Source organism: Mytilus galloprovincialis, chromosome 2 (assembly GCF_965363235.1).
Source record: "Mytilus galloprovincialis chromosome 2, xbMytGall1.hap1.1, whole genome shotgun sequence".
Lineage (NCBI taxonomy): Eukaryota > Metazoa > Mollusca > Bivalvia > Mytilida > Mytilidae > Mytilus > Mytilus galloprovincialis.
Window position 1 is genome coordinate 11617187 of NC_134839.1, and position 72089 is coordinate 11689275.

Consider the following 72089-nt stretch of genomic DNA (forward strand, 5'->3'; position numbering starts at 1 on the left):
ATACCACTGTCCTAGGTTAGGGGGAGGGTTAGGATCCCGCTAACATGTTTAACCACGCCACATTCTGTATGTATGTGCCTGTCCCCAGTCAGGAGCCTGTAATTCAGTAGTTGTTGGTTGTCTATGTGTTACATATAGTTTTTCGTTTTTTTTTTTGTACATCAATTAGGTCCTTAGTTTTCTCATTTAAATTGTTTACATTGTCATTTCGGGGCCTTTAATTTTTCATAGCGGACTATGCGGTATGGGCTTTGCTCATTGTTGCAGGGCAATGAAGGCTGTTCGATGACCTATAGTTGTTAACTTCTGTGTCATTTGGTCTCTTGTTGAGAGTATCATACCACTTCTTCTTTTTTATATGAACACATTTTTGTCTCGCACTGGTAATGGATTTTTGGATTTCTGTAAAGTATAAGCATGTGAACTTTTTTTTTTGTGTGGATTTGATTTTAGATGGTCTTGTCAGTTTCTCTTCGATTTCTTTTTAGTCCCATACTGACAAATTTGAAGGGGACTTTAGGTTTGCACTCTGTCCTTGTAGATATTGCTTTGATATTTTGGTATATTGTTCTATCATGAAAAGTTTCAGATCAAGTTCAAATTTTGTTCATGTCTGATAATTTAGTGCAGAGTTGTTTTGGACATAGAAAATTCACAACTTTTTTTCATCATGCTTGAAGATATTGACTTGATATTTGTTATATATTTAACACCATGACAAAATATAGATGAAATTAGCATTTTTGTTCCAGTTCTTTGAATTTTTAACTGGTAAACATGCAATACTCTCAGAATGCGAAGATGTGGTATGAGTGCAAATGAGACAACTCACCATCCAAGTAACAATTTATAAAAGTAAACCATTATAGATGTTTGGTTCACTGTACATCTACAGAATTTGTGGACAACAAACATTTGTGTCATGATACTTTATTTAATGCTACATAAGCTTTGTCTATACATTGTTTGAGTAAGTGTTCATCTTGCAAAAGTTCCTTCAGCTTATCTGGTTCCATCTCCATCAACATGCCTACAAAATAAAATATTGTTAGATTACAAAATACTCCAAATGATATCTCAAGTTTTTAGTGCTTATTAAACTATTAAACCCTCTAACCTTAAGCACTTTGATTTACTTGAAAAGATTTTTTTTTTCAACTACCTGATTTATTGTAAACACATGTGTGATACATCAAGATCTCTGAAAGAATATAAAAGAGCTTTCTTCCACCCATTCAAATATTCCATACAAGTTGCATGGTGTTTGATTTGATTTTCTGTGTTATAATGCCACTTTTAAGCACCTCTTTGGGCTATTTAGTGGTGGCCACTTTTTATTGGTGCAGGAAGCCAGAGTGCCTGGAGAAAACCTCTGACCTTCAATAGGAAAACTTACAATCTCAGTCAATTAAGATTGGAATCAAGTGCATCTGCATGAGCAGGGTTTTAACTCACTATCTCAGTGCTGACTGGCTAGTGATTACAAGGCCCCTTTATGGGGTTTATTAAAAGCATCCTATATTTTGTTTGACATGTAAATGAACAGACAAACAACATAAGTATGTCCTGCTGAAAATAGAGAGGGGCCTCATGGGGGGTGGGGGTCTCATCACATTTCACGAGTTGATTTTTTTGTCAATCATGATTCATAGAAAATAAATTCCCATGATCACAGATCATAAAAATATAAAAAAAAAATTTGTAGAAAAACGGATCACGATAGCAAAAATGAGCCGATCACAAAGAATTAAAATAACCCATCAGGCCTCTCATCAGATGGTAGACACTATAGCTCAAAGTTTTTAACTTGTTTCACACTTAAAACCTTCAGTGGACATATTTCCAATGTTCCTGAGACATTGATTGCTGTAGGATAAACTTGTGACATGATTTACCTGTGATTTTCTCTACATGTTTTGGATATACTGTCTCTATCTTCTGGTACAACATCTCTCCTATAAATTCTCTTTCACTACTGTCAATGGCTAATCTGGCTTTATCTACAGCCAGCTGTAACTTTTCTTGATGTTGCAACAAGACTTTCACATTTTCCTTTCCTAATTCCAAAATCATACCTAAAATATAAAATTATTTTTTTTCTTTCAAATAAATTGCCATTTTCAAAAATAAAAAACTTGTATAAGTCCAATTCATTATAATTTTCTCTAATAGTGAAATATTGTCTCATTGTTTCCTTCAATTTGAAGAAAAGAAAATCCTTCCCTTTGTAAAAACATTATTTTTTTTTAATTCATTGATTATCTCCCTTTACATATTATCTTTAATGATCAGTTTGAAATATTATTTGAATCTGCATAGATGCTAGAAATAAGCAGAATATAAGCATGTCACTTTCATTTTTTTCAAATGGGGACTTGTATTAAAGACAGTAACATCCAATTTCTTCTTGAATATGCATGAAATACATCATCATGTCACTGAAAATTAGCAAACCACACTTGCACTCAATCAATCAAATCAATAACTAACTGATTGACAGATGGTATATCCATTCATATGAATACTTATAATGCAGCAAAAATAGGTATAATATATAATGATTATTAACACAGACAATATTTTCAAAGACTAAAACTCTTAAGTTTGTGTTGGTCAGCCTTTGATGTCTTTTTTTATGCTGTTGTTGAGTGCTGTTTGTATGTCTTTTTTTTCTGTCACAGTCAGTAATAATTTCAGTTTGTGACTTTTTTATTAAGGACGCTTCCCTATATTAACAGCATGCATGTTGTCACAAATCTTTACTCTGACTGGAAAAAACAACAAATTTGAACAAAAATAGACAAAAAAAAAGAAAACGTTCAGTGCATAAAATAGAATGTAAAAAGAAAACGTTCAGTGCATAAAATCAATCTTAAAAATAAAATAATACAGATAAATCATGTAAATTAAAGCAAATTCATGTAAAGAAGGTGTCATTATCACCACTGTCAAATTGTTTGGATTTTGTAGGCGTAGACTTTATAACATGAGAGGTAAATATCACTGATGGGTTCGTTAGATCTACCAGGTCAATAAGGCTATTATTAAAGTGAGTGCTATACAGTATAAAATTGAGAATGGAAATGGGGAATGTGTTCAAGCGACAACAACTGGTAAATATGTCTTATCCACTAAAAATTCCAAGCCATAATAACTAGGGTACAACATATTACTTGAAATAAAGAATATCAAAATACAGTCAGATACATGTATCTTGTCAAAAGCTGTATTATATCTCAATTCCCTTTGGCGTCCGTCTGTCCCAGATACACACTAAAATAGGTTGTATCTCTAATTGTTAAAATTGTTCTTGAAATATAGTTACATGTATAATTAACATTTCCTCATTTATCTGAACTGTTTTAAGTTTGTTAATAACTGCAGATTGTAACCTATTAATATGTTATGTGTGCGTCAAGCATGAACTTTTTAACATTTTACAATAGATAAACCTATACATGATTGAGGTACCTGTTATTTTCGAACAGTGTTCACTGTCAATTGATTGGACAGAATCAAATAGTAGTTCTTCCTCTGTTGATGATGTGTGGTCTGAAACATCTTTTGATGAATACAGATCTACTGGAATAGGCTTACTGTAAATAAAAATGTTTAATTTAAAGCTGATTTCAAATACTGTGATAAAATATTATCTTTCATTTTGAAAAGCTAAGTTTTTTTCCAAAATTCCCTCTATACTCATGATACTAGGGTACATTTTCAGTTTTGAATTCACCTCGGAGTTCAGTACTTTCATGATTTAACTTTTTTTATAGTGTTCATCTCTGAGAATGTTGATCACATCAATTTTTTTTCTGTGAAATGAATATTTAAAATTATCATACATTATAATAATATTTTTTTTAACCATAATGAATAGTCATGAGGGACAATCAACAAATATCTATATCTTCCTTATTATCAAAAGTACAAAATGTAAATATGGTATTACTAACAACTATCCAAAGAACATAAATAATATGCACATAATGCTTATTTGTCATTTGCATAAAAAATACCTTTAATCTATAAATTTCTTTATGATCAGTTATATGCTGGTATAAAAGTAAGAGTCTAAACTTTAGAAATACTTTTCTTTTATTATGACATTGAAAAATAAGGTGATGATAATGGATTGGTATGTTATACCCACATGTAAATTATAACATGCACATCAGCACAAGAACAAGTTAATGTGACATCTGATTGTGAACAGGCTTTGTTTAAAACTGACCTCAAGAGCCTAATTCATAAGGTGCTAGTTCATAAGATAACAATCTGAGTGAAGAAAGATGTGTCACCCAGGTCCCTACCTGAGGATATATTATTTGGCCACTGAGCTCCCATGGGCGGTGTTGGGTGGGGATTGTTCTGGTGGTGGGATAATATTGTAAAGGACACATCTCCATTAACCCTTAGGGAGTGTACATGGATCCACTGTACCTTGCAGTCAATCAAGGGGTGCATCTCAACTGGCGGAACCTTGAAGTACATACATACTTGCTCTTATTCCTGAATGATGCATGTTAAGTGGAAAAGCAGCAAATTTAAGGTCTTTGGTTTGAGCAGACCTGGAATCTTTTAATTTTATATGTCTGCTTAAATTTTTATGCATTGTTTGTTAAAAAAAGTTTTATATTAGGGACGACATCAAAAAATCGATGTAGGATAAAAAACTTAAATCAAATAGTTTGGGAGGGGGGGGGGAGGGAGGTTAAAATTCTGTATATCTAAAATCGATTTTTACATATATCCCTATTGGTAAATCAATTATCAATTTTTCCCAAATTAAGTTAAGAGGGGGGTGGGGGGTCAGTGAAAAAACTATGTGAATTAAGTTATTTATCCTACATTGAACTTTTGATGTCGTCCCTTAAACAATACTACATTATTTAAAGAGGTGTAACATAAAATATTGTTCTCCATGAAAAATTGTCTGTCAGACAAAATTCCATATGAAATATTGTTCAATGACAGTATTTCATAATGAAATATTGTCCACTGACAGTATTCATTAATGAAATATTGTCCCTGACAATATTTTATTATGAAATAGTGTCCTTGTCCATGAAATTTTGTCTCCTCCTTCTGTACAATATTTCAATATGAAATTCTGTTAATGACAATACATTTTTTGTACTTCACTATGAAATACTGATCAATACTGGTTTTGAAAATCTTTTTTAATGGAATTTTTTACACAATTAGAAATAGTACACAAGCATGCATCATGCACATTTCTACATTTATAACTAAAATGGTTTTGTATAGTAAGGAATGTATATTATTACTAATAGTGAGTTTCAAATTTGCATAGATACTTTACAAATGGTTTATTATAGAATAAAGAATTGTCAAATAGATAAAGGAAGATGTGGTATGAGTGGCAATGAGACAACTCTCCATCGCATGTTTCATTGTATTATATTACATTATACTGTACAAATATAAGTCATATACTGACAATTACTTATTTTGTAAATATATACACAAATTCCTATAGAAAATCTCTAACATGAATATATGTTGATAACCTCCCCTTCATGTGACAAAATTCCATGACAATCTGTCTATGAAATAGTGTCTCAATACTCACAAAATATAACCTCCCTTTAACAGGACAAAGTTTCATAGTATACATCTGTGAAATGTTGTCTCAATTCACACAAAATATAACCTTCCTTTAACAAGACAAAGTTCCACAGTATTCATCTGTGAAATATTGTCTATATACAGACAAAATTTCACTATGAAAATTTGTCTTTCTTTGGACATTTTTCCATAGACGAGGACAATATTTCATGATACCAGAGACATATAATACAATGTATTATATGTCTCTGATGATACATAGTTATGAAATATTGTCTTGTGGTACAATATTTCATAGGACAATATATAGCTTTACAGAGGGTCCCAGATAGTTCCAACTATATTGTGCAGTTGTGACATCATGGAAAAGTTGTATTTCAGAACTTATCTTGATTGAAATAAATAACCATAATTAAGGTGTAAATACATATATATTGAACCTTACATGTCTGGGTGGGATACAACTTCATCAACTCTCTTTTTCAAGAAACTATCATCACTAAGCATACGCAATAATTCATCATTTTTCCGTTCAAGAAGGATTCCTGTAACTTTGCAAATGAGTTCTGAATTTTCAGAGACTTGTCCTGTGTTGACAATATGCGAAATTTTGACATACAAGTGTTCACCAAGTATTTCTTGTTTATCTTTTATTTTTGGAACAGGGAATTTTTTACTTGAGCTCATCTATGAAATCTGCCTAGAATAACGTATATTTGCCTAGGATTACATAAATTTGATTATACAAAAAAATCAACAGGGACATATGTCTCTGGTTTCAACTAGACTGGTTCTCTGTCCTTTATCTGTTTGGTTTTGACACGCGTACGTTGCAAGGTAAAGAACCAGCCTATGCATTTAGCCTATGGTTTCAACATGCGTTCTCCAATTGTAAACAAATATATTAATGCGCCCACTCACTTCCGGTAAAAAATTAATTAAAAATAGTTCAATAAATAATAAGTTCAAATTCATTTCTTAACTTATTATATAATTAATCACTGTGTAATTAACGATAAAGTATATATTTTCTCCCTTTTCTAAGTAAAACATATATACATATTTCTAATAATTTAAGTAACCGGAAAACAGCTGAAAGAAGTTCTGACATGGCCTCTTTTTCACTGCTCACCTAAGGTATAACATGTGGATCTAACACGCTGCTTTACTTTGCAGTTTTCCACTTTTATACCCAACAATTTACCACTGAATGAAATAAAACAGTCTTTTTCCATAGTTTGGCAAATGAAATGACTGTCAAAAATAACTTCAAATGAACCATTGTTTGAATTCCAATGTCTAAAAGTTTCAGCTCAGTTCCCCCTTTTTTCTACTTTGACCAAATTTATATTTCGTACACGTTCTGTTTAAATTCAGTTGAGTTATTTAAACTGTATAATGGCTATGCACTTGTCACTAAAGTTATCTCTGTAACGGACTTCATATGAAATTTTAGTTTCTGCATTATTTATAAGAATCCATGATATCTCGGCCTATAACAAAATCGGACTATGACAAACTCGGCCTATAACTTAATCGGCCTCCCAAAATCGGACTATGACAAACTCGGACTACTAGAAGAATATAAGTATAATGTTGGTTGTTGTTGTTATTGGAAATTAATTTTCAATTCTTAATTTGAAATTATTTTTTATCTACAATCAAGGATTTTGTCTTACTATACAAATCCTTGCTACAATTAATTAATAAATAATTTATTGAAGGGGATAAAAAAAAAAAACTTAACAAGATATATAGTACAAAAAAAACTTCTTTTTAATATTGATATATTGAAAATTAACCTCTGATGTGTCTTTTCAGTATTATTATTTGTAATAATGTCCCTCTCAGAATTAATTTTTATTATATGTATATCTTAATTGATTGTGACATCATGCCAGGTGTATCGTTGTATAATTAGTTAAACAAACAACTGGCACATGAACTGTTGACACCTATTTAATCACCCAAGTGAAAACAAAACTACCTGTTATTACACGAAATTAGGAACTAAATATCAAAGTAAATGTATTTTGTCTTGTCTATAAAGCCCCAGTCCCACTAGACCTTTTTTTTTTAATTATATATTGACACATCTGTGTCATCTCTGCTATCGTTCACTAAAATATCGACATTTGAGCTTTATGGACCAGCAATAGGTTGAAAATTATAAGGGATTTTTTTCCATGTTATTTTATAGAAGTATTTGGTAAGATCAAAGAAATCTCTGTTGTTTTTTTTCAATTTTACTCCAAATGTATTTTTAATATTCTATCTATTATAATAAATCACAATAATATTTCAAATAGAAGTTAATTATTCTCATTTAAACTAAACATATCAAATTCAACTCATATAACAAACATTTAATACACTTCTATATATTGTCTTTTTTTTTCAAAAATATTAATTATAATCTCATAAACTCGTATATAAATTTAATATACTAGTATAAGGTTTTTTTTATAACTAGTAAAAAAAATAAACAAACTACTAATCGTAGTCCGAGTTTGTTCAATATATTTCTGCATATAAATAATGGTAGGCCGAGTTTGTTATAGTCCGAGTTTGTTATAGTCCGATTCTGTTATAGGCCGATTTTGTTTTAGTCCGAGTTATCCAGCAGCGATTTATAAATTATATCTTGCTTGAAGTTGAAATATTATTCCCTGCTCTTGCACATCATTGATCACAGGCACTTGTCCTTGATTGTTAAACCCACATACTTCATGATCAGTATAACACAAGGTATGTAAGTCACATAATTGAAAAATGTCACCCAGTTTCAAAATCAGTAGAATTGTCAGTTTTATTTTGGGCTGCCTCTGCATTACAAAATTCTCTTTATTTATAAGATAAAGACCACTGGTGGATCCAGAAATTTTCATAAGTGAGGGCCCACTGACTGCCTAAGACGGGGCCGGCTTTGGTCATGCCATTCCAAAATTTTTCCCAAAAAAAGGGGGTGGGGCCTTGGGCCCCTCCTCTGAAGACCTATCCATTTTCAAAATAGTACATGTACAGTAGTCATGTATATGTAGCTGCCAATGTAAAGCATCTACTTTTGATATTTTCAGACCAGACAAAATGGCAATGTCTGCAGATCTACAGTGGTTAATCATCAGAAACAATTCCAGTTACTTGTTGAAAGGCAGCAGACAAACCTTCAGCACTGTATGTATACTGAATGTATAGCATGATTTTAATTCTGATTAATTTTAGTTATGGTTTAAACTGTAATTCATCACTATAGTCGCCGTCAGCTGAAATTAGTAGCAGTTATCGGTGAAAAATAATCTTAACTATCAACCACGTTCACTCGTGATATAGTTTTTCACATTCCTTTCATAAATCGCCAAAAGATAAAACACTTCTGACCTATCTTTTAATAGATTGCACTGTGATAATCCTGGCCTCACATTTTCTGAGACGATTTTGAAAGGTGGAATCCGCCATTGTTTTTACCGGAAGTGTTTCTGTGGAGTTCAATTTCATAAAATTTGCATAAAGCACGGGAAACTCAATGAAAAGAAACTCCGAAAGTGACGTGTGCCATATGTAAACAAGGGATCCTCATAGAAACGAATATGGCGAAATTACTCTGGAAAATGTGAAGGTCAGGATTATTACAGTGCGATCACTTGAAAGGTAGGTCAGTAGTGGTTTTTCTTTTGACGATTTATGAATTACATGTGAAAAACTTTTATCCCGAGTGAATTGATTGATAGTTCAGATTATTTTTACCGATAACCGCTACGAATTTCAGCTGACAGCTACTATACAGATGTTTCTTTTATATACACATTTAATATTTAGTGCAAGATAAAGGCAAGGGTATATGGCTTGTTCTTGGGTTAGCTTATATTTTGATTGAAAATATATATATACAATCTGCACCAGAATCTATTTAAACGACTAATCTGCAGTCCAATACAGTACGGGTAGGGACTTATTTTTATGGATGTCTTAATCCGTCTAGATGTCAGACTGGTCGGACAGTTGTCCCAGTGTAATATCAAAGTGGAAGGTCGTAAATCAATCTGTACCAGGTTGATTAAAATTAAATTTTACCTGTACAGATATATTGGTATTTATGGAGGATAGATAAATGTAAAATATTGTTTTGTATTCAAAGAGAAAGAATTAAAATTAAAATTAAATATAATTTTATTTTTTTTATAATTTGAAAATGAAAAAAAGACGATTTTTAACAATATATTGTGTTGCCAATTATTTCAATAGTTTTGTGCCAATAAACTATTTTGTATTTGTATTTGTAAACCATAAATATTTCATCTAATTCAAAATAATAAGCCTAATAACAACCAAGACTGTTTTCAATAGAAGTTTAAATCAAATTGTTGAGACTTCAATCCCGTAAATTATACGAGTTTTCGTTGATGGTTATATTATTTCCCCCTTTTAACGTCCTGTTCCTTTATATGTTATTAGAAACTCAATTTTAAGTATAAGGCCAACATATCCTATTTATAAAATATGTATAGGCATTGTGAATTAAGTTATTTTCCTTTTGATACAACTTTCCCCGTCGGAGCCTCTACATCTATTCACACCTGTCAATCATTTCTGCAAGTGAAACATTTTGGTCAGACAGATCACTTGTGCTTTCTATTTTGACATATTTCCCGTTAATCTCTTTGAACGTCAAACAATTGGTTTCTTTTAATACAATATTTATAACGCCGAGATCATATTTCGATTCCTATTTTTAAAAATTTTTTTTTTAAATTGTTGACACTCGAGATAATGCCTTTCTATTATCATGTCTGAAATTTTTTATGAAAATCGCCGGTGTTATAAATATATTTTACAAATTGTATCAAATCGATACACGAAAATCAAAGTTTAACCTTATATAGTTTATTGAATAAATGCACATTTATATCCCAATGGGGTTGAAGGCTAGTCGTACTAGTCGTGATCAGCTGTCTTTACTTTTTCGTTGTCCTTCTAGTCATTCTAAAGCTCGCGCAGTCAGTATGATTTTTTAAATCGATGTTGTATTATTTCCGAAGTTTAAAGGAGGTCTCCAAATAGATATTTAAATGGGAATCCGGGAAATGACTGATAAAAATAAAACAAAAAATAGTTAAAGAAGACTAAATCTTGTTTTGATTATACATGTATGTAAATCGATTAAATTTTTATTCTGGTAAATCGATCAAGAGCCTCAAAACTAAAGCACAACACTGTCAATCATTCCACATCAAATTTAATCATGAATGGATTTTCCCACGGTCGTTCAGTAAGGTCACCTGTGTTTACCGTTACGATATTTCCCGCCATATAAAAATCTCGTGCAGTGGACAAAATTGATCTTTAATATCTTTTATTAGCATTCAGTGTTATTGTGAGTGGAGTCAAGTTAAAGTTCAACCATGTGCACACCGGGCTTTTGATCACTGATATGTGTATCATGGAATTGTCTTTTCACGGCAATTTTTTCTTTTAGATTGCTATAAAAAATATAACATACAAGTTTCCTTTTTTTACATGGATTGTGCGTAAATTAATATTATGCAATGAAGTTCGGGATTTAGGGATTAACCCTTTCGGGATCTGGGAATTCTTTTTTCGCGATGTTAGGATTTAAATTTATTTAAATTCGGGACTTTGGGACTTCGTGTTTTTAAGCCCGGGATTTAGAGATCCGGACCCCTTTTACCCCCTACCCCCAAATGCAGATCAATTATATTGATTTAGCATAATGAACTAACACGGAAATCTTAAAATAAACTTATGCCCGGGAAGAATCAATATTTTCTTCTGGCGTTATTATTTGCGTTCTATTTTAGTTATACATCTCCAACTTTCGGACACTATTTGTTTACAGAAAAAGTAAAAACTACAAAGAATCATCAAGCTACTAATAATATACAAGTATTGCTCACTGTAATTATTTTTATCTCGGAACTGACCCAACACAGACTGAATATTAAATACAAATTATAGAAATATTTTGCATGTGACCGCGTCAAACTAAAACGTATGCAGCAGCACTTGAGACAGCATTCTGCTAATCAATGGATTTACGTGGAAAATAAATCAGTAAAACAAAAATAACCGTAAGCTTCAAGAAATAGAATACATGTAAAAATATATATGTTTAAAAAATTTATGCAAACAAATAAGAAAAAGATACAAAAAAAAAAAAACAAACGAAAAGGAACATAAAATCAAAAATAATTTTTAGAAACAAAGAAAATAAACAGCAGTTGAAATATAAAAACCATAATTAACAAAAATAGGCTATTTTTATTAAAACAAAGTTTTCTCCAGTACTTCACCTGTAAAAATATTTTATGTCAAATACGATGTAGAACTAATATAATCAATAAAGTGACTGAGAGGTTAAAATTACAGGTAACCTGATTCTGAAATCAGTGAACCGTAATTCTAGCAACACAGATTAAGATGAAAGGACCATTCACACCTGGATCTGTTGATTAATGACCATACTACCTACCATAAAAATGTCGGATTATTCATATCCGACTAGACGGATTAAGACATCCATAAAAATAAGTCCCTACCCGTACTGTAGTTTGACATTTATGAAAATTATGCAAATACTTGTCGGGGCTTCAGACTAGCAGCTGATTGCAGACTTTGTAGGTAAAAAAGATCTCCTTATTATGATGCCACCTTGTCTGGTTTTCTCTCTCGTCTTTAGTTTGCTTCAAATAAACTAAATACGCAATTCCTTTTAACACAAAATACAGATCATGTCGATTTTTGGTGGTGTCACTTTAACTGTGCTAGTTTAAAAATATTTCAAACACTGGTTTCAGTGCTTCTGCAAGTGATGACTTAAGTTATTGACACCTCTTATGGGAGTGAAGTTATCACAATGAATATAACAAGCTTACTTGTTTGACTGATGCAGTGGCGTTGAAAATTATGATAGTTTTGGATCATCTTGAAAAGGCTACAGATCAATTTTCCCTTTTGTAAATTTTTCTGCAGATCCTTTCTGTGAAGTAAATAAAAGTATTGAATAAGTCTTGGATAAAAATAATCCTAAGTGGGTATAGATTATGGTTGGTTGATTTCATATAAGTTTATCAACCAGTGTGGCAGGCCAAAATAACGGAATTTAGTGTTTCCTATTTCCTCTCCAAATAATTAAGCTGGGTAGTTTATAGATAGGTAAAATTATTTGCTTTATGAAAACATTTTTATGACCCTGCTGTAGCAGAGGGGTCATAAAGATTTACTCCTATACCTCCAAAAATTGGTTTCTGTTCTCTCACTTTAGTTTGCTGCAACCAAATATAATGAAACTTATGAAATGAAATGCCTACTAACACAAAATACAGATCAAGTTTGAATTTGGACTGGTGGTGTCACTTTATCTGTTCAAGAGTTAATGCTGGTTGAAAAAAAGGAAAAATTGATGATTTTGTTTCTTATCTCTTACATAAGTAAGCCTAAACAGAAGGTTATGAAATTATTCAAAATGCTTATTTACTCTAAATACAGATCAAGTTTGATTTTTGGTGGTGCCACCTTAACATTTTTCTGTCCTCAAAATCTTTTACATTTTCTATATCAAACACCTGGTTTCAGTGCCTCTGCAAGTGATGACACAAGTTATTGACACCTCTTATGGGAGTGAAGTTATCACAATGAATATAACAAGCTTACTTGTTTGACTGATGCAGTGGCATTGAAAAACATGATAATTTTGGATCATCATGCTATAAGCTATCAATTTGTACCCTTCTTTTGTAAGTTTTCTGTAGATCCTTTCTGTAAAATGATAAAAGAATTGAATTGGTCTTGGACAAAATTGGTCCTGAGTGTGGATAGATTATGGTTGGGTTGATTTCGTATAAGTTAATCAACCACTGTGTCAGGCCAAAATAAATAGATTTTGCGTTTCCTATTTCGCCTCCAATTAAAAGAGGGACGAAAAATACCAAAGGGACAGTCTAACTGATAAATCTAAAACAAACTGACAACCCATGGCTAAAAAAGAAAAAGACAAACAAACAACAGCACACATGACACAACATAGGGCCACCCTTAAAAAATTGTTTGTTTGGCATTGCCGACCCACACTATAAGCAGGTGGGTAGGTAGGTAGGGATTTTTTTTTTTTTTTTACATTTAAAAGCTTTATACATGTAAATCATACAGTCTCTAGATCAATGTTGTCTAAAAGATTGCGGCATTGTTGTGTGTACATGTTGGTGGTTTCTTTGAAAGGGGTCAACTGTCAATGTCACATTCTACATCATACAGATAATTTCATGTAAGACATGTTAGCTTGTTAGCTTTTTGGTCATGAATGTTTGTCTCTAATATTTAATTAACTGTGCATTTGTATTCAGATATCGCAGATCAAATTTATTCGTTCATTGTTTAATCATACGTTTTTTGATTGAGTTAAGTCTGCCAATTGATATTTTATCGTATGTTTTTCTTTGTTGTGATGTTATGCTATTGTTTCAGAAAAAGGGAGAAGGTTTGGATCCATTAAAACGTTTAATCCCGCTGCAAATGTTTGCACCTGTCCTAAGTCAGGAATCTGATGTACAGTAGTTGTCGTTTGTTTATGTAATATATACGTGTTTCTCGTTTCTCGTTTTGTTTATATAGATTAGACCGTTGGTTTTCCCGTTTGAATGGTTTTACACTAGTAATTTTGGGGCCCTTTATAGCTTGTTGTTCGGTGTGAGCTAAGGCTCCGTGTTGAAGGCCGTACTTTAACCTATAATGGTTTACTTTTTAAATTGTTATTTGTATGGAGAGTTGTCTCATTGGCACTCACACCACATCTTCCTATATCTAAGACAGTCAGTTTTATTGGCAGAGTTAAACAAAGCACCCAGAAAAAACACAGAACTGAGACAGGAAACTGACAAACTAACCATATAAAATGTATGACGTGAAAATTTAACTTTTATTGTGGGACTGCCCATTGAACAGAGGCCTGATGTCACATCTTGAAGTTGTGGTCACAGTTTGGTAAAATTACCATACGGCCTAGCCAAGATCAGATGTGCATTTCATATTGGGTCTATGTTATAGACTTGTAAAGACAAGAAGATAAACTTTACATAAGTAATACATCTTTGAACTGAAGAAGAGGATGTAGGGTTTCACAATGAATATCAAATATCATGTATAGGTGTTACCGTTTTGAAAAAAAACCACTAAAATACACGCTGAAAATGGGCAAAATTACACGTTATGTTGTTTCATTTAAAATTTACCTTTTTTTATCAATTGATAGTTAATAATTGAACTTAATTTGAACTACATTATTGGTTCACTGTTATAGACAATTTATTCTTCTTTCTTTTACTGGTTGTTGCAACAAAAAATCTTCAGTGGTTACAAAGTTATGATAAAAAGTTGAATACTATGCGCCAGTTATGCAATTTTGTACTTCTGTTTTTAGCTTGCTCAGTGTAGTGATAAAAGAGAAAAATAAATTAAATTTATGCTATTATGTCTTTTATTTTCTCTTCTAGTATATACATTATCAGAAACTACCTCATTTATCAAAATTGCAGTACCCTAGCTGGAGATATATGCCATCAAAGTTGGATATACAAATAAAGTGAAAAAATGTCTTGTCCGTAGACATGCATTCCCTAGTAAACTGGAAGCATAATTACATTTATGTTGCATTGCTAAGTTCCTGTTCTTTTGTAGATATGAAAACACTACTTACATTTTTTTCTACCATCTATTAATAGAGGAAAAAATTCAAAAATATGTCAGAATGTCTTGTCCGTAGACATGTCTTTTTATCAATATTGCTTGGCTTTATGGGTCTTAATTAGTCCTATGTGTTGTTTAAACTTAGAAATATCTTATTTTTAATAAATGAATGGTAATTTAAGTGTTCTCAATTTTTGTAAAATGACTTTACGGGAGTGGATTTTAAAAAGTGTCAGATTATCAGTCATAAAAAGCATACCTTATTTTACTTCAATATTGTTTATTCCAGTTGATGCATACCTTAAAAGATTAACTAAATCAAATGAAGAAAAAGTATTTCTCTCTCTCTTACTTTATCTTTTGCATTTCAGTATTAACAGCAGATGAGGAAGTGTCTACGGACAAGACACTTGTACATAACAAGTATTAAATTCAATTATTTGTCTGCTATGGAACTTAAATCTTATTTATAGGTGATGAAAGTTATCTATTCAAATTAAAACTCAGTATTTTCAACATGAATATAGTCACAATTAATTCTAACAGATTTTTTTTTTAACTGAAATTGTCTTGTCCGTAGACATTACCACAATATATTTCTATCCAATTTCCTTGATTTCAGCCTAATTTGATAGGTAAAATGTATGTTATTCTTTTAAGAGAACACATTCAACTATGTCAAAATTGAGTTTTAATAATAGTTTGATTGTTTTAAACAGTCAGATATATGTATTTCAGTTAAAAGAATGTGTCTTCAGTTTGGCTTAATCAATAAATTATTGAGATATGTAAAGAATTATGGGTACATTTTTGTATTTTCCAAAATTTAAAAAACACAGCTTAAAATTTAAATAGTAACTTTTGATCTTAACTTTAACAATCATCTTTGAAAGCATTTAATTGAATATCAATAAAATGTCTTGTCCGTAGACATTATCAAAATGTATTTGTTTCCATTTTCCTCGAAGTTAAGCATCATTTGATAGATAAACCTGATAAAATGTATGGTTTTTTTTTAAGAGAACACTTTCAGCTGTATCAAAATTAGGTTTTAATAATGCATTTCATTAAATATGAATACAATGTCTTGTCCGTAGACAAAACATATAAATTGTATTGCTAAGTTTGATTGTTTATTGTAAGAATATGCATCAAGTTATTTTAATGTTCTATACACCAAAAGAAAATTTTTTTTTTGGAAGTTTTGTTATTTATAGATAATTTTAGATACAGTTTTATCAGATAAGATTAATGATCAAAGAAAGCTACTGTTGTTTGAAATAACTGTGAGTTAAACATGTTCTTGTCATTTTTTTTTCAATTAAAATGTTTGATATTCAATAATTCTAAACATATTTTGTTGTCTTTGTCATTGACCAAAAATCTGACACTGGTGACCATGTCTTGAAGCCTACCATTTAAGAAAATTATACAGTTTTTAAACACCATTTATTTAATAAAAATATTAAATATTTCTTCCAAAAACTGCATGTAATTATATAAATGCTTCCAGTGTTAGCCTAATGATAGCAATTTTTCATAATTTAAACCATTTTTGAACCAAAATATCAAAAGAGTTTTTCCCTGAGGTGATACTCATTTTTGACTTCATGTGAAACACAAAATGCACATCTGATCTTGGCTAGGCCGATAAGTTAAATGGCTCAACCACTACGGCTCCTTGCACAAATGGACAAAGATTTAAAACTTTGATTGTTTACTTTGGTTTTATAAACATCACTTTCTACAACATATGGGTAATTTCATGGCAGTCAGTTTTAGTGGCGTACCAAACCGTAGTACTTGAAGGAAAACGCCAACCTGCAGGAGGAAACTGACTAACCTTATCACATATGACATGAAAATCAAACCTTAATTTTGCAACTGCCCAACTAGGGCTCAAACCAATACCTAGAGGCTAGTAATCATACATGTATGGTGTGACAAACTACCATACAAACACGTCTACTGCCCCTGATAAGTTTTGAGGATAAAGGATCTGTACCAAATTAGAATAGCAAAATATTAAAAATTTGGAAGGTTGGCACAAATAGACATGGTGTTTATACTAATATTATCCAAGTGCAAGGTTTTTCAGGACTAGGTTTAAAATGTATGATAAATTCAAAATGGAAATATGCAGCAGGACAGACAATTTTTGCAGATAAATAAATTATGGGTTGTAATGCTTGTTTGATTATATCAGAAATCTGGACATGCATTACATGAATACAGATAGATTAATGAGCCCTTAGAATTGTGGAAAAGGAGGGGATTTTATTCATCACTAGTACACTAGATACATTTATAAATATGTTTTTCTATCAGTATCTTTTGTGTTTTAAGAATTATCTTATTCATGTTATGAAGAAATGCAAGAAAAGGGGGAAGTACTTCAATTGACACAAGATGCTAGTCTTTAAAATATGTATGTTTTGTACCAGGCTAGCATCTACTGGTACAAAACTACTATAAACCTGTAAATCTGGGACCATTTTGGTCTTTAAGCTTTGGTGCTTGAATGCATCATTGTGGTTCTGACTATAGTAGATACTTTGTTCTCTGGTTCAAGGGAAAATTTGTCAATGATAAATTTCAAATACTCATTAATAAGTTCAACAAATGTAAGATTCATGCATATTTGTTCTGTGATGTCCCGGTGAAAAACTTCTATCTCATGAAGCGACAAAGTCAAGCAGAAATCATCTGTTTCTTCTTTACAAAAGATAAAATTTGAGTCCTCTACAAGGTCTCTCAGAACGTTTCTTTCAAAGAATAGCTGAAAATTTGATTTTTGATAAAATCCATCTCCCTTAACCAATGCATTGCAGCATAGGGAGATGCTTTCCCCTGCCGGCCTCTTTGACATTACTTTAGGCAGACTTTTTCTATTCCATGTCATTTAAATGTTTGCTCCCAATACAGCGTAAGGCAAGCGCTTTGAAGATCGTGATTTGAAATAAGTAAAGCCAGGAACAAACTCGGCGGATACGATTAAATTCCGGCACAATTTCGATTTTTTTTAAATAAAAAAAAATAAATTTCTGAAACGCAAATAAAATTATTTGGGCGGGCTATTGGTACTTTACGGAACGGAACGGAACGGAACGGAACGGAACGGAATTTCATTTAAGGTATCCAAAGGGGGCATTTATCAAAATTTCGAAAAATCTTTAAAACAAAACAAACTTTAAAATTTCTGTGTTTTACGGTTTTCCATATACAAATAACACAAATGTATACTTAATCTCATCTTCACAGGTGAAATGTGTAATAATGTATAACATCGGGAAATATTCGGATTGTCCTGATAAATTATCATGAAATTAACGCATTTGCAAGTCATGCATTATGATATCTAGACTGACCTCACGTCGTCCTTGATTAGAGACAGTGATCAAAATGAATCTGATTTAAACTTTTTAATTTATTTTTCCGTTCCGTTCCGTTCCGCAAAGTACCAATTGCTCTGAGGAATTGGTATTTAACGGAAAAAACGGAAACAGACATCTTTAATGTAATTAAAGCAGTATGATACAAAAAAATTGTCTGACACCTCTTTTTGCATGAGTGGTATGTGTTTTAGATAGCATTTTCGACTTGATCAATAATAATAAATTTCAGGCAGGTTACACAAAAAGTCTTTCTCCTTCCATCGGTAATTATATTTTAAAAAAGGGGCTTTCAACAGCCCGTTCCGACGATGATTAGAGACAGTGATCCAGTTGAATCTGATGTAAACTTTTTAATTTATTTTTCCGTTCCGTTCCGTTCCGCAAAGTACCAATTGCTCTGGGGAATTGGTATTTAACGGAAAAAACGGAAACAGACATCTTTAATGTAATTAAAGCAGTATGATAAAAAAAAAAATTGTCTGACACCTCTTTTTGCATGAGTGGTATGTGTTTTAGATAGCATTTTCGACTTGATCAATAATAAAAAATTTAACACAAAGGCAGGTTACATAAAAAGTCTTTCTCCTTCCATCGGTAATTATATTTTCAAAAAGAGGCCTTCAACAGCCCGTTCCGACGATGATTAGAGACAGTGATCAAGTTGAATCTGATGTAAACTTTTTAATTTATTTTTCCGTTCCGTTCCGTTCCGCAAAGTACCAATTGCTCTGAGGAATTGGTATTTAACGGAAAAAACGGAAACAGACATCTTTAATGTAATTAAAGCAGTATGATAAAAAAAATTGTCTGACACCTCTTTTTGCATGAGTGGTATGTGTTTTAGATAGCATTTTCGACTTGATCAATAATAAAAAATTTAAGGCAGGTTACACAAAAAGTCTTTCTCCTTCCATCGGTAATTATATTTTAAAAAAGGGGCCTTCAACAGCCCGTTCCGACGATGATTAGAGACAGTGATCCAGTTGAATCTGATGTAAACTTTTTAATTTATTTTTCCGTTCCGTTCCGTTCCGCAAAGTACCAATTGCTCTGAGGAATTGGTATTTAACGGAAAAAACGGAAACAGACATCTTTAATGTAATTAAAGCAGTATGATAAAAAAAAATTGTCTGACACCTCTTTTTGCATGAGTGGTATGTGTTTTAGATAGCATTTTCGACTTGATCAATAATAATAAATTTCAGGCAGGTTACACAAAAAGTCTTTCTCCTTCCATCGGTAATTATATTTTAAAAAGGGGGCCTTCAACAGCCCGTTCCGACGATGATTAGAGACAGTGATCCAGTTGAATCTGATGTAAACTTTTTAATTTATTTTTCCGTTCCGTTCCGTTCCGCAAAGTACCAATTGCTCTGAGGAATTGGTATTTAACGGAAAAAACGGAAACAGACATCTTTAATGTAATTAAAGCAGTATGATAAAAAAAAATTGTCTGACACCTCTTTTTGCATGAGTGGTATGTGTTTTAGATAGCATTTTCGACTTGATCAATAATAAAAAATTTAAGGCAGGTTACACAAAAAGTCTTTCTCCTTCCATCGGTAATTATATTTTAAAAAAGGGCCCTTCAACAGCCCGTTCCGACGATGATTAGAGACAGTGATCCAGTTGAATCTGATGTAAACTTTTTAATTTATTTTTCCGTTCCGTTCCGTTCCGCAAAGTACCAATTGCTCTGAGGAATTGGTATTTAACGGAAAAAACGGAAACAGACATCTTTAATGTAATTAAAGCAGTATGATAAAAAAAAAATTGTCTGACACCTCTTTTTGCCTGAGTGGTATGTGTTTTAGATAGCATTTTCGACTTGATCAATAATAAAAAATTTAACACAAAGGCAGGTTACACAAAAAGTCTTTCTCCTTCCATCGGTAATTATATTTTAAAAAAGAGGCCTTCAACAGCCCGTTCCGACGATGATTAGAGACAGTGATCAAGTTGAATCTGATGTAAACTTTTTAATTTATTTTTCCGTTCCGTTCCGTTCCGCAAAGTACCAATTGCTCTGAGGAATTGGTATTTAACGGAAAAAACGGAAACAGACATCTTTAATGTAATTAAAGCAGTATGATAAAAAAAATTGTCTGACACCTCTTTTTGCATGAGTGGTATGTGTTTTAGATAGCATTTTCGACTTGATCAATAATAAAAAATTTAAGGCAGGTTACACAAAAAGTCTTTCTCCTTCCATCGGTAATTATATTTTAAAAAAGGGCCCTTCAACAGCCCGTTCCGACGATGATTAGAGACAGTGATCCAGTTGAATCTGATGTAAACTTTTTAATTTATTTTTCCGTTCCGTTCCGTTCCGCAAAGTACCAATTGCTCTGAGGAATTGGTATTTAACGGAAAAAACGGAAACAGACATCTTTAATGTAATTAAAGCAGTATGATAAAAAAAAATTGTCTGACACCTCTTTTTGCATGAGTGGTATGTGTTTTAGATAGCATTTTCGACTTGATCAATAATAAAAAATTTAACACAAAGGCAGGTTACACAAAAAATCTTTCTCCTTCCATCGGTAATTATATTTTAAAAAAGGGGCCTTCAACAGCCCGTTCCGACGATGATTAGAGACAGTGATCCAGTTGAATCTGATGTAAACTTTTTAATTTATTTTTCCGTTCCGTTCCGTTCCGCAAAGTACCAATTGCTCTGAGGAATTGGTATTTAACGGAAAAAACGGAAACAGACATCTTTAATGTAATTAAAGCAGTATGATAAAAAAAAATTGTCTGACACCTCTTTTTGCATGAGTGGTATGTGTTTTAGATAGCATTTTCGACTTGATCAATAATAAAAAATTTAACACAAAGGCAGGTTACACAAAAAGTCTTTCTCCTTCCATCGGTAATTATATTTTAAAAAAGAGGCCTTCAACAGCCCGTTCCGACGATGATTAGAGACAGTGATCAAGTTGAATCTGATGTAAACTTTTTAATTTATTTTTCCGTTCCGTTCCGCAAAGTACCAATTGCTCTGAGGAATTGGTATTTAACGGAAAAAACGGAAACAGACATCTTTAAAGCAGTATGATAAAAACAAGTCAGACCCTTCTTTTTTGAATGAGTGGTAAGTGTTTTAGATAGCATTTCGACTTGATCAATATTTAAATAAACAGCTGCGCCATGAGCGCATGATACGCCCGTCGTCTTGTGAAAAAACATAAATCTTTTTTGAATAACACAGGGTTGTACAGGATGTCATGCTTAGTATATCCTGACTCATTCCTTATTCCCGCTCAATAGGAAGATTGTACAAGATGTATTTGGGTATACATCTTTATTAGTTCGTCTTTTGATAAAAGTTGTCTCATTTGTAATCATACCCATTATGTCTGCTATGTTTATATAGACTACACTGCATTGGCTCTGCGATTCCAGTTTCCTTCTGTCGTCGTCAGGCAAGTATAATATTACATGAACATTCCTTCTGTCATCGTTGATTGAATTTATTTCCAAAAGAAGAATCATGAAATTTATAGTAGGATAAACAAAGAAGATTAACACATAAATTTTTATTTATATTCAAACCAAATTGATCAAAATTCAAATCCCGTGTCTACTCTTAAAAAGTTTGCGTACAAGGATCTGACAACACTCCGTTTTACTTTCTGTCCTGGTAGTTTTTACATCAGCTAATAAAAATTTAAGCTTTCAAATTTTAAAAGTGTGTATTAATCCGACAAATTAAGAGAACCTCAAAAGATCTTTAAACAGAAAGTAAAATTGAGCGTTTGCGGATCCTTATAAGCAACGTATCGACACATTTTATATGATCTTTAGGGACGGACCATTTAACTTGCAGAGGGGGAGGCATGCGCGCATTTATTTTTTATTTTTGGGAAGTGGCGCATTCAGAATCAACATATTTATTTACGAAAAAAAACATGCCCCCCCCCCAATTGCAAGTTAATTGGTCCGTCCCTTAGTTTAGTCCGATTGTATTCAAACTGACGAAAAGGTCAGTCATTCGATTTTTTGGCCTTCGCAATAAGGTAATATGTCCCGGGATATTGAATTTATGTCAGTTTTCAAATTTCTTATGAAAATGAGATGAAATAATGAATTTATTTTTCTTTCAAACCAAACCCCCAATAAGGTTCTCGTATTGCTTATATTTTTTTAAAAGATAGCAACCTGTTTTAATTACGGAGTGCAGGACTCCTCCAAATACGCGCCTGAATACAGTGTTTTTACTTTTAAAATTGCATTAAGACAGTACATATTCCAACTTGTTTGAGCACGCCTAAAGATTTTTGACGTGAAATTATAAGTGTATAATGATAACTTGCAGATTGGATGCATTTTATGTTATAATTGGCCTTATTGGAATTATGATCCATGTCAACTTTAACTTGCATTAACCTCGGGGTCATTCGTATAAATAAATAAATAATTAATTAAATAAGAATAAATAAATAAATCTTTATTTAAAGAGAGTAACTCATTTGGATTAAATCAATTTTCAATAAGGCTCTCTATAGACACAATATTAACAACATGAATAAACATAATCTACTACTACGGGTTTTTTTTAACGACCTTGACGAAAGCCCTTGCACGGTTGATATAAACCAAATCAATCTAGCAATACACAATGATGAATAATAGTATAAATATTAAATTACATAAACAAATACATGAACAAAACGGATTACATGATAGTGTTTTGAGTTTTATTGTTAAAATATATAATGATTTGTAAGTATACTTGAATGACGATACATTTTTTTGATTTTTTGATTTCTTTGGATAGTGAATTCCACACCTTTTGACCACTAAAAGAAAAGCTTGGTTTGTATAATTCTGTATTTGATTTTGGAACAATAAAATTATCTGAAAATGAGAGTCGAGTACTGTATGACTGTTTGCTATTTGTAGTTACAATAAGATTTGACAAGTATTGGGGTACCAATCCATTGTTTTATTCATACATTAATAAGGACTTGTGGTATAATATTCTATTACATGTATTTACTGGAATTATTCCAGATTCTTTAAAAAGTTCAACATGCAGATGGTTTTTGAAAATCGTGTTCATTTAAAATAATTCTAGCTTCCCTTTTTTGTAATTTAAGCAAACTGTCGATTAAAAATGTGTTACAGTTGCCCCATATTGAACAACAGTAGTCAAAATTTGGAAGAATGTATGCATTATAAAATAAAATTCTTGCATTATGATTTAAATATTTCTTGATCCTTTTTAGTAGAGCTAAAGGAAGAATTTACCTTAAAGTTTTTAATATTATATTTGATATGATCAGACCAAGACAGAGTTGCGTCCACAAAAATACCAAGGACTTGTTCACGCTGACTTTCATTAATATATTGATTATTAATGAAGATATTAAAAGGTTCATTACACATGACAGAAAGTTAGTGTTTTGAACATAAACACATTTTCTTTGTTTTGGATACATTGATTAACATTTTGTTTTCATCACACCAATGAGAAATATTTTCTAACACAGTATTTAGTGTCTGGCTATACAACTTTTGTTTTTACCAGTAACAGAAATAGTACTATCATCAGCCAAAAGATCACTGTTATGATTTGGATTACACAAAGGCAAAAAATTAATGAATAATAAGAATAATATGGGACCTTAAACGAACCCTTGAGGTACACCTGTTTTTACTTTTAATACACCTGAAAAAGTATTTGAAATGTATACAACCTGCTGTCTATCAGTTAGATATGAAGTAAGCCAGTGCAGTGAAGAATAAGAAAATCTGTATTTTTGTAATTTCTGGAGGAGCAGTTTATGATGAAGAACATCAGAAGCTTTACAAAGATCCAGAAATACTGCTCCTACTAATTCGCCTTCATCAATTGCTTTTAACCATTTATCTAACAAAGTTGTCATGGCAGTTTGACAGGAATGGTTCGAACGAAAACCTGATTGCAGGACATACAACAGATTATATGTGTCCGTATAGTTCATTAAATAAGTTTTTACGTGTCTCTCAAGTATTTTAGATACTAATTGTAAAAATGCAATTGGTCTGTAATTAAATACATCATTTTTTAACATTTATTTTCAAAAACTGGTATGACTTTAGCTAGTTTGAATAATGATGGATAAACTGATTTTTTAATGCTTGAATTAAAAATTTGACATAAGGGAACTGAAATAAGATGAGAAGTAATTTTTAAAAACTTTGCACTGATATTATCAAGACTGCTATTATTACATTACAGATGCCTGTTTCCGTTTTTTCCGTTAAATACCAATTCCTCAGAGCAATTGGTACTTTGCGGAACGGAACGGAACGGAAAAATAAATTAAAAAGTTTACATCAGATTCAACTTGATCACTGTCTCTAATCATCGTCGGAACGGGCTGTTGAAGGCCTCTTTTTTAAAATATAATTACCGATGGAAGGAGAAAGACTTTTTGTGTAACCTGCCTTTGTGTTCAATTTTTTATTATTGATCAAGTCGAAAATGCTATCTAAAACACATACCACTCATGCAAAAAGAGGTGTCAGACAATTTTTTTTTATCATACTGCTTTAATTACATTAAAGATGTCTGTTTCCGTTTTTTCCGTTAAATACCAATTCCTCAGAGCAATTGGTACTTTGCGGAACGGAACGGAACGGAAAAATAAATTAAAAAGTTTACATCAGATTCAACTGGATCACTGTCTCTTATCATCGTCGGAACGGGCTGTTGAAGGCCCCTTTTTTAAAATATAATTACCGATGGAAGGAGAAAGACTTTTGGTGTAACCTGCCTTAAATTTTTTATTATTGATCAAGTCGAAAATGCTATCTAAAACACATACCACTCATGCAAAAAGAGGTGTCAGACAATTTTTTTTATCATACTGCTTTAATTACATTAAAGATGTCTGTTTCCGTTTTTTCCGTTAAATACCAATTCCTCAGAGCAATTGGTACTTTGCGGAACGGAACGGAAAAATAAATTAAAAAGTTTACATCAGATTCAACTTGATCACTGTCTCTAATCATCGTCGGAACGGGCTGTTGAAGGCCTCTTTTTTAAAATATAATTACCGATGGAAGGAGAAAGACTTTTTGTGTAACCTGCCTTTGTGTTAAATTTTTTATTATTGATCAAGTCGAAAATGCTATCTAAAACACATACCACTCATGCAAAAAGAGGTGTCAGACAATTTTTTTTTATCATACTGCTTTAATTACATTAAAGATGTCTGTTTCCGTTTTTCCGTTAAATACCAATTCCTCAGAGCAATTGGTACTTTGCGGAACGGAACGGAACGGAACGGAAAAATAAATTAAAAAGTTTACATCAGATTCAACTGGATCACTGTCTCTAATCATCGTCGGAACGGGCTGTTGAAGGCCCCTTTTTTAAAATATAATTACCGATGGAAGGAGAAAGACTTTTTGTGTAACCTGCCTTTGTGTTAAATTTTTTATTATTGATCAAGTCGAAAATGCTATCTAAAACACATACCACTCATGCAAAAAGAGGTGTCAGACAATTTTTTTTTATCATACTGCTTTAATTACATTAAAGATGTCTGTTTCCGTTTTTTCCGTTAAATACCAATTCCTCAGAGCAATTGGTACTTTGCGGAACGGAACGGAACGGAAAAATAAATTAAAAAGTTTACATCAGATTCAACTGGATCACTGTCTCTAATCATCGTCGGAACGGGCTGTTGAAGGCCCCCTTTTTAAAATATAATTACCGATGGAAGGAGAAAGACTTTTTGTGTAACCTGCCTGAAATTTTTTATTATTGATCAAGTCGAAAATGCTATCTAAAACACATACCACTCATGCAAAAAGAGGTGTCAGACAATTTTTTTTTATCATACTGCTTTAATTACATTAAAGATGTCTGTTTCCGTTTTTTCCGTTAAATACCAATTCCTCAGAGCAATTGGTACTTTGCGGAACGGAACGGAACGGAAAAATAAATTAAAAAGTTTAAATCAGATTCATTTTGATCACTGTCTCTAATCAAGGACGACGTGAGGTCAGTCTAGATATCATAATGCATGACTTGCAAATGCGTTAATTTCATGATAATTTATCAGGATAATCCGACATATTCATCTACAGAATATTTCCCGATGTTATACATTATTACACATTTCACCTGTGAAGATGAGATTACGTATACATTTGTGTTATTTGTATATGGAAAACCGTAAAACACAGAAATTTTAAAGTTTGTTTTGTTTTAAAGATTTTTCGAAATTTTGATAAATGCCCCCTTTGGATACCTTAAATGAAATTCCGTTCCGTTCCGTTCCGTTCCGTTCCGTTCCGTTCCGTTCCGTAAAGTACCAATAGCCATTTGGGCGGCAAGTTTTTCAGTGGGTCGGGCGGCAATGCCAAACAAATGAAATTTTATTTTAGGCCTAAAAAACTAGGGGTGATCTCAGGTGCTCTGGAAGGGTAAGCAGATCCTGCTCCACATGTGGCATCCGTCGTGTTGCTTATGTGATAACAAATCCGGTAAATAATCTACTTCGGTAGGTCTCGTTCATGAAAGGGAAGGGGATTTATTATTTAAATTATGTACAATGTAGGTAATAAAAATATTTTCCTTTATGGAAACATTTTGAATGCTCAGGCTGTAGCGGAGGAGTAATGAAGATTTAAGTTTGCAACAACCAAACATCATGAAACTTAAACACAATGCCAAATACCACAAATTACAGATCAAGTTTGAATTTTGGACTGGTGGTGTCACTTTAACTGTTCTAGAGTTACTGTCGGTTAAAACTGGTAAAATTGCTGAATTTTTATTATGGAACTTAAGTAAGTCTCAACGGAAGGTCATTTAACTTGTACACCATGTTTATACAGTGACAAACCTTAAATACAGATACATGTACATGTAGTGTTAGATTTTTGGTGGAGCCACTTCAATATTTCTAGTTTAAAAAGACCTCAAACCTTTTATATTTTCTATTTCAAACTCTGGTTTCAGTGCCTCTGCAAGTGATGACTTAAGTTATTGACACCTCTTATGGGAGTGAAGTTATCACAATGAATATAACAAGCTTATTTGTTTGACTGATGCAGTGGCAGGGGTGTGGAAATGCTATGCCCGACTCGCCCGACTAGTACATTTGAACAACCGGACAAGTAATTATTTTTGTCTTGGTTGTCCGTGGACAAGTAAAATAATATACAAGACAAAGTTCAAATTTAACAAAAACATACAATTAATTTCAAAACGTATAAAGATGTTTAATTTATGTAAAAGAAACGAATGTTCAGCAAGTAAAACATCAATGTTCATTACGATAAATATTACATGATACCGGAAATAGATCGATTACCAAAATAAATAAAAATAAGTATGTGAACCTGAGTCACGTAACATTGCATTGGCTTTGTCCATTGACCCGGGATCGTCGATTAGGTTTTATCCATCATTTACGGGAAGTGTCATTTCTTTAAATTTTGTATCGAGATTCAAATTGATAAATACTAAATAAAAAGGTGGGCAAGCAAGACAAAAAGAGTCATGAGTCGAGTAGAAAACCTTAAATGCAAATGGAGGACACAGAGTATTTAAAAAAAAAAGCGGAAGCGAGAATTTCAGACATCGTGGATATCAGATTGCCCCTGGCTATCCACAGGGGCTTGTTACAATTGCCGGGTTTACTATCCATACGAACCCCTAAAAAATGAAAGTACTAAAGCGACACCTACCGGAAAATATATTTTCAGCTCTCTCGGGAGTTTACCGAAATATGAGGACGACAGACAGTATGTTCCTAATAATTCCCGCCAATTTTTACATTATTGTAATAAAAAATACCGTAGACTTCCGAAAAGCATAACATTTATGTAAACACCCGAGAGTGTCGAAAATATATTTTCCGATAGGTGTCGCTTTAGTACTTTCATTTTCAAATGTAGGGCCTCGATTCGTTCTATTTCAAAAATGTCGAGTTTGTTTTATGGATTACAATAGTTATAGAGGTTATTTAAGGTAACAAATATATGTCATTGGAGAGATAATTCAAGTGGGAACATATTTATTCAGGTCACGAAGTAAGTGAAAGTCTTAGAAAAAATTTACAACAATAATTTGAAGCATTGTCGCAAATTAGCTTCCTCCCTTGTGTTTTTTAGGGGTTCGTATGGATAGTAAACCCGGCAATTGTAACAAGCCCCTGTGGGCTATCTATGAAAATTCAGAAAATAAGTTAAGTTTTTGTCTTATTTAAAGATGAAGTCTTATTTATAGATGAAAGGTCAACATTATTTGTTGTCAAAGTGGAAAATAAAAGGGACGCTTTAATTGCCTATCTGAAGACAATAATAAATGATCAAGAAAAAAACCAAGTGTGTCAGTTGAGAGGACTTAAGAGAAACACAACACAATCAATAGTTTATCATTTAGTTAGTTTATATTTCTTCAATCACAGTCCTCAAATTTAGTATATGTACCTACTGGCTACAATTTTTATTCAACAACTGCTGCATAATTATCCTTTACATGTCATTTCATTGGTTGGTTTGCTGTTAGGTTTCTGTCCCATTGATGTCAACCCATTTCCTACTTTCCCAATTTTTACACATATAAACAAATGGATTTCATTTGTTTGTGATGCACAACAGTGATAAGTAAGGATAATATGTTAGCTAACAAGAAATACTTCAATATTTATTGGGATCATCAGGGCAAGTAAATTTTTTTCCGGACAAGTAAAGTTTTAGGTTTCACTTGCCCGGGGACAAGTGCTCACAACAAATATTTCCACACCCCTGAGTGGCATTGAAATTTTGATAATTTGAATATCATCTATCAAAAGGCCTCCATTTGTGCCTTTCATCTGTAAGATTTTCTGTAGATTCTTTCTGTAAAATGACTGAAACAATTGAATTATAATTGAATAATATTGATCCTGAATGTATAGATTATGTATGTTTGATGTTGATTTAGTTTATCAACCACTGAGTCAGGCCAAAAGAAAAAGTGTTTGCTATTTCACCTTCGAAAAAACTTTTTGCTTTATGAAAACATTGTTATGCCCCTGCTGTAACAGAGGGTCAAGATTTACTCCTGGACATGTACACCTAAAACAGTTTCAGTTCCCAAAGTTTTAAATTCTGCAACCAAATATTATGAAACTTAAACACAATGCCTACTACCACAAAATACAGATCCAGTTTGAATTTCAAACCTGTTACATTTTCTATTTCAAACTCTGGTTTCAATACCTCTGCAAGTGATGACTTAAGTTATTGACACCTCTTATGGGAGTGAAGTTATCACAATGAATATAACAAGCTTACTTGTTTGACTGATGCAGTGGCATTTAAAATTATGATAATTTTGGATCATCTAGCAAAATACTTCACATTTTGGCCCTTCATCTAAGTTTTTCTGCAGATCCTTTCTGTTAAATGACTGAAAGAATTTGTCTTGGAAAAATTTGATCCTGAGTGTGAATTGGTTATGGTTGGTAGGTTTATTATTAGTTTATCAACCACTGTGTCATGTCAACATAAACTAATTATGTGTTTCCTATTCACCTCCAAAAAGTTTAAGAACGCCTAGGGTAGGTCAAACTTTTTGCTTGTAAGTTTATGAAAACATTTTTATGCCTGCTATAGCCATAGTAGCAGAGGGGTCATAAAGATTTTCTCCTGTATGTTTAAAAATTTGTTTCTGTTCTCAACTTTAAAGCATCCAAATATTATGAAACTTATACACGATGACTACAACCACAAAATACAGTTGAAATTTGAATTTGGTGGTGATACTTTAACCTTTCTAGAGTAATGCCGGTTTAAAAAAGAAAAAAAAATGTTGAAAACTTCCTGCATTCTGTAGCCTCAACTGTATGTTATGAAACTTGTACACAATGCTTATTAACACAAAATACAGATCAAGTTGGATTTTTGGTAGTGCCACTTTAACTGGTCTAGTTTTAAAAAACTTCAAACCTTTTACATTTTCTATTTCAAACACTGTTTTAAGTGCCTCTGCAAGTGATGACTTAAGTTATTGACACCTCTTATGGGAGTGAAGTTATCACAATGAATATAACAAGCTTACTTGTTTGACTGATGCAGTGGCATTTAAAATTATGAAAATTTAGATCATCTTGCAAAAGGTTATCATTTGTGCCTTTCATCTGTAAGATTTTCTACAGAAAATTGAACAATATTGATCCTGAATGTATAGATTAGGCCAAAAATAAAATATTGTTTGTTTCCCCTCCCACCACCGACCCGGTAGAATCGCCGCGACTCGAAAAATTTTATTGGCCATTCTTGTCCAAAAATTTTTTTTTGTTATGTTTGTTTTTTAGTGATATCTTTCCGATGCTGTAGTAAACGTGCGTTGGTTTTTTGTCATACCTTTCCGATGCTGTAATTAACAAGCGTTTTAAATCAAGGCATTTTTGCATTGAAGCGTCTATATGATTCGGAATCAAGGAAAACAAACTGCCTTGCTACACGATTTGTGTTGTGTGCAAGGGTGATATTTGAAAATAAAAAATCTGAAGCTCTTTAAACCCACTGAGTGCACCTTGATTGGTTTTGTCTTTTACTTCTGTTCCTGTTTAAAGGATAAAATCTTTGAGTAAAAATGGTTTGAGTAAAAATGATCTGAATTGTGCTTTGAAATTAATCTACTTTGTCTTCGACTTCGAACAGGTTGGCACAAGTCAGAAAATGTTGGATAGGTGAATTCCCTGCTTTCACCTCTTGTGTAAACAAGACCAGTTCAGTTTAAATGTGTTTTTATTTTTCAATTTCTGGCATGAAATTTACAAAAGGGCACGTTTTACATTATAACTGCATCAGATGAATTTGTAAATACTTAAAAGTATTCTAGGAACAAAAAAAAAAACCATATAAGTGAAGCCTGGTTTTTCTAGAACTCGAAAAAACACAAATCTTTTGTTTAGAATTGACCAAGCTGCATGATCCAGGTGCAACTGAACATAACTGAATTATGTTCACTTTTCAAAAATTTTATTCATAAAATTTAAATTCCCAAGTCATTAACCTATCTTTTTGTAATCTCATAATTGATGATCAAGGTATGAATTCCCAATTTGGTGAACACAGGAATTGTTTTGTTGTGAGTTATTCATTAAATTTGACTTGAAATAAGCTTGATTTTTAATTAATTAAACACTTGCTTTCATTACACATTGTTATCACATGAAGGATGTGTGCTTTAGTAGATTTCATACCATAAAATGAATAGGAAAAAGGAGGTCCCTGTATACTATTTTTAACATCAGAGAACTGGGGTGTACACTGAATACAGGGAATACCCCACTTTTCTTGACTTATCTTACCTGTTGAATTTTGTAAAAATTCAATATAGAAAAATTATATCTATTATCAAGAAATAAAATAAAATAATTTGCCTACCTACCTACCCATACCCTGATAACCTCAGTCGGGGAGGGGAAACAAAGATATTTTTAATGTTGGCCTTATGTTTGGTTGATTTTGTTTTAGTTTATCAACCACTGATTCAGGCCAAAATAAAGTGTGTTTGCTATTTAACCCTTCAGAAACCTTTCTGCTTTATAAAAACATTGTTATATCTCTGCTGTAGCAGAGGGGTCATCAAGATTTACTCCTGCACATCCAAAAATTGGTTTCAGTGTCCCAACTTTAAATTCTGCAGTCAAATGTTAAAAGTGCCTCAGTGCCTCTGCAAGTGATGACTTAAGTTATTGACACCTCTTATGGGAGTGAAGTTATCACAATGAATATAACAAGCTTACTTGTTTGACTGATGCAGTGGCATTGAAAAACATGATACTTTTGGATCATCAAGTAAAAGGCCTCCATTTGTGCCCTTCTTCTGTAAGTTTTTCTGTAGATCCTTTCTGTGAAATGACTGAAAAAATTGAATTGAGAATAGATAATATTGATCCTGAGAGTGTATAGAAAACAAGATCATGGTTGGTTGATTTTGCTTGTTTATCAACTATTAGTATTATATTGGACCAAAATCAATAAATTGTTTTTCCAATTTACCTTTTAAAAAATTCAGTAGGGTATATGTTCAAACAATTTTATGCCACTGCTGTAGCAGTGGGGATTTTAAAATTTACTTTGGTTTGTCCCAAAATTGGTTTTGGTTCTTTAACTTTAGCTTGTGTATACACAATGGCAACTACCACAAAATACAGATCAAGTTTGAATATTAGACTGTTGGTGTCACTTTAACCGTTCTAGATTACTGCTGTTTTATAACAGGTAAAATTGCTGAATTCATTTTTGTTCCTTAATTTAAGTAAGCCTCAACCAATTGTTATGAAACTGATGCTCAATGCTTATTAACTCAAAATATAGATCAAGTTTGATTTTTGGTGGTACCACTTTAATGGTTCTTGGTTGTTGTTTTTTTTTATACTAAAACTTTTTAAATTTTCGATTTCAAACTCTGTTTTAAGTGCCTCTGCAAGTGATGACTTAAGTTATTGACACCTCTTATGGGAGTGAAGTTATCACAATGAATATAACAAGCTTACTTGTTTGACTGATGCAGTGGCAATGAAAATTATGATAATTTTGGATCATCAAGCAAAAAGCTATCCATTTTTGGAAAGATTAGAACTTGTTCTAAATCTGTACTTAGGCACCGGCCTCCCTAACAACAGGACAGGTTAGCTACTGTTACTAAATGTATTCACACTGAAATATAGTTCCCTATGGTTATCATGTATGTACACATAATACACATATAAACTTAAAAAAAATAGTATATTATTGGAGCAGTTCATTCAAGAATGTATGTCATTAAAGTTTGTTGATGTGCAGGCTTTTTTAAAAAACATTTTTATTAGGTAAGTGGGTATTGATTCAATACTAGTATGATTGACAACTGTCATTATCACTAAACAATCATACCCAAGGTGGACCTTTAATTACAATACCCCACCTCCTAAACTGCCAATCAAATTGACCACATTACCTATCAACCTCAGTCTTACATAATTATACATAATATACATCTAATTCATAATACACAAGTATTTGACCTCATAATTGAATACACAAATGTGTATATTATATGTTTGATATATATAAGGATGATAGATTTATTTATTGCCTTTTACTTTTGATCTACTTAACATAAAGTGATTCTGAAAATTAAAGCTAAAAGATAAATGATTAATGGATTAACAAGATCTTTAAACCAGGTGCTCCGCAGGGCGCAGCTTTATACGACCGCAGAGGTCGAACCCTAAACAGTTGGGGCAAGTATGGACAAAACATTCAAGCGTGATACAGCTCTGAATTTGGATTGTGATCAAATTTTTTACATTACATGGTTTTTTTTTACACAAAACAAATGTCAAGATTTTACAAATCAATTAAAGATTTCTTCTTCAAACTTTTTTCTGTAGATCCTCTGTGAAATGACTGAAAGAATTGAATAAGTCTTGGATTATAGGTGGTTGCTTTCAACTAAGTTTATCAACCACTGTGTCATACCAAAATAAATAGATTGTGTGTTTCCTATTTCACCTACACATAAATACATTTATGTACGGTAGGCGGGTAGAACTTTTTGTTTTATGAAAACATTTTTTGCCCCTATTGTAGCAAAGGGGTGATGAGATTTACTCCTCTAAACCCCTTTATCAATTTTGGTTTCTATTCTCTAACTTTAGTTTGCAGCAACAAAATATTATGAGCTTGTACACAATGCCAACTATATATAGATACCACTAAATACAGATCAAGTTTGAATTTTGATCTGATGGTATCATTTTCCTCAATGCTCTTCAACTTCTTACTTTATTCAGCCTTTTTAACTATTTTGGATTCGAGCCTCGCTGCCGAGTCTTTTGTAGACGAAAAAAAAACATCTGGCTTAAATACAAAATTTAACCTGGTATCTATGATGAGTTCATTTAAGCATTGTAGAGTTACTGCTTGTTAAAAACATGAAAAATTGCTGAATTATTTTCTGTTTTCTAACAAATGTAAGCCTCAACCAAAGGTGATGAAAAGGATATGCTTATAAACTCAAAATATAGATCAAGTTTGATTTTTGATGGTGCCACTTTTAACATTTTTAGTTGAAAAAGACCTCATGAAACCTTTAATAGTTTCTATTTCAAAATCTGGTTTAGTGCCTCTGCAAGTGATGACTTAAGTTATTGACACCTCTTATGGGAGTGAAGTTATCACAATGAATATAACAAGCTTACATGTTTGACTGATGCAGTGGCATTGAAAAACATGATTACTTTGGATCATCAAGCAAAAAGCTATAATACATTGTAGTTATCAAAGGTACCTGGATTATAATTTAGTCTGCCAGACATGCGTTTCGTCTACATAAGACTCATCAGTGATGCTCATATCAAAATATTAATTAAGCCAAAGACGTACAAAGTTGAAGAGCATTGAGAATCCAAAATTCCAAAAAGTTGTGCCAAATACGGCTAAGGTAATCTATGCCTGGAATAAGAAAATCCTTAGTTTTTTCTAAAAATTCAAAGTTTTGTATTTAGCAGAAAATTTATGAAAATGACCACATTATTGATATTCATGTCAATACCTTAGTGTTGACTACTGGGCTAGTGATACCCTCAGTGACAAAACGTCAACCAGCAATGCAGTGGCATCGACCCAGTGGTGTATAAATTTGTACCCTTCTATAATATTTTCTGTAGATCTTTTCTGTGAAATAGCTAAAAGAATTGAATAAGCCTTGGATTATGGTTGGTTTATTTCGTAAATTAGTTAATCAACCACAACACTGTGTCAGGCCAAATAAATAAATTGTGTGTTTCCTATTTCACTTCAAAATAAAATAAATGAGTTAGGGTAGCATTGGAAGGTAGGTTAAACCATTTGCTTTATGAAAACATTTGTATGCCCCCACTGTAGCAGAGGTGTCATCAAGATTTACTCCTGTACATCCATACATCTTGAAATTTTTTTCTGTTCTCCAACTTTAGTTTGTGACAACCAAATATTAGGAAACTTATACACAATGCCAACTTCCTTAAATACAGATTAAGTTTGAATTCTGATGGTGTTTCTTTAGCTATTCTAGTTATGTGTATACAGTTTCAAACAGGAAAAATTGCTGAATTCATTTCTGTTCTCTAACTAAAGTAAATATAAGCCTCAATAGAATGTAATGAAACTTATACACAATATTTATTAACTCAAAATACCGATCAAATTTGATTTTTTGTTGTGCCAGTTTAACCATTCTAGTTTTAAAGGACCTCAGACCTATAACATTTTGTATTTCAACCTCTGCAAGTGATGACTTAAGTTATTGACACCTCTTATGGGAGTGAAGTTATCACAATGAATATAACAAGCTTACTTGTTTGACTGATGCAGTGGCATTGAAAATTATGATAGTTTTGGATCATCAAGGAAAATCCTATCAATTCGTGCCCTTCTTCAGTATGTATTTCTACAGATCCTCTCTGTTAAATGACTAAAAGAATTGAACTAGTCTTGGACAAAATTGGTCCTGAGTGTAGATAGATTATGGTTGGTTGATTTCATATTTGTTAATCAACCACTGTCAGGTTAAAATAAATAGATTTTTTTTTCCTATACACCTCCAAACAAACTAGGTATGGAAGCCTTGATTGGTAGGTAAAACCTTTTGCTTTATGAAAACAGTTTTATGCCCTGGCTGTAGCAGAGGGGTCATTGAGATTTACTCCTTTACACCCATTCCTCCTGAAATTGGTTTTTGTTCTTAAACTTTAGTTTGTGGCAACCAAATATTATGTACAATTATGAATAACCTCAAAATACAGATCAAGTTTGAATTTTTAACTGGTGGCGTCACTTTAATCGTTCACAAGTTACTGATGGTTAAAAACATGTAAAATTGTTGAATGCATTTTCATTCTCAAACTTAAGTAAGCCTCAACAAAATCTTTTGAAACTATGTATACACAATGCTTATCAACTTAAAATACAGATCAAGTTTGATTTTTGGAGGTGCTACTTGTACATTTCTAGTTTTAAAAGACCTTAAACCTTTTACATTTTCTATTTCAAACTGGTTTCATGAAAATTGGTTTCTGTTCTCTAACTTTAGTTTGCTGCAACCAAATATGAAACTTGATACACAAAATACAGATCATGTTCGATTTTCGATGGTGTCCCTTTAATCGTTCTAGTTTAAAAGTACCTCAGACCGTTTACATTTTCTATTTTAAACTCTGGTTTCAGTGCCTCTGCAAGTGATGACTTAAGTTATTGACACCTCTTATGGGAGTGAAGTTATCACAATGAATATAACAAGCTTACTTGTTTGACTGATGCAGTGGCATTGAAAATTATGATAATTTGGATAAAATAGGTAGAGTGTGTAGGTAATAACATTTGCTCAATAAAAAAATGTTTTATGGTCCTTCCATAGCAGAGGGTCTTTCAGTACATCTGTTCATCCCAAAATTGTTTTTTGTTCTCTAACTTAAGTTTGCTGTAACTAAATATTTTGAATCTTAAACACAATGCTTATTCATTTTAACACAAAATACAGATCAAGTTTTATTTTTGGTGGTGCCACTTTAACCATACTTGTTTAAAAGTACCTCAGACCTTTTACATTTTCTATTTCAAACTCTGGTTTCAGTACCTCTGCAAGTGATGACTTAAGTTATTGACACCTCTTATGGGAGTGAAGTTATCACAATGAATATAACAAGCTTACTTATTTGACTGATGCAGTGGCATTGAAATTGATGATAATTTTGGATCATCAAGCAAAAGGCTATCAATTTGTGCCCTTCTGTAAGTTTTTAGCAGATCCTTTCTGTTAAAAGACTAAAGGAACTGAAATGGTCTTGGATACAATAATTCCTGAGTGTGCATAGATGATGGTTGGTTGATTTAATATTAGTTTATCAACTGGAGTCTGGCCAAAATAAATAAATAATGTGTTTCCTCTTCCACCTTCAAAGAAATGGGTAGGGTAGGTAGGTTAAACCATTTGCTGATGGAAACAAAGAAATGGGTAGGGTAGGTAGGTTAAACCATTTGCTGATGGAAACAAAGAAATGGGTAGGGTAGGTAGGTTAAACCATTTGCTGATGGAAACAAAGAAATGGGTAGGGTAGGTAGGTTAAACCATTTGCTGATGGAAACAAAGAAATGGGTAGGGTAGGTAGGTTAAACCATTTGCTGATGGAAACAAAGAAATGGGTAGGGTAGGTAGGTTAAACCATTTGCTGATGGAAACAAAGAAATGGGTAGGGTAGGTAGGTTAAACCATTTGCTGATGGAAACAAAGAAATGGGTAGGGTAGGTAGGTTAAACCATTTGCTGATGGAAACAAAGAAATGGGTAGGGTAGGTAGGTTAAACCATTTGCTGATGGAAACAAAGAAATGGGTAGGGTAGGTAGGTTAAACCATTTGCTGATGGAAACAAAGAAATGGGTAGGGTAGGTAGGTTAAACCATTTGTCGATGGAAACAAAGAAATGGGTAGGGTAGGTAGGTTAAACCATTTGCTGATGGAAACAATTTTAACCCCCTGCTGTAGCAGAGGGGTCATTAAAGTTTACTGCTGTACATCCCTATGTCCCAAAATTCATGAAAATTGGTTGTTCTCTAACTTTAGTTTGCTGCAACCAAATATGAAACTTGATACACAAGATACAGATCATGTTCGTTTTTTGGTGGTGTCCCTTTAATCGTTCTAGTTTAAAAAGATCTCAAACCTTTTATATTTTCTATTTCAAACTCTGGTTTCAGTGTCTCTGCAAGTGATGACTTAAGTTATTGACACCTCTTATGGGAGTGAAGTTATCACAATGAATATAACAAGCTTACTTGTTTGACTGATGCAGTGGCATTGAAAATTATGATAATTTTGGATAAAAAAAAAATAGTTAGAGTATGTAGGTAATAACATTTGCTCCATGAAAACATGTTTTATGATCACTCCATAGCAGAGGGGTCTTTCAGTACATCTGTATTTCCTAAAATTGTTTTAACCGGATTTTTTGACAAAATATGTCTTATTGATTTGGGGATGTACAGCGGCCGGGTAGGTGGCTGGTCGGGCAGGCAGCAGCCAAATTGTTTTTAACTGGATTTTTGTGACAAAAATGTCTGTTTTTGATTTGGGGATGTACAGCGGGCGTGCAGGTGGCTGGTCAGGCGGGCGGCAGCCAAATGTTGTCCGTGCATTTACTCATGAACTGTTCAACCAAAGCTTTTAAAATTTCAATATGTTGTTACTGACAACAAAATGGAGGTCAAGTTCAATAATGACAATTTTGACTTTTATGGTTCTGGAGTTATGGTTCTTGAAAGATTGAGAAATGGTGTTTCCAGTCCTGTCCATGCTTTTACTCATGAACCGTTCAACCAAAATTAAATGGAGGTCAAGTTCAATAATGCCGATTTTGACTTTTACCATTAAGGAGTTATGGTTCTTGAAAGTTTGAAAAATGGTGTTTCCAGTCATGTTGCATTTACAATGAACCATTCAACCAAAGCTTTTCAAAATTTAGTATGTTGTTACTGATGACAAAATGGAGGTTGAGTCTGATATTAAAAGATTTTCACTTTCACCGTTCATCAGTTATTGTTCTTGTGATATTGAAAAATACCAGACACACATAAATATGTATAAATCCCGTTTGCTGTCGCTCTGACAGCCTCTTTTTTGTTCTCTAACTTAAGTTTGCTGCAACAAAATATTTTGAATCTTAAACACAATGCTTATTCATTTTAACACAAAATACAGATCAAGTTTTATTTTTGGGTGGTGCCACTTTAACCATACTTGTTTAAAAGTACCTCAGACCGTTTACATTTTCTATTTTAAACTCTGTTTTAAGTGCCTCTGCAAGTGATGACTTAAGTTATTGACACCTCTTATGGGAGTGAAGTAATCACAATGAATATAACAAGCTTACTTGTTTGACTGATGCAGTGGCATTGAAATTGATAATAATTCTGGATCATCAAACAAAAGGCTATCATTTTGTGCTTTTTACCTGGTATTTTTGCTGCAGATCTCTTTCTGTGAAAATAATAAAACAATTAAAATGTACATGATGTAGTAAGATAGCTATAGATATTGCATAGGACTACTTTAACTTGTAAAGTTTAAAAAATATTTTTTTAAACAGTGATTTTACAGAAAGAGAGCCAGAGTTAATATCTTAATATCTCCTATTGGCAAACATAATTATGTTGGTAGGGTAAGTGGTGTCTTTGTCCAAATGGTCTTATTTTGTTAGTTACTTCCTATACATATCACTTCAGACAAACAAACAAAAATACACTGTAGAAGGCCCTTATTAAAAGGGTCCTTGATTTTCAAAATACTTCGTATAAGAAAGGCTATTAGAAGAACTTAATATGTAACTCTTGTATGCTGTATGAAGGCCTAAAATTATAACCATGTATGTCTCAACATGTAATTCTATTTTTCAGGAACCCAATAATCTTAAAGCAAAGAATTGCTTCCGTTATAATGGTTTAGTTAACCGAAAAACTGTTGGTGTTGAGCCAGCTAAAGATGGTAAAGGTGTGGTCATGATTACAAAAAATAGCAAAGGTAAGTTGGACTGAAGAAAAGAAACTATTAATGCAGATGCCAGAGGTCTTAGTAGAATATTTATATCGTTCTTGAACATGATGGTTCCTTTCAAAAATAGTTGGTGTGTCTCACGACAAAACTGATGTGTCTGGGCATAGACATCTCCTTATTGTTGTCATCATTGCCAAGTCTCTTGAAAAAGTTAAATGTGCGATTTTGACTACATTATATTGATACACATATTTCAACATTTGTTTTGATTATTGATAATAAATACCCAACTATCACACGCCATCATTTCTATGATTTGAGTAAAAGAATGGTCTGGCAGTGGCCTTTCGAATCAATGAACGAAAAATACCCAAGTAACGTCATGACACCCACTAATACAGGCCAGTTCCATTTTTTGCATTCAAAGTAACTTAGTTGTTTCACTCCTCATGATTCAAGAATATATTGTAATCTAACTTGTAATTTGTTCGTGCAGATATATCTTACTTTGTTATCACCACTGTTTCCTTAGACATTTGTAAAACTTTATTACAATCTTTAAACTTAAAGAAGGTAAATTTGTACATCTGAGTACTTATTGCTATTAATATCTCAATACTAGAACCTTTCCTTTCTTGAAAAAAAATATTCAAATATATATTTAGGGGTAAAATATTTCTTTTAGCAAAACAAAGTATGATAACAGCATAAACATAATTATTCAGTATGATACATGTACATCAGTCGAACAGGAAATAATTTCATCCAAAGGGTCTGAAAATTTGCAGAATTAATTTACCAGTAGCATGTGCAATAGGCCGACAGTTATATTGAGAATTACCCCATTGAACAGGTCAGTTTACAAAAAGATTTTGTATTGAATGATAAGCCAGATAAATTGTAATTGTTGAATTTTTATTGAAGGCTACAGAAAACCAAACAAATCCTACACCAGAGTAGAACTGAAGAAAGGTGCCAGGAGAACAATGGCTTCCATCAGAACACTTATTAGAAATAAAAGATACAGGAAAGATCTTAAAATGGTTTGTACTATTTTTCATGGAAAATAAATTAGTTAGATTCAGAAAAGTGTCCGAGGGAAGTCACTGAACTGCAAAATATGTTCTTATGAATGCCAAATCGTGTCCATTTAAAAAAAAAACCTGACTAAACCTGTTGGTATGAAGCCGAAATATCACAAAAACAAGATAGGTAGGCATCATTGTAGTATATTAGTTCAAAAGAATTCCCTAGGAAACAATGGATCAAAATGTACATAACTAGTTAATTGCTATTTAAATATGCATGAAATATTTGCCATTGAAAATTGAGCAATCAGTCAAGATTTCGTTTATGTGTTAGAAATTGAACTTGCAATTATGCTTGATATATAACTATTACATGTGCCACTCTTACCTAGTATCTAGTGTCTACTTACCCAGTATCTAGTGTATATTTGAAAGCAGAAATCGCTGTTGATACAGATCACTAAAACTTTCCCTCAGACTTTCTTGGATATCGGCTATGATCTTTTTTTTTTTTAGAATCCAACTAATTCAAACATGTTCCCCACAAATGAATAACCGTAAATGTTGTTGAAATCACTAATGTAATATCCTGTTATTTTCTATTTTTCTCACATGATGTGTTTTATTATTATTTCAGGCTGCTGTCAGAAGAGCAAGTGCCATTATAAGAAGTCAGAGACCAGTCACAGTTAGAAAAGCTGGTAGCCAAAAGAAGACTGGCGCTAAGAAATAGACTCTTTGATGAGAAAATAAAAAAAAACCAAATTTAATCTTATTTTATTTCAAGCTTTGAAAAACTAGCATAGGAACAGACTTTCCATAAAGATACACATTAACTCTGTGAAATTGATGGCGGACTATGATAGACACTCACCTTCAATATATGAAATCAAACCAAACATACATACACTCTGATAGTAAAAATACAGCATTATTTTATCCTTTATCAAAACAATGTATTAATTATAAACCAACAAGAAGATGTGAAGGTCAGTTTCTTAACTATACACCTAGAAAAAAAGTATTGCAACACTGCTAATTTGGGTTTTACCAAATACTTAAACTTGTAATCCGTTTAAGTTTTTAAATTAAATTCATGGTATTAACTAACTTTTCATCCAATATTAATGCTACATGGATAGGACATAACAGCTGCACAGAAATTGTTTTTCACGCTTTTCACAAAAAATGTAAATTTTGCAGGACTCATTTTTTCCAAAACATTATCTCTGCAATAAATACAGATTTTTTTAGGCATTAAACTGATTCAGAACTGTTTGAAATGGCTTGTTTAACACATATTGTCTGTATCAGATATTTAGTTTGCTGTGAAAATTACTTATATTGAATGTCGGTATAGAAGACCAGACAAAGCTTGAATAAATTTTTCATTACATCTCTAATGATGTGGCTCTCTAGTCTTAAGTTTGCCTGAAAGACAAATTAACTTGGAAAGCTTGGTAAAACCCAAATTATACACATTCTACAATCATGTCATTTAACATGGTTTTCAATTGAAGCAGTGTTCTAGGATTCCCATTCCCCGTTACCCGGGGTAAGTGGATTAGGACAACGGGTAAGTCATTTTTTAGCCTTTGTCACCCGGTGGTAAGTCAATTTTCAAGTGCGGGGAAGCCAAAAAACTCTTGAAATTTCCCGGTCCTCTTCAATTTTCCCATATCTGCTTTTTAGCTCACCTGGCCTAAAAGGCCAAGTGAGCTTTTCTCATCACTTGGCGTCCGGCGTCCGTCGTCGTCGTTAACTTTTACAAAAATCTTCTCCTCTGAAACTACTGGGCCAAATTAAACCAAACTTGGCCACAATCATCATTGGGGTATCTAGTTTAAAAAATGTGTCCGGTGACCCGGCCAACCATCCAAGATGGCCGCCATGGCTAAAAATAGAACATAGGGGTAAAATGCAGTTTTTGGCTTATAACTCAAAAACCGAAGCATTTAGAGCAAATCTGACATGGGGTAGAATTGTTAAACAGGTGAAGATCTATCTGCCCTGAAATTTTCAGATGAATCGGATAACCCGTTGTTGGGTTGCTGCCCCTGAATTAGTAATTTTAAGGAAATTTTGCTGTTTTTGGTTATTATCTTGAATATTATTATAGATAGAGATAAACTATAAACAGCAATAATGTTCAGCAAAGTAAGATTTACAAATAAGTCAACATGACTGAAATGGTCAGTTGACCCCTTTAGGAGTTATTGCCCTTTATAGTCAATTTTTAACCATTTTTCGTAAATCTTAGTAATGTTTTACAAAAATCTTCTCCTCTGAAACTACTTGGCCAAATTAATCCAAACTTGGCCACAATCATCTTTTGGGTTAGTAGTTTGAAAAATGTGTCCGGTGACCCGGCCATCCAACCAAGATGGCCGCCATGGCTAAAAATAGAACATGGGGTAAAATGCAGTTTTTGGCTTATAACTCAAAACCCAAAGCATTTAGAGCAAATCTGACATGGAGTAAAATTGTTTATCAGGTCAACATTTATCTGCTCTGAAATTTTTAGATGAATCGGACAACCCGTTGTTGGGTTGCTGACCCTGGATTGTTAGTTTTAAGGAAATTTTGCTGTTTTTGGTCATTATCTTGAATATTATTATTGATAGAGATAAACTGTAAACAACAATAATGTTCAGCAAAGTAAGATTTACAAATAAGTCAACATGACCGAAATGGTCAATTGACCCCCTTAGGAGTTATTGTTCTTTATAGTCAATTTTTAACAATTTTCATAAAATTTGTAAATTTTTACTAACATTTTCCACTGAAACTAATGGGCCAAGTTCATTATAGATAGAGATAATTTTAAGCAGCAAGAATGTTCAGTAAGGTAAGATGTACAAACACATCACCATCACCAAAACACAATTTTGTCGTGAATCCATCTGCTTCCTTTAATATTCACATAGACCAAGGTGAGCGACACAGGCTCTTTAGAGCCTCTAGTTATTTTTATTAAATCACGAGAAAAAACTTTGATAAAAGATCGAAGATTTTGTCGATGTCTATCGGCGCTTTTATTCAAGCACTCGTTTACTAGGTGTAATCAAGCGCAAAAGAGACCACATTCTTCTCCTATCATTCTAAAAGTCGGTCACGGTGTCGGTAAAATCGGAAAATCCGGATTGATAACTGGTGCTTAAATCGGGACATAAACGATTTTTTTTCTTGTCATCGGAGGAAAATAAACTTACAGTTGCATTTATTATAGCTCTTAATAAATGACATAGTAATAAAAAGTAAAAACACTAAAATACTGAACTCCGAGGAAAATTCAAAAAGGAAAATCAAAAATCAAAAGGCAAAATCAAAAGTCCAAACACATCAAACGAATGGATAACAACTGTCATATTCCTGATTTGGTACAGGCATTTTCTACTGTAGAAAATGGTGGATTGAACCTGGTTTTATAGCTAGCTAAACCTCTCACTTGTATGACAGTCGCATATAACTATAACATATTTGTCAAATTTAGTAAGAAATCGTTTTTTTTGCGCCCTCCGCATTGGTTGGCGGATTTAACTTTTAGATGTGGGTAAGTAATTTTTTTATTGATCTTACCCGTGGTAAGTCAAGGTGCCAAAAAAATCCTAGAACACTGTGAAGTGTTGCAATACTTTTTTCCAGGTGTATATAATGATACCACTGTTTATCAAATTCTTGAAAACATAAAAAAAATATATATACAATAACAAATCTTGGTAGAATCTCGTAAAAATGGATGCTTATATCTTGTGGCTGTGTTTGCTCTTTTCCATTAAGTTTTACATTTCAGAAGGGGGAAAACTTTGTTCCATATCTAGTAAAGAGATGCCTTATGTTCTGAAAAATCTGTCTAACATATACACATTGTCTTAAACCTCATTTTCATGGTTTTTATTAGAACGCAAAGTAAATTTGGGGTTCGTATTACTAAGATGTCGTCGGCGTCCCAAGAGGCATTTAGTTTCCAGACAACAATGAATGGATCTCTATGAAATTTTACAATAAGGTTCAATACCACAAAAGGAAGGCTGTGATTGATGGTACCTACAGTTTAGGAATAAGAGGCCAAAAACAGGCATTTGTGTAGTTTCTGGACAATAACTTGTGTGTAAATGCATGGATGATGATCTCTCTGAAATTGTATCACGAGGTACCATATAGCAATGGGAAGGCTGGGATTAAGTTTGGGGGTCATTGTCCCAAACATGAAGAAATTGGGGGCAAAAAGGGACCAAAAACAAACATTTTTCTAGTTTCCATGCATACAAGAATGTGTTTAAGTGTATGAATCTCTAAAATTGTACTTCAAGGTACTATACCACAAAGGGAAGACTGGGATTGAGTTTGATGGGTACTCTAAAAGGGTTGGAGAGGGTTTCATATTTTTTTCTTCCAAATTTTATAAACTTCAATTATTTTGAAAAGGTTTCAAGATGAAATCTTCAATTGCATTGTATTGCGCTAAAGATTTAAGATCTAAGACCTCACTTATTTTGTGTCGAAACCTATATTATGTCAAAAATTTAATCTTAATCCAAATTCAGTCAGTATCAAGCTTGAGTATCGTGTCCAAACTTGATCAAAGTGTTCAGGGTTGAACCTCTGCTGTTGTATTGGGCTGTGCTCTGCAAAGCATTTTATTGTATTTCGGTCTGTTTTTCTTAAACTATGCAATTGGTCACCTAATTTGGTGTAGATGTTCAACTGGCAGGTTTCATCTGACCTTGAGTATTTTCACGGTTCAGGGGCCAAAGTTCAGTTTTTGAGTTGGTCTTTTGCCCCCGCCATAGCGTAGTGGGCATCAAGTTATACCATTGTCTGTATGTCCCAAAATTGGTTTGTTCTCTAACTTTAGTTTGCCTCAACCAAATCTTATGAAACTTGAACACAATTCTTATTACCACCAAACACAAATCAAGTTTGAATTTTGGTGGTGTCACTTTTATCGTATGAGTTGTGCCCCTTTACAAATGGAAAAATTGCTGGTTTTTTCATTTCAGTTCTCTATCTTAAGTTTGTCTCAACCAAATGTTATGAAACTTGTTCAAAATGCTTATTACCATAAAACAGATTACGTTTGAATTTTGGTAGCGTCACTTTTATTGGTCTAGAGTTATGCCCCTTTACAAAAGGAAAAATTGCTGGATTTTTCATTACAGTTCTCTAACTGAAGTTTGCCTCAACGAAATTTTATGAAACTTATACAAAATGCTTATTACGAAAGAACTCTGATCAAGTACAGGTAGCGTCACTTTTACATTTCTTAAGTCGTGTCCCTTTATAACATTATATGCAAGCAGGGGCATCATCTGCGTTCCCCATTTATTAGTCTGCTACCGACAAAATCAAAAGGGTCTCAGGTGGAGAGTTGTCTCATTGGCAATTATACCACATCTTTTTATACGACCACAAAAATTGAAAATTTTTTGGTCGTATATTGGTATCACGTTGGCGTCGTCGTCCGAATACTTTTAGTTTTCGCACTCTTAACTTTAGTAAAAGTGAATAGAAATCTATGAAATTTTAACACGAGGTTTATGACCGCAAAAGGAAGGTTGGAATTGATTTTGGGAGTTTTGGACCCAACATTTTAGGAATTAGGGGCCAAAAAGGGCCCAAATAAGCATTTTCTTGGTTTTCACACTATAACTTCAGTTTAAGTAAATAGAAATCTATGAAATTTTGACACAAGGTTTATGACCACAAAAGGAAGGTTGGGATTGATTTTGGGAGTTGAGGTCCCAACAGTTTAGGAATTAGGGGCCAAAAAGGGGCCCAAATAAGCATTATTCTTGGTTTTCGCACCATATTTTAGTATAGGTTAATAGAAATCTATGAAATTTAAACACTAGGTTTATGACCATAAAAGGAAGGTTGGGTTTGATTTTGGGAGTTTTGGTCCCAACAGTTTAGGAATAAGGGGCCCAAAGGGTCCAAAATTGAACCTTGTTTGATTTCATCAAAAATTGAATAATTGAGGTCCTTTGATATGCCGAATCTAACTGTGTATGTAGATTCTTAATTTTTGGTCCCGTTTTCAAATTGGTCTACATTAAGGTCCAAAGGGTCCAAAATTAAACTTAGTTTGATTTTAACAAAAAATGAATCCTTGGGGTTCTTTGATATGCTGAATCTAAACATGTATTGAGATTTTTGATTATGGGCCCAGTTTTCAAGTTGGTCCAAATCGTGGTCCAAAATTAAACTTTGTTTGATTTCATCAAAAATTGAATAATTGGGGTTCTTTGATACACCAAATCTAACTGTGTATGTAGATTCTTAATTTTTGGTCCCGTTTTCAAATTGGTCTACATTAAAGTCCAAAGGGTCCAAAATTAAACTAAGTTTGATTTTAACAAAAATTGAATTCTTGGGCTTTTTTGATATGCTGAATCTAAACATGTACTTAGATTTTTGATTATAGGCCCAGTTTTCAAGTTGGTTCAAATCAGGATCCAAAATTATTATATTAAGTATTGTGGAATAGCAAGAAATTTTCAATTGCACAGTATTCAGCAATAGCAAGAAATCTTTAATTGCACAGTATTGTGCAATAGCAAGAAATTTTCAATTGCACAGTATTGCACAATAACAAGAAATATCTAATTGCACAATATTGTGCAATAGCAAGAAATTTTCAATTGGAGTTATCTTTCTTTGTCCAGAATAGTAGTTGAATCAACTTAAATCATTGTTTTGTACAATATACAATGTATATTCACTTTTACTACCAACTGATAAATTAAAACAATCTTTACCATTCAGTGATTACAAGCACTTTTTTACATTTTAATATTTTATGATGTATTTAAATGAGTAGTTATTGTTGTAAACTCCATTAGAAATTTGAATTGAGATCAGTTTTTGAATAAGGGAAAGGGGGATGTGAGCAAAAAAAAATGTGTATTTAATGCTTATTACCTCTAAACTCAGTTTAAGTTCAATTTTTGGCAGCTTCACTTTTACAGTTCTTGAGTTAATGTCCCTTTATAACGTTATATGCTAGCGGGGGTATCATCTGTGTCCCTTTGGACACATTCCCCATTTATTTTTTAGAAGTTACTATTAATCAATATTAATTTTAACCATGACTGTATGACATTTTATATTTTAATATTTTATGATGTATTTAAATGAGTAGCTATCGTTGCAAACTTCATTAGAAATTTGATTTGAGATCATTTTTGGAATAAAGGAAAGGGGGAGGTGAAACAAAAATAGGAGGGGGGTTCACTTTTGTTTCTCATTTTAGGTTTAGAATTTAAAAAGAAAATTTCTTCAAATATCTTGTTTTAGAGGATTAATATTCAACCGTATAGTGAATTGTTCAAAAGCAAAAAAAAAAAAAAAATTACATTAGACCACATTCATTCTGTGTCAGAAACCTATGCTGTGTCAACTATTTAATCACAATCCAAATTCAGAGCTGTATCCAGCTTGAATTTTTTGTCCATACTTGCCCCAACCGTCAGGGTTCGACCTCTGCGGTCGTATAGAGCTGCGCCCTGCGAAGCATCTGGTTTTGGTTATTATCTTTAATATTATTATAGATGGAGATAAACTGAAAACATCAGTAATGTACAGCAAAGTAAGATCTACAAATAAGTCAACATGACCAAAAATGGTCAATTGACCTCATTTTCATTGTTCATTGGTCAATATTTAGTTGTCTTGGTGAAGTCTGCTTCTTAAAAACTTTAGCAATATTTCCACTATATTCAGTGTACTGAATGATTGTAAGGTGTACATATATTTCTCGTTTAGTTTATATGATCTTGACCTAATTTTATTAGATCATGTTAAATTTATGTGAGAGTTGTAGTAAAGCTTTATATTTAGGACTGTCAACATGATATCAATGATTAGTAAAGAAGGCGAGACATTTCAGCGTGTGCACTCTTGTTCATTTGTTCAGTAGAAATGAATTTCTTGCATACAGCATTTTCTTTCATAACAGTTGTTTCCCAATTAATCATGGTGATTGGTGGGGTGTTTGCTAAAATCCTCCAATTGTTTTATTCTCTAGTCTTAGTTGATTCCACTGTTGTACGTGTCCTTAAAATGGTGGTAGTTAACTTGCTGGTCTTTTAAATTCCAACCAATCTGGGCCATACTTTTGGTTTGCCCAAACCCCTAGGCTATCCTAATGTAGAGACAGTGCGTAGGTAGATAGGCATTTTCTGCCTTTTTTTTTTTAGCAAAGAGAAATTGAAATGTCATGTGTTTTTGTTACATCATTTCAGATTCATGATATGCCTGGTTTCTATGAAATTAAACTTGAGGCTGAAACCATCTAAAAGCTGTTCAAAATGTAAATTTTGGTTGAATAGATTGGGTTTTTGAATTGGTGTCTCGCACCTACACTGCGGACAGTGACACCGCTCATCCGAATGTCTCTTGTCTTTTGTTAGAAGAAACCAGTCGGCAGAGAAATGATAGTAATACAATGTCTCTGATCAACGGTTTGTATTATACAAATCCTTGCTCTGTTGGAACAAATAAATACGTTAATTCGACAGGTGGCGGCCGAAATAATATTTGAACTACTAATAAAAACGTTGGAATAAGTATTCGGGGTAACACTTAATTTGGGTGAGTCTGTTCTGAATGGAGGTCTGAGAAAATGCATGTATGATATTTAAAAAAAAAATGCAGTGGACTTTTCTTTAAACAATAGTCTCTAGAACACCTGGAGGTACAGTCAATGATCTTTTTTTATTATATACAAATCCGCCTTGGTACATAGTTATAGAAGTCCTTGGATAGGTTCTGTAACACTTATCAATTCAAAGTTTTAAAAAGTTTTGAATTTTTTTTTTTTTTTTTTTTGAATTGTGTATTCTCTGAAATATCAAAATTTGAAATTTTTGAAAAGTTTTGAAAGTTTGAAAATTTTCGCCAAATAAACGCTATGCTTATATAAGAGTTTGTGCTTTTTTAAAGTAAATCAACGTGTTTGATGTCGGTTTAAATAGGTTTGATTTTTTTTTTGCAAAGCATTAAAAATTTCAGGATACTGTTATCTCATGTGATGTCTAATATGTTTTATAAAAAAAACGAATTCTTCTTGTAATGATTTATTTTGCAATTAAAAATGATTTGGTATATTTCGTGCTGTCACGTTATTCCTAACTAAGAATGATCATAATCAGAACCAGAGACATATACTACCGCTCTTTTCGACCCTTTTCTATTTTTGACCTCTTAATAAAACAAAACAAAAAAATCAAACTCTCAAAATTTAATCAAATATCTATACTATCAAATTTAAAAACGATATTTAGTATTTTAAAAGTCTAATTATCAAGTTGGTGAAAATTTCAAAATTTCAAAACTTTTTAAAAATTTAAAATTTTAACAATTCAATAAGTGTTACACAGTTTTTTTAAAACTTATATCAAAATTTCAAATATCTTAAATTAACGTTTTAAAACTTTGAATTGATAAGTGTTACACGGACCAGTCTGAAGAATAGTACATTAATGTTTCCTTTTTCTGAGTTCGGATATTATCACGTGATTACCAATTGGATCACATGACATTTGTTTACAAACATCTATCGCATGGCGTTGATTCAGTAATTTTCCATCCTATATAAACAAATTAAATCGATGAAATATGACAGAATCTCAATCGGTAAGTAATTGAAATATATTGTGCATGCATTTTAGATTTCTATATCATAATCAAATCTTTAACAAGACTTGCATAATCGCTACAAACTAGATAAACTACGGAAGTGAAAACGACCCATTACGCAATAATCTATGTTATCATGTTGTTCATATACATACATATAATTTTATCTATGAATACACAAAACACATCACTTTTGATTTGAAACCATCGTCTCCCTACCAAGTTTTATTTACCTATTTTTTTATTTTTTTTTTTTTTTTTATATCAGATTAAAGTAAAGTATTCATAGCTTGAGTATTTGCATATGCTGTGTATTTGTAGATACTATAATTCATTTAACCACACCTACAATGTATTACAATACACATTTTTAGTTCATTTAAAAAAGGGGAATATATTGTGTTATAATTAAGCTGCACCGTTTTTACACAAATTTAGTACTATTTTCAAATCACCAATGGGTCAGGGAAATTAAACAAATGTTGCCTACAGACTCAGTAACATGAATTATTACGTAATAATATTGAATGTTGTATGTTTTCAACTAATATTACTATAAAAACACATAATCTCATGTTTTGACACGTTACTGCGAATGTTTTTTTTTCTTCAATTAATCGTGATCGTTAATAATACTCTTACAATGGCATTAATTGTTTTGATCTTTGGCAATGATAATATATAGATTTTTTTTGTTAAAATTTTCAAGAATTTATCGATAAGATATACATGGCATACATGTATATCTGCATTTTGATTGTCTCTTTATCATAAGGTATCTTTTCTCTGTGTAATATTTTTTACCTTTACACCTTATTTTGTAAACCCTATCTAGACAATCATATACGTAGATTTTCGTGAGTTTTGGAAAGTTTCATTTGATATACCCAAGGACAAACACAAGCAAGTTGCATATGGCATTCCACTCTCCGCCCCCAAAACCCTCACCACCACTACCATGCTAAAGTAACATGCATGTCACACTTTATTCGCGTGGGAGTGTCATATGGGATTGTTATTTCCTCACCACCACTACCATGCTAAAGTAACATGCATGTCACACTTTATACGCGTGGGAGTGTCATATGGGATTGTTATTTCCTCACCACCACTACCATGCTAAAGTAACATGCATGTCACACTTTATTCGCGTGGGAGTGTCATATGGGATTGTTATTTCCTCACCACCACTACCATGCTAAAGTAACATGCATGTCACACTTTATTCGCGTGGGAGTGTCATATGGGATTGTTATTTCCTCACCACCACTACCATGCTAAAGTAACATGCATGTCACACTTTATACGCGTGGGAGTGTCATATGGGATTGTTATTTCCTCACCACCACTACCATGCTAAAGTAACATGCATGTCACACTTTATACGCGTGGGAGTGTCATATGGGATTGTTATTTCCTCACCACCACTACCATGCTAAAGTAACATGCATGTCACACTTTATACGCGTGGGAGTGTCATATGGGATTGTTATTTCCTCACCACCACTACCATGCTAAAGTAACATGCATGTCACACTTTATACGCGTGGGAGTGTCATATGGGATTGTTATTTCCTCACCACCACTACCATGCTAAAGTAACATGCATGTCACACTTTATTCGCGTGGGAGTGTCATATGGGATTGTTATTTCCTCACCACCACTACCATGCTAAAGTAACATGCATGTCACACTTTATTCGCGTGGGAGTGTCATATGGGATTGTTATTTCCAAACCACATTTGTATTGTCCTCCTTTTCTTTTTGACTAGTTATAATTCCTAATATTACGGATTTTTTTTATAATTGAACTAAAATTTAATTAAATTATTAAGTTGCACATTGTGAATTAATATTAAACAACAACGTAAGTTTAAAAGTGAATGTTTTTTCCAATATTTTTTTGATATATTGTTTTCTAAAATCATTTTACCTATTACATTCTAAGATAAGTTATTTCTTGTTCCAGTTTCCAGATGTAGTAGAGTTAAACGTGGGAGGACGACATTTTACGACTAGCCTGCTTACATTAACCAAAAGCAAGGACACAATGCTAAGTGCTATGTTCAGTGGAAATTATCAAGCGATAAAAGGTCAAGACGGACGCTACTTCATAGATGCTGACGGGGACAATTTCGTATATGTTTTGAATTATTTGAGGTATGGGGAACTTCCACCACCGAACTTAGCAACAACAATATATCGCGAAGCAGTCTACTTTGGGCTTCACGGAATGGTGGAGCAACTTGAACTAAGCCCGGCACTGCTAGCACAGATCCATCGAGAGACATACAGAGCTCAATTTACTGGCTACCATAAAATAATTAACTCCATATTGGATAGGATTAAAGAATGTAGCACCAAGAATACCGAAACAACCACATCGTTGCTCATTGTATTGTTTGCAAAGACAAAAAAGAGAAAACTTCAGAATTTTGATAAAAATCATATTTGTTTCTCCAAGTCAAAAAACCGACCCGAAAGATTGAGTGACGTGACGTTTGGTCCATGGAGAAATAAATCTACCACAGAAAAGGACGTGATGAATTGTGTTACTTTTGACTTGAAAGAGAAAGGCTTCAATATAACACAAGAAGCAACAGGACAATGTGGTTTCAAATGTGAATCACCACCTGAGAATACCGGAGAATCGATGGTTGAAAACTGTACACATTTATGTTACACTCTTACATTTCATTGGTGGAAAATGTAATATTTTTAGAAAACATTAATTACAGCCATCCTTTACAGAAAATTAAATAAAATATACTAGCTGGACAAAATGAAAAACACCGAACTTAAGACATTCAATGTACTATCCCTTAATATTAAGTATAATGCTTTTATCTGTCTACATGTATATGTAGGACTCTAAAGTGCGATGGGGACGCTAAAATACGATGGTCACGCCAAAGTGCGATGATATACGCTAAAGTGCGATGGTCCGCGAATGTATAGATGTAATAAACGTACTATGGATTATGACGTGAACAGTCGTTTATACACAAAAAAAAAAAAATGAACATGCTGAAAGATAAATGTATTTGATTAACCATTTTAAACCAAATGTCCATGACTTACTTAATTTAAACCTAACCGTTCTTTGTCGGCTGAGGCAATGTTTTTTTTTTTTGTTTTTTTTTCTCCGGGTGCTAGAAGAAGGACATGTGTCCTGCAGTCGACCATTTTACTATTATACAGATACAAAAGTATAAGCATAGATATTCTTTATCTTGTTTCTATTAGAAGCTAATGGATGCATTGCAATCATTGTTTATGTAACAGTTTACTTTGCGGTCCCCGTTAAAATATTGTCGATTTTATTGAAAATTAAAGTCGGTAAAATAAAGGTACATGTTTTCATGCGTGAATCATAAATTGTCCGCTAAAACATTATTTTGTACATTGTATAGGAAAATACAACCTGTATTTGTACTCGCTGCGAAAAAGGAAAAAAGCTCGGAGAACATTGCATTTCTCTTTCATTTAAACTACAAGATTTAAACAAATAAATGTTACACAATGTACAAATTTTGTATTTGTAATTTTCAATGACGATTTTAAGGGAAGATGTTCACATAAGGGATACACATGTGAACTGTAAGCTACGCTATTTATCAAAATATTTTATACGCCCGAATTTAAAAAAAAATCATACACAGGATATATAAATTTTTGTCACACCTTAATTACCATTTTAACAATTATCACGTGGTCGGTCTTTTAAATTCAGAAACAATCACTTAAGCATGTTAAGCCTAGCTGTACATTATAAAGCCTATCACATATGTTATAAAACATTAGCATACTAGTTTTTGCAAATAGACTATTTATTAACATCCGTGTTTTTTAAAAGTTTTAAGCCCTTTAACATTAGGGACGACATCAAAAGTTCAATGTAGGATAAAAAACTTAATTCACATAGTTTTTTCGCCGACCCCCCTACCCCCCTTCTTAACTTAATTTGGGAAAAATTGATTTACCTATAAGGATATATGTAAAATCGATTTTAGATTAACAAAACTTGCAGCAATGTTGACCCCCCCACCCCCAAACTATTTGATTTAAGTTTTTTATCCTACATCGATCTTTTGATGTCGTCCCTTACCCTTTTGGTCCATCGCATTTTAACGTGATAGACCATCGTACTTTAGCGAACAAACAGCCGTCGCACTTTAGCATGACACACCTTCGTACTTTAGCGTAGACCATCGCACTTTAGCGTGACCATCGCACTTTATAGTACCATCGTACTTTGGAGTCCTACATATTATATACGAGCTCTGTTTAAATGATATTGACGTGAATATCAGATTATTACATGGCATTTTTCATATCGCATGTATTATCAGCCCTAGGTTCATTATCAGCCCAAGAGCCGCATGGCTCGAGGGCTGATATTGACCGAGGGCTGATAATACATGCGATATGAAAAATGACATGTTATAATCTTTTTATCATATGCTTCAACAGTAGAGAAAAATAACAGATTCATATATTGATCCTTTTACGTGGTTCCCGAAGTTAAAAGAGTAAAAAAGTTCACGGCCGTCGGGCCAAAAATTTAATACATTCAATATGAAGATCTTTCTATCATATGCCTCAACAGAGAGAGAAGAAAAACATTTTAATATGGACGAGTCGACAAAATAATTCAACAATATACATAATGATCATTGTTTGGAAAAATCAACTTTTTAAAGAAACTTTCTAAATTATGTTTCAGAAAAACTTAAAAAATGCATTTATAAAATAATTGTTTTTTGTTTTTTTTTTAATTTCATTTTTTTTATTATTTTAAGCAATATACTTTCCAGTATTCAAATAATTGTTTTGTACACTACTTTGTAATGTTTTTCACTAAAAACGTAGCATTGAGGTGTATTTTCCGGAATTAGCCGAGTATTACCGGAATGCCATGTGATAACGTTACGGAAAGGCATGTGATAACAATCGAAGCATGTGATAAACTTTTCATATCAGCCCGCTAAGGACCAATTCGAAAAATATGGAATTTACGTCAATTTAATGCTATTATTATACGGTAAAGTTTATATGTTATTTAGTCTAAGTATATGATAATATACTATAAAAAATGTATCTCCAATGTACATATATGCATTTTACAGAATTTTATCAATTTTTACTGTCTAATTTTGCTGTTTTTATGTTCCGTATTAGAGATTTTATGATATTTGTTATACATGCTTTATTAAACCATATTTTGTTATAATTTTCTTGTAAATATAGAAAATTACATATTGAAAGTCGTCCAAGGCGTCATCGTTTAAAGAACGTGTATTTATAGACAGACGTTGCGTACGATGTTGGCACGAATTCCATTTTGCTAAATATTTTAAAAAATCTATAAGTTGACTGGTCAGCTCTATAAAAATAAAGTGATTGTTGGTGGACTTAATATAGCTTGATTATAAAAAAAATAAAGATTGAAATTTAAATTTAGTACCAAAATTTAAAATGCATACAAGTTTTACACCATTTTTGCGCTGATAATGCCATGTCCGCTGTTTCATTTTGAGTTCAAAACCTCAAAGTTTTTCTGATATCGCATTTCTCCGATCATCGTAAAACTTAACAAGAATGTTGCTTTTGTTACAGTTTTAGTCTGTTCAAGTCAAATCAACTTATCAGAAACCGTAAACGGGAAAATGACATGTTTGTAAGCATGCAGTCGGGGGGGGATGTCCAAGCATTTGCAAGGTAGACATATATCGGATTCGTGCATTTATATCGTGAAATTGGAAAAGCTACATGACAGGGAAACTGTGTTTAGCATAAAAAGTACATTTACATATGAAACAGCGAAATAAACAAACGAGCCAATAGAGAAAACGGTACACAGTATAAATTAGTCATAAAACCAAGTTTTACTTGCAAGTGATCGATGATCATGGCCAACTTATATGAGTTATTGTTCTTCATATACAAGAGTTATCATGTTGGTGTGTTTTATGCCATTTTCTTACAATCTATGATCGATAAAGATTGCAAATGAGAACAGACCTCTAACAAAGGACATAGACGTAAACAACTTTTGGTCTAAGTGACGAAATTAACAGTTTGAAACACAGGCACTTGTCTCAGAAAAAAATTCCTATATACCTTAATACATTAAGGTATATATGAGGAAACATTTCTGAGACAAGTGCATGTGCTTTAAAAGCTAATTTATTTCAAAGTATAATACATTACAGGGCCGTAACTAGGGTTCGAATGCAGGGGAGGCAGGGTTTGGGGGCCCGGCGCCGATTTTTTGATCTCAGTAAAATGTCTAAAAATGACCCGTTTTTCTTCGATTTCCTTACTTAAAGAAACATCAGTATTGCTTGAACCTGGAAGCAATTTTTATGCAAAAAACAAGCTGAGATTGCTGTTCGTGTGCGCCAAGGCTCCGTCTTGAATGCCGTACTTTGACCTATAATTATTAACCGCGACTAAATACATTGAAAACGCGTATTTTTTTCTCAACATGGCTATAAGTAACCCGTTTTCCTTCGTTTTCCTTACGTTAAGAAACATCAGTATTGCTGGATCCTGGAAGCAATTTTTATGAAAACATTTATTATCTGTATTTAAAGACTTTTTTGTTAGAAATCAAACTGGTAAGTTAAAAAAATAAATAAAGCAAGATCAGAGATCGCAAGATATTTTCTTTATCGAGGACATTGAATTTCAATATTGTGAAAGCTGAACAGACATGTGTATAACTACAAACAGGGACTTTTAATACTAGAATTTACTTAGTGTAGAAAGTCACTGCTACAACGAATGGGAGTGTTTAACTACTCGGGCATTGACCATAATGTTCTCGTACGATCGGGAGACGCGTTTTAAAAAGATGACAGCTGATTCAGCCGGTAATGAATTTCTAATATCATACAAGATTCACAATACAAAGGGAACTTCCTCCGCTTAAATGAGCCCCTAAATAAATGTAAATAGTTAAGTTTTATTCAAAATTGTCGAAAGCAAAGTTTCATATGTGTTTGAATAACAGACGGACGGCTAAACTGGAATCCGCTTGTAGGTGGCACGGTAGTATTTGCATTCCAGAATTTAGGTTGCTCGTTTGTGTATACGTACTTAGGTCAATGTATCTAAACAATGTGATTGGACAAAAAATACAGTATCAATTGAACATACTTTCCCAAACTGAGGGATGAATCAGGTGTAGAAAAATATGAAATAATTTTACATACAGATGAAAATGAAAATGAATTTTTGAGAATTTTTTTTTAAATTTTGTATTCACTGCACCATAAATGACCTAAAAGTACTAGTGGCCTTAGGTTTTTAAAAATAGCAAAAAAAGTAAACGGTCATGATAAATATTCAAATTCATTTCTGAATAGTAAAATGAAAGTAGTTCAGTTAACTGTAAATGTAGAATTTTTTGGAGTGTTAGAAAGTGGTGAAAATTCCAAAAAGGCTATCATTATCCCTTATGGGCCAGGAAATACTACCGTGCCACCTGTATTACGCTACACTCAAACTCTATGAACAAAGTGTAGCAGTCAGCTGATAACCAGCTTAACGGACGGCCACACAAAAAAAAAAACAAATACTGAAACGGTTCACTTTCGATAAAAAGTCCAGAAAATGACAGATATATATCACGTATCATGATAACACTGTTAAATCTTAAACTTGTATTGTTTATAATATAAATTCAAGTTCTTCGTGTACATATTGTAAATATTTCATTTTATAACTTCAAAAAAAAAAATGGTGTAGAAAATTCAGGGGAGGCACTTGCCTCCCCTGCCTCATAGGTAGTTACGGCCCTGCATTATAATACACCACTTATTGCGGACCTGTTCTTGTATAATTATGAGTTACAATTTATGACTATGATCAGCAAATACCCATCGAAACAACATCTGATACTAAAAATTAACAATACTTTTAGATATTTGGATGATATATTGGCTTTTAATAATGACGACTTCAGTATGTATACTAAAGAAAATTGTCCTGTTGAACTAACTTTAAATAAAGGTAATACTAACAATGAACATTGCACTTTCCCCAATCTTGATATTTATATCTTTAACGAGGGGGGGGGGGGGGCAAGGGGTTTAACTGTTATGCTGTTATGGGGCAATTTAATTCTTTGTTATCTGTTATTTTAAAAATATATTTGCTGTTAGCTGTTATTGTCTTATTCTTTGTTAGCTGTTATTGGGCTTTTAGTTTTTTTGTTATCTGTTATTGTGATAATGTATTTGCTGTTAACTGTTATTGAAAATTGGAATGTTAGCATTTTTTTGACAGTCAATATTCGGTATAAATTGAAGATCATTGGCCATTGGAGTCTACCACTATACTAATATGTTTGTCCCGTATTCAGAGAAGGATTCCATTAACATATACCCATCACAGAAGTGAGGTCCAGGACAATTCAAGTATATCTTGTGATTATCCTTTGTAATAAATTCCATTTTTTTTATGAATGTGTATTTAGAATTATCTTAATTTTTTGTTTGAGAATAATGTCCCTTGTTTTCCGTACGAACATATTAAATTAAAACAATTCTTAATATGACAAAAAGGAAAACATATGGCCAGGAATATCTGACAAGGATCTCAATTAAGGACTAGGTTCTAACAACCACTTAACCTTTTATATAATAAATAAACTCATCATAGATATCAGGACTAAATATAGAATATACGCCAGACGCGCGTTTCGTCTACAAAAGACTCATCAGTGACGCTCGAAATTAAAAAAAGTTAAAAAGGCCAAATAAAGTACGAAGTTGAAGAGCATTGAGGACCAAAATTCCTAAAAGTTTTGCCAAATACAGCTAAGGTAATCTATGCCTGAGGTAGAAAAGCCTTAGTTTTTCAAAAAATTCAAAAATTTGTAAACAGTAAATTTATAAATGTAACCATATCAATGACAATTCATGTCAGCACAAAAAGTGCTGACTACTGGGCTTGTGATACCCTCGGGGAAATAAATCTCCACCAGCAGTTTTATATAATATGGTACATAGACTCAGCTCTGTAATTCTTTTCAAAGCAGAACCAAATGCATTGTACAATGAAAGTTCCAACCATGTACTTGGGTCCGAAGCTGCACATAACTCATTACAAACAAAGATTTATTTCGTTTCAAGCCATTGTTTCCCTACTAAACTATGTATTCTACTTACTAGTACACTTGGTACAATCAAAAACCTCAGCTGATAAAAAATTGTTCAAATAAGGCCTATGAAAATAGTGGAACAAATTGCTTTTAGAGTGTCAAAATTCGTTCGAAGTACTTGATAAATTGCATGCTTATAATTGGTGCTTTTGATTTTTCTACCCTATATACCACTTTGCCTCATAGTTTTATTAAGAAAAATTCACACACCTCATTAAATGGTCATTTAGAAAAAGTCAGAATATTCAAACTCTTTTAGGTCACTTTTTTGATTAGCAACAAAGGGAGCTTCAGTCAATATATATAAACAATACACCAACGTTTCATGAGAACTGCTGAAAACATTTTTGTGTTAATGTCTGAAAACTGGAAAATCACCCCTTTTTAATTAATATAACCCGTTAACTCGGAAACGTAAAATCTAAAATTTATAAAAATTGAAAGTTACCTCATGTTAATAGATATAAACAATTCACCAAAATTCCTTGCTTTGTGAAAGCATTTTTGAGATGTTAACAGAAAACTGAAAAAAAAACCACCAATTTTATTGAATAAAAACCCATTACCCAGAAACTTAAAATCTAAAATTTATAAAAAAAAAAAAAAAAAAAACCAAAAAGGGAGCTCACGTCAATAGATATAAACAATTTCCCAAAGTTTAATGCAAATGGTTAAAGAGTTTTTGAGTTAATGTCCGACATGGTGACAACAGACGGACAACAGTATACCATAATACGTTCCGTAAACGAGCGTATAAAAAATATTATAATATATTGAGTAGTAATTTAAACACATTCTAGATACATAAATTAATACTAAAAACATAGTCATAAAAAATGGAATGCATTACAAAGGATTATATCCGTAATAAGAAATACTGATTTGTCAAAGACCGAATTATTTTAATATTTCATTTACTGTTATCTGTTTTTGTCCATTTTAATTCCTTGTTATCTGTTATGAGCCAAATCAATTTGATGTTTTGCTGTTATTGGGACCCCCTTGCCCCCCTCTTTAACGGTAAGCTTAATACCAAAATTTATGATAAAACTTAAAGAGGTGATTTTTCATTTCCTATCGGTAATTATCCATTTTTAAATGTTGACGGTTCTTATGGTGTTTATATATCTCAACTTGTACGATTCGCTCGTGTATGTAACAACGTATTAGATTTAAGCGAGAGAAATTTATGTATTACTGAAAAATTATTACACCAGGGATATCGATATCACAAACTAATCAAAACATTTACTAAATTTTATCATCGCCAACATCCATTTTTTAATGGTTTGATTGGTCGTTGTCTCATTTTTAGACACCCAGTGGTTGTTATGGTTCTGATTGGTCGTTGTCTCATTTTTAGACACCCAGTGGTTGTTATGGTTTGATTGGTCGTTGTCTCATTTTTAGACACCCAGTGGTTGTTATGGTTTGATTGGTCGTTGTCTCATTTTTAGACACCCAGTGGTTGTTATGGTTCTGACTGGGTGTTGTCTCATTTTTAGACACCCAGTGGTTGTTATGGTTCTGATTGGTCGTTGTCTCATTTTTAGACACCCAGTGGTTGTTATGGTTTGATTGGTCGTTGTCTCATTTTTAGACACCCAGTGGTTGTTATGGTTTGATTGGTCGTTGTCTCATTTTTAGACACCCAGTGGTTGTTATGGTTCTGACTGGGTGTTGTCTCATTTTTAGACACCCAGTGGTTGTTATGGTTCTGACTGGTCGTTGTCTCATTTTTAGACACCCAGTGGTTGTTATGGTTCTGACTGGGTGTTGTCTCATTTTTAGACACCCAGTGGTTGTTATGGTTCTGACTGGGTGTTGTCTCATTTTTAGACACCCAGTGGTTGTTATGGTTCTGATTGTACGTTGTCTCATTTTTAGACACCCAGTGGTTGTTATGGTTCCGATTGGTCGTTGTTTCATTTTTAGAAACCCAGTGGTTGTTATGGTTCCGATTGGTTGTTGTCTCATTTTTAGACAGCCAGTGGTTGTTATGGTTCTGATTGGTCGTTGTTTCTTTTTTAGACACCCAGTGGTTGTAATGGTTCTGACTGGTTGTTGTCTCATCTTTAGACACCCAGTGGTTATTATGGTTCTGATTGGTCGTTGTTTCATTTTTAGACACCCAGTGGCTGTTATGGTTCTGATTGGTTGTTGTTTCATTTTTAGACACCCAGTTGTTGCTATGGTTCTGACTGGTCGTTATCTCATTTTTAGACACCCAGTGGTTGTTATGGTTCTGACTGGGTGTTGTCTCATTTTTAGACACCCAGTGGTTGTTATGGTTCTGACTGGGTGTTGTCTCATTTTTAGACACCCAGTGGTTGTTATGGTTCTGATTGGACGTTGTTTCATTTTTAGAAACCCAGTGGTTGTTATGGTTCTGATTGGTCGTTGTTTCATTTTTAGAAACCCAGTGGTTGTTATGGTTCTGATTGGTCGTTGTTTCATTTTTAGACACCCAGTGGCTGTTATGGTTCTGATTGGTCGTTGTTTCATTTTTAGACACCCAGTTGTTGCTATGGTTCTGACTGGTCGTTGTGTCATTTTTAGACACCCAGTGGTTGTTATGGTTCTGACTGGTTTTTGTCTCATTTTTAGACACCCAGTGGTTGTTATGGTTCTGATTGGTTGTTGTTACATTTTTAGACACCCAGTGGTTGTTATGGTTCTGATTGTACGTTGTCTCATTTTTAGACACCCAGTGGTTGTTATGGTTCCGATTGGTCGTTGTTTCATTTTTAGAAACCCAGTGGTTGTTATGGTTCCGATTGGTTGTTGTCTCATTTTTAGACAGCCAGTGGTTGTTATGGTTCTGATTGGTCGTTGTTTCTTTTTTAGACACCCAGTGGTTGTTATGGTTCTGACTGGTTGTTGTCTCATCTTTAGACACCCAGTGGTTATTATGGTTCTGATTGGTCGTTGTTTCATTTTTAGACACCCAGTGGCTGTTATGGTTCTGATTGGTTGTTGTTTCATTTTTAGACACCCAGTTGTTGCTATGGTTCTGACTGGTCGTTATCTCATTTTTAGACACCCAGTGGTTGCTATGGTTCTGACTGGTCGTTGTCTCATTTTTAGACACCCAGTGGTTGTTATGGTTCTGACTGGGTGTTGTCTCATTTTTAGACACCCAGTGGTTGTTATGGTTCTGATTGTACGTTGTCTCATTTTTAGACACCCAGTGGTTGTTATGGTTCCGATTGGTCGTTGTTTCATTTTTAGAAACCCAGTGGTTGTTATGGTTCCGATTGGTTGTTGTCTCATTTTTAGACAGCCAGTGGTTGTTATGGTTCTGATTGGTCGTTGTTTCTTTTTCAGACACCCAGTGGTTGTTATGGTTCTGACTGGTTGTTGTCTCATCTTTAGACACCCAGTGGTTATTATGGTTCTGATTGGTCGTTGTTTCATTTTTAGACACCCAGTGGCTGTTATGGTTCTGATTGGTTGTTGTTTCATTTTTAGACACCCAGTTGTTGCTATGGTTCTGACTGGTCGTTATCTCATTTTTAGACACCCAGTGGTTGTTATGGTTCTGACTGGGTGTTGTCTCATTTTTAGACACCCAGTGGTTGTTATGGTTCTGACTGGGTGTTGTCTCATTTTTAGACACCCAGTGGTTGTTATGGTTCTGATTGGACGTTGTCTCATTTTTAGACACCCAGTGGTTGTTATGGTTCTGATTGGTCGTTGTTTCATTTTTAGAAACCCAGTGGTTGTTATGGTTCTGATTGGTCGTTGTTTCATTTTTAGAAACCCAGTGGTTGTTATGGTTCTGATTGGTCGTTGTTTCATTTTTAGACACCCAGTGGCTGTTATGGTTCTGATTGGTTGTTGTTTCATTTTTAGACACCCAGTTGTTGCTAAGGTTCTGACTGGTCGTTGTCTCATTTTTAGACACCCAGTGGCTGTTATGGTTCTGATTGGTTTTTGTTTCATTTTTAGACACCCAGTTGTTGCTATGGTTCTGACTGGTCGTTGTGTCATTTTTAGACACCCAGTGGTTGTTATGGTTCTGACTGGTTTTTGTCTCATTTTTAGACACCCAGTGGTTGTTATGGTTCTGATTGGTTGTTGTTACATTTTTAGACACCCAGTGGTTGTTGTTTTGATTGGTTGTTGTCTCATTTTTAGACACCCAGTGGTTGATATGGTTCTGATTCGTTGTCGTTTTATTTTTAGACACCAAGTGGTTGTTATAGTTCTGATTGGTTGTTGTTTATTATCATGTACTGGAAACGTGTTCTGTATTGATGTTTGTAATGTACAGCCTTTGAAAGTACTTAAAAACTCTTCATTTTTTATAAATTTTATTTCAAAATAATAAGAAAAACTCTGATAACATGATCACATATATAAATAAACAATAACAAAAAAATATATCACAGATTAAAAAAGCACCATTCAAATCTCTCACTTTTGGCAATGTCAGAAAGTAACAAAAATTAACAGTCATTTTTTTCGTTTTTCTTTTTTTATGAATAGGAAAATTGCAACAATATAGGTTCTTTTTGGAATGAGATCCATAAATATTTTACTGCTGATACAAAAATGATTTGACTGGTACTTTAGAAAGAAAACTACATTGGTATACACATAGTAGTACTACCCAAAACTAACAAGTATTGTTCAATATCTTTACTCTGGTTTCTAAGCAAGTAGAAGAGAAAAATCTAATCTTGTTTTTAATCTCTATATAAGTTTTTTTTTCCATTTTAATAATTAAAGTGATTTATCCTGCATTATACTTGTAAGGTAGTGTACATTATTTGCCAATAGCCAGTGTCACATCCAGACTATATAGATATAACTGATATGCAAATTTGTCCAGCAATAAATATGAAACATGATTGAGTTGGCTACTAAAACAAAAAAAAATATGTGAACTGAAATGTAAAATCTAAAAAAACAATTTGATAAACTGAGATAAAAACATGGGTAATTTATCATATTGAACTGGTTGTTTTAAAGGTTATTTAACAAGACATGAAATTTATGTATTGTGGAAGTTCTGGTATCATAAAATAAATCCCAAAAAATTGAACAAGTTTTGAATATCTGTTTATTAGACTATACAAGAGTCTATGTTTTATGTCAGAATTGCTAAGTACTGAAAGAATCAATACTGAATATTCCTATATCTATGAATAGATATAATTGTGAATTCCAGTACCAATATTCAAGCTCAAATTATGTAATTACCATTCTGAAACTATATTCCAGAACTTTTAATTGTAGAATCTGAAATTGAAGTGTACTGGAATCATTCAGTCATGGGTTCCCTGATTTTCAAAATTTATCAGAATCTCAAGTAACTATAATTCTGGATTTCCTTATACATGTATTCAGAATTTTCTAGAATCTCAGTTACCGTAACTCTGACCTTACTGACGTTCAGTGTTTTCCTGAATCTCACAACAACTGCAATTCTGGCTTTACTGATATTCAGAATTTTCCAGGATCTAACAGTAATTGGAATTCAGATTTGACTCATTTTCAGAACTTTCAGGATTCTTCAAGTCACTGCAATTCTGTCTCAACGAATATTCAAAATATTTCAATATCTGCAATTTATTTATTTCCAGTATTATGAAGTACAGCATATGCTTATCTGAACTTTTTTTTTACAAATTTAACAATTAGATCATTTAGTTTGAAAATCATAGTACTAAAAATTCTAAACAATATGTATGTCCTAACATTCCTGTATAGAAAATTTTGAGCCTTCGAGTTGTTGTTTTAGAAATGCATACTTTTGACCAAATCAGTATTGTGACCAGTTACTTTATCATGCTTACTAAGCAATTCATTTTGCATCTTAAATAATGTAATTAAAAAGCACCCTATAAGTAGATGTCAATTTTCAAATACTTATTTTTGCATAGATTTTAAATTGGTACAATGTAAAATATTTTAAAACACAACAAACTTGCCTAAGGAGGACTATAAAAACAAACAAAATTGCAAGTTTGAGCACAATGCTGTTCCCAGTAAAAAATCCAAATGATTGATATTAGTAAACATATAGCAAGTTCATGAATATGATTTTATGTAAAAAAAAACAACGCTAGAAAAATATTTGAATAAAAAATGAACCTTAAAAATAAAAAAGGATGAAACCATATATTAGTATAAAATATTTACAGTATATTATTTTCATGATCTTTGGTATAAATGTTGCACCAAATAAAGTATATTGCACATTTTTATCACTCACTGCACTAGAAATGACTTTTATAGTTAACATAGTATTGCACACAACTGTTTTTTTTTTAAATGTAGCACTAATGTATTTCTTTAAGTTGCACTAGGGTATTTCTTTGAGTAGCACTATGGTATTTCTTAAGTGTCATTCTTTATTCATATCTTGGATATCCATGTTTAGCTGACTGTGACATCTCTCTGAAGAACTTGAGATTTTCATCAGCTTTTTCTTTTGATATTTGAAAGTTACCATTTCCATTGTCATTACCATTTTCTACAAATGATATTTGCTTCCTTTTCTTCTTACCATTCTTCCTTGAAGCTTTTTTATTTTCAACTTGTGAATAATCTCCATCTTTGGCCAGATTTCTGAAGAATTTTAAATTGTTTCCTGCAGTTTCTTCATCAACATAGTTTGTCGGATCATCAGGAATAAAACCTCTTGAAGGTTGATAATTCTGAGAGGTAGAGGGATAAACAGGTTCCTCATCATATGGATTCCCAGGTTCAGAATAAAATGCTGTAGCATTTCTGGACACATGAAGAAAGAAATCAAGGTTTTCCTTTTCTTTTGAATGTTGTCTTCCTGGCATTTCTTCATCCACTCCAAGTGGTGGTTGATTAAAATATGACCTTGGAATGTCAATCTTTTCAGAGTCATCTTTTTTTTTAAAGAATTCAGGATCCTTGGAAACTTTTCTGAAGAAATCCATATTTTCTTTGGCATTAATAACATGGCCTTCATCCAGTAATATATTCCTGTTGGGTGTTTTTGGAATATAAGGCTTTGGTTTTTCTCTTCCTTCATTTCTAAAGTTAGGATCAGTTGCAACATTTCTGAAGAAATCCAGATTTTCCTGAGCAGTAGACTTGTGGATGTCTGGGGAAGGTATGTCATCCAGGGGATAAGCATTTGATTCATGGTGTTTCTGTTCTGACTTCTGAAAGAACTGTGGTTTTGATGCTACTTTTGAGAAGAAAACTTTATTCATCTCAGCTTCACTGTCAGTGATTCCAACTCTATATGCATCACTACATCCTAAGCCAATTGGTGCTATAGGCAATGAAGAATATCCACCATTCTTTTCCTTTGGAGGCTCAACCTCAAAACTGCCTCTATTTTGTGCAGGAAGGTTACCCTTGGCAAGTTCTGTCCAAAACTTAGCATCAGGCAAACTCTTGTCTCTAGCTTTAAATGTGTTTTGCATTTTTGAATAGTTCTGCTTCTCCAATGGAGTTAAATTGTGTGGCATATTTTGAGGCATTGGATAAAGACAGTCCTGACCGTATGTGTCTCTACTGTCCATTGGGTCTGTTCTTTCGTTTGCTCTAGGATCTCGTTGTTCTGTGAAAAATTTGACATCTACCATACCAGAGTCTCTTCCCTTTGCATGAAGCTTTCCCATTGGTCTTTGGTAAGTAGTAAGAGGCACACTATCAGCTTCTTTTCTTGTTTCCTTCTTCCCTGTCATAAGAAAGATTTCTGGAGTAGGCTCTTGTCTATTTTGAACTTCTTGTAATGTTCCCAGTTCTTCTGGAGCAGATATCCTTTGAATTGCTGGATGATCTTCTACCCCTGAAAGAAATACTATTTATAAATTTCATGATAAAAATAGTTGATTTCTGCCTACATCATTCTTTTATGAATATGGGTTTACAGTTATAACTGAAAACTATAGAGAGAGAAAATAATGTTTTATGGTTTAACCAAATTTATATTTACTTTCTCAAATATATCTTCTTAAAGTTTTTTATTAAGTTCAATTTAGTATTATAGCTCTTTATCTGTTTTGGTTCTTATGCCTCATTGGATTTCAAATATTTAGCTTTGTGTGTTCTTGATGTAGTAAATCCAGAAAAGCCCTTCACACACATATATAGAAAGAGTAATTTTCAATTCTATATCCATTGTTACAGGATTCAAGTATTCTATTTGTAGGTTTTGATGGGTTTTTTTTTTTTTATCTTTTTTTCAAATTGCTTTGTTCATTCATCTGTCTTCCCAAAGTAATTTATGGCCCAAATATGTTCAAATTTTTGTTCCAAATTTGTTTCGTTCTCTTATGTTGTGTTCTTGTCTAAAACATGGTACTGATGTTGTTGGCCCCCAAAATATAAACCCTACCTACCTACATGCCCAACCCTACAAGGCATGGGTAAGCAACATCAAACAAAGAATTTTTAAAAGGTGGCCTTACATACAGAAATATATATTACTGTCAATTCAGAAATTATAGTACTTTTGTCATTTTAGACTAAATTGCAATATTAATTATATTGATATTGATAAAAATCCAGTTTAATTCATATAAAAATTTCAAAATGTGTGTTTAATTGATTCCGATAACCCTGTGGCATTTTTCGCAATAATAAAAACATTGCTATAATTTCTGAATTTACAGTACCTAGATGACGTAATTTTAAAAAAAATGTACCTGTAAGTAATTGATGTTGATGTAGTATTCTCCTTCTATATTTTGGTTTTTCTGTTTTTGGTGGACAAACAGTTGTAAGATTATTCTTAGATGTAGGGAATGGATTTGGTGCCAGTGTTGTCTCCCTTGGTCTTGGTGCAGCAGACTTCGTTTTGGTTATCTCCCTTTGTTGTGATGGTCTCAAATCACTCAAACAGGTTTCAAAATCACTTATAAAATCAGCAGTTGAATACTCCTCAAGATTGGTAGAGTCGCCAGTATTTATGCTGTAATCATCTAATTCCACAGACCTGGAAGTACAAAAAAAAGAAGCTGTCAATATTGTTACATCAGGAATGTTTCTGAAGGAAAATTAAACAAATAAATTAGGAAAAACACATGTTTTTCATGACATCAAATGAAATATTAAGAATATATTATCAACAAGAATGTGTCCCAAGTACACGGATGCCCCATCCCCACTATCATTTTCTATGTTCAGTGGACTGTGAAAATGGGATAAAATCTCTAATTTGGCATTAAAATCAGAAAGTTCATATCATAGGGAACTTGTTTACTAAGTTTCAAGCTGATTGAACTTCAACTTCATCAAAAACTACCTCGACCAAAAACTTTAACCTTAAGTGGGAAGAAGGGACGGACGGACGGACTAACAAACAAACAAATGGGTGCACAGACCAGAAAACACAATGCCCATTTTCAATGGGGCATAAAAAGACTTCAGTATGATTTGCAAGACATAGCTATGTGCACAGTTTTGTTTTCTTCTGTCTCTATATATGTTTATGGGTAAGTTGTAGAATCCTTATTGGCTTTATCAAATTTTAATATCTTTTGTTTGTAAAAAGGAAACCTTTTATTATTTAATAAATCCAAAAAAGTCAAGCATAGCCATATCCATAAGGACTCTCTTTAAATGTCTTGTCACAAAAGTAAATGGTTTAAATTCATGAACAAACAAAAATTTCATTTTTGGTGTTATGGATTATTTCCCTTATTGTGACAAGGGAAATACTTTAAATTCCAACTAAACATACCTTGATGGTAAGTCTTTTTCCAGCTTGAATTCTAAAAAATATTTAAATCATACTTTAAACCGAATATAAATTTTAAAACAAAGAGGTGAGGTTAATTAAGAGGTATTGTCAGTAATTTTAAAATAATGACAAAACCACATTTTTTCCCTTTTATATCAAAGTCTGTTTGGTATATGTTGAAAATCTTGAAAATTTAATTTAAAAATATTTTTCATTTTCACATTTATACAAAATAAACCAAATTTTGTATAGTGCTCACATGACAATGATGAATTGATGTTATTAGAGTCCTTTCTAGAAAAAATATACATGGTGGGGTTAAATTACTGCAACAATTTTTTCACAATTTACGCACTTTAGTGTAAAACATTAAAATCTGTTAGCTTTCATTAATTTTATTCTTTTCAAGGAATCATGCATTTCACTAAAAAGAGACTGAAAAATAAACTCACCTCTCATATATGTCTGTGTATCTGGTTTAGCTCTTGGCTTTGGAATGATAACTGTGTTATTCTTCGTAGTTTTAGGCATTTCTTCTCCATCAGACTCGTCATCTGTTGTTTCATACTCATAGACTGGTTTAAATACCCTTGTATCCTCCTCATAGACTGGTTTAAATACCCTTGTGTCCTCCTCATAGACTGGTTTAAATACCCTTGTGTCCTCCTCATAGACTGGTTTAAATACCCTTGTGTCCTCCTCATAGACTGGTTTAAATACCCTTGTGTCCTCCTCATAGACTGGTTTAAATACCCTTGTGTCCTCCTCACAGACTTGTTTAAATACCCTTGTGTCCTCCTCACAGACTGGTTTAAATACCCTTGTGTCCTCCTCATAGACTGGTTTAAATACCCTTGTGTCCTTCAATGGTGATCTTTCTTTTATTTTCTTAGGAGGCAGTGGTGGTTTACGGTCCACATAAACTTCGTCATAGATCTTCCTCAAAATCTGTGTCTTTTTATCTTTTTCTTTCTCCTCAGTTATTTTGGACATGTTTGACTGATATTTTGTTCCTTCTTTAAAGCTTTTCTTATCCCATTCAGTTCCTTCAACAAAATCCAATGCCATATTGGTAGATTTGGAAACCAAATTTCTTGCTGCTTTTCTTATTTCATCTAGATCAAGGTCATCATTCTGGTTTTTAGATAGATCATCATTTGAACTATTGTCACTATTATTTGGCATAGTGTATTTTGCATGCTGCTTTTCTTTCTCTACTTCTTTATTTTCTCTTCCAATTGGGCTGGGTCTTTTCCCATCAGATTCAGCACCATCACCTTTCAGTACATTAACTCTAGCAACCTTTTCTTTTCTGAGTCTCCTTTTGTCTTTAGCATTTTTCATTTTCTCTTCAAACTTTTCAGCAGATGACCATTGGGTTTCTTCTGTTAGTTTTGGTTGCTTGTCAATATTGGTTCTACCTGGTTGTACTGACACTTTTCTTGTATGGGCTGTCTGTGCTGGGCCCATACTCATAATTGGCCTGTCCTCAAAAGTTTTGGCAGCTAAAGTTGTGGTAGTTCCCAATGCAGGTTGTAGCTGCTGTACCCCTAGTTTTATTACGCTAGGTTCTTCTTCATACATCGAGTCAACAACTTCCTTTTTGAAGGGTTTCATTTTCTTTGCCCCTTTTTCCTTTGCCAATTCATCACTTGGTGTGGAAGCTCTGAGATTGAAATTTTTCTCACATTTTAGTTTGTAAGATCTCTTTGATATAGCTGGGTGTATTTTCTCTGTATTAATAATTCTTTCTGTTTTGTACATGTCTTTGTACTGGTCTGATCTCTGCCCTGTACTGCTTCTGTCAATGCTTTTTTCACTGAAAGCTACTTTTTTCCTGGCTGCTGATTTCTCTCGTTTCTCTCGTTTTTCTGATCCTTCATTATCACTTTCTTCACTCCATGCGTTACTGTTAGTACTCTTTTCTTTATTTACGATATGTTTTTCTTTTCCATTGTGTTTCTTCTCATTTTGCAGCTTTGTTTCTCCAGTATTCTTAGCAGTAGTATTCTCATCATCGGTGATAGCAACACCATTTTCTTTCCTGGAAGCATTTGATTTACTTTTCTTAGGGCTAATACTTTTTTCCATTTTTTGAGGTAATACTTCTATTTTATTTTTGGCAGCTACTCTTTTTCTGAGTTTTTTCATTCGTTCACTCTCTCCATTGGATGAATCATTTGACTTTTGACTACCAGAGGAGTCACTTGCATCTGCAGACTTGACTGATATAATCTTAGGCTTCTGTCTCCTGGTACTTCTTTCTTTTCTAGAGTTGTTGGTCAGCTCATTATGAGATGGCACAGCTTCATTGGATGAAGATCTAGATGTGGAATCTGAGGTGTTTGACCTTGCTTCACGTAACAC

The 72089-nt window shown here is 32.9% G+C and overlaps 4 protein-coding genes across 4 annotated transcripts in view; 2 read left to right on the forward strand and 2 right to left on the reverse strand.

Moving 5' to 3' along the window:
• Positions 1–914: 914 nt before the first annotated feature.
• LOC143062896 (uncharacterized) lies at positions 915–6496 on the reverse strand. The gene is made up of 4 exons (XM_076234711.1): positions 6038–6496; positions 3472–3596; positions 1896–2075; positions 915–1030 (listed from the first exon to the last, which is right to left on the reverse strand). Exons 1-4 carry the CDS (start codon positions 6277–6279, stop codon positions 921–923), a joined length of 657 nt encoding a protein of 218 aa, XP_076090826.1. The 5' UTR covers positions 6280–6496; the 3' UTR covers positions 915–920.
• Positions 6497–6704: 208 nt separating this feature from the next.
• LOC143062897 (large ribosomal subunit protein eL28-like) lies at positions 6705–41995 on the forward strand. The gene is made up of 5 exons (XM_076234712.1): positions 6705–6729; positions 8670–8766; positions 40101–40224; positions 41122–41240; positions 41863–41995. The coding sequence occupies exons 2-5, from the start codon at positions 8680–8682 to the stop codon at positions 41956–41958; spliced, it is 426 nt and encodes a 141-aa protein (XP_076090827.1). The 5' UTR covers positions 6705–6729; positions 8670–8679; the 3' UTR covers positions 41959–41995.
• Positions 41996–50748: 8753 nt separating this feature from the next.
• On the forward strand, positions 50749–53670 carry LOC143062894 (BTB/POZ domain-containing protein KCTD7-like). The gene is made up of 2 exons (XM_076234709.1): positions 50749–50864; positions 52838–53670. Exons 1-2 carry the CDS (start codon positions 50847–50849, stop codon positions 53579–53581), a joined length of 762 nt encoding a protein of 253 aa, XP_076090824.1. The 5' UTR covers positions 50749–50846; the 3' UTR covers positions 53582–53670.
• A 10669-nt stretch (positions 53671–64339) lies between these two features.
• Positions 64340–72089, reverse strand: part of LOC143062895 (uncharacterized) — a 12907-nt gene continuing 5157 nt past the window's right edge. The window contains exons 5-8 of the mRNA XM_076234710.1: positions 70175–72089; positions 69723–69753; positions 68686–68975; positions 64340–67826 (exon numbers count right to left, since the gene is read on the reverse strand). The exon at positions 70175–72089 is cut by the window's right edge and continues 125 nt beyond it. Of these exons, the coding sequence (XP_076090825.1) occupies positions 66403–67826; positions 68686–68975; positions 69723–69753; positions 70175–71873 (3444 nt within the window). The 5' untranslated portion in view covers positions 71874–72089 and the 3' untranslated portion in view covers positions 64340–66402. The remainder of the gene's footprint in view (positions 67827–68685; positions 68976–69722; positions 69754–70174) is intronic.

Bases quoted from the DNA above. Each gene is read 5' to 3' on its own strand.
- LOC143062897 (XM_076234712.1), top strand. From the start codon at position 8,680: ATGGCAATGTCTGCAGATCTACAGTGGTTAATCATCAGAAACAATTCC. The intron at 8,767-40,100 runs GTATGTATACTG...TCTATTTTTCAG, and splicing joins GCAGACAAACCTTCAGCACT to GAACCCAATAATCTTAAAGC. The intron at 40,225-41,121 runs GTAAGTTGGACT...TTTTTATTGAAG, and splicing joins GATTACAAAAAATAGCAAAG to GCTACAGAAAACCAAACAAA.
- LOC143062896 (XM_076234711.1), bottom strand. From the start codon at position 6,279: ATGAGCTCAAGTAAAAAATTCCCTGTTCCAAAAATAAAAGATAAACAA. The intron at 3,597-6,037 runs GTAAGGTTCAAT...TTTTATTTACAG, and splicing joins GTTGTATCCCACCCAGACAT to TAAGCCTATTCCAGTAGATC. The intron at 2,076-3,471 runs GTACCTCAATCA...TTTATATTTTAG, and splicing joins ACACTGTTCGAAAATAACAG to GTATGATTTTGGAATTAGGA.